General features: G+C 41.9%; 1 long non-coding RNA gene across 1 annotated transcript; it reads right to left on the bottom strand.

The window, feature by feature from the left end:
* Positions 1 to 24,807: 24,807 nt before the first annotated feature.
* On the bottom strand, positions 24,808 to 40,386 carry LOC116979389. The gene is made up of 3 exons (XR_004413702.1): positions 40,262 to 40,386; positions 26,832 to 26,837; positions 24,808 to 24,818 (listed from the first exon to the last, which is right to left on the bottom strand). It is a non-coding gene; the product is annotated as an uncharacterized LOC116979389 (long non-coding RNA).
* Positions 40,387 to 72,089: the final 31,703 nt, after the last annotated feature.

Raw genomic sequence — 72,089 nt, 5'->3', positions numbered from 1 at the left:
CATAATAAATTCACCTTTTTCAGTCTTCAAAGGTCCACTTTGGTCTTATCTAATTTTTTCCTCTTCACATACCGAAATAAACTTTTACTATCCTGCTTTATATTCTTGGCTAGCTTACCTTCGTACCTCATCTTTTCTTCCTGTATTGTCTTTTTGGTTATCTTCTGTTGTTCTTTAAACATTACCCAATTCTCTTGCTTCCTGCTCAACTTTGCTACGTTGTACTTCTTTGCTTTAAATTTTATACTGTCCCTGATGGCCCTTGTCAGCCATGGTCGTCCCTTTCTCCCCTTGGAATTTTTCTTCCTCCTAGGAATGAACTGATCCTGCATCTCTGTATTATTCCAAGAAATACCTGACATTTTGTTCCAATGTCATTCCTGCTAGTGTATCTTTCCAGTCAACTTTGGCCAGCTCCTCCCTCATGGCCCCATAGTCCCCTTTATTCACTGACACCTCCGATCTACCCTTCTCCCTCTCCAATTGTAGATTAAACCTGACCATGTTATGATCACTGCCTCCTAATGGCTCATCAACCTCGAGGTCCTTTATCAAATCCGGTTCATTACATAACACTAAATCCAGAATTGCCTTCTCCCTGGTAGGCTCCAATACAAGCTGTTCTAAGAATCCATCACAAAGGCACTCTACAAAGTCCCTTTCTTGGGTCCATTACCAACCTTATATTCCCAGTCTACCTGCATGTTGAAATCTCCCATAACAACCACAGCATTACTTTTACTACATGCCAATTTAAACTCCTGATTCAACTTGCGCCCTACGTACAGGCTACTGTTTGGGGGCCTGTAGATTAGTCCCATTAGGGTCTTTTAACCCTTACAATTCCTTAGTTCTATCCATACTGACTCCACATCTCCTGTTTCAATGTCACCCCTTGCAAGGGACTGAATTTCATTCCTTACCAACAGAGCAACCCCACCCCCTCTGCCCACCTGTCTGTCTTTGCGATAGGAGGTATACCCTTGAATATTCAGTTCCGAGCCCTGGCCCTCTTGCAGCCATGTCTCAGTAATTCACACATCATACTTGCCAGTTTCTAACTGAGCCTCAAGCTCGTCCACTTTATTACTTATAATTCGCGCTTCATATACAGCACTTTGGCCTCCGTATTCACTTTCCCCCTCGCACCGCTCGCAATTGGCCCTGACCTTACTCTGTTGTCCATTCTCGAGCTTTCCTTCCCATTAATTTGAGAATCGTTTGTAATTTTTCCTGTAATCACTTCCCCTTCAACTCCGTCTTTATACTCCCAATTTGTCTATCCCTCCCCCCCACTATTTAGTTTAAACCCACACGTGTAGCCCTAGCAAACCTGCCTGCCAGAATGTCGGTCCCCCTCCAGTTAAGGTGTAACCCGTCCCTTTTGTACAGGTCACCCCTACCCCAGAAGAGATCCCAGTGGTCTATAAATCTAAATCCTTGCTCCCTGCTCCAGTCCCTCAGCCACAGATTCAGATCCCCTATATCCCTGTTCCTGTCCTCAGTAGCACGAGGTACTGGAAGCAATCCAGAGATAACCACCCTAGAAGTCCAGCATTTCAGTCTTCTTCCCAACTCTCTGAAGACATGTTGGAGAACCTCCTTCCTCTTCTTCCCGATGTCATTTGTGCCTATGTGCACAACTACTGGCAGCTGTTCACCTTCTCTCTCTCAAGGATGTTCTGAATTTGGCTCATGACATCCTGAACCCTGGCACCAGACCATCCTTGCATCTCGTCTGCCACTACAGAATCTCCTGTCTGCTCCTCGGACAATGGAGTCACCCACCACTAGGGCTCTGCCCGACGTCGGTCTCGCCGGTCAAGTCCCATCTCTAGGATTGGAGCCACCGACGTGTCCGCCGCTCAGACTGGAAGCATCGTCACCCCGGACAGTTCCCAAGAGGGTGTACCTGTTTTCATTAGGCACAGCCACCTGGATCTTCTGCACTCCATGATTTCCACCCTTTCTCTCTGTCACACACTTTGGTTCTTCCCGTATCCTCGGCATGACAACCTCACTGTAGGTCCTGTCCAGGAAACTCTCGTTTTGCCGGATGGCCCTGAGGTCATCCAGCTGCTTCTCCAGTGTCACAATACGGGCCTTTTGGAGCTGAAGCTGGACGCATTTGCCACAGTTGTAGCAACCAGAGGATCCATCTGTGTCCCTGGGCTCCCACATTCTGCAAGCCTCACACTGTCTCATCTGCCCCGACATGTGTTCACCGCGTTCCATCCTCTCGATCTTTATGCATAACCTCCTCTCCTCAGCCTCCTTGCCGAAGACTCTCGAGCCAAAGACTCACACGTTACTCACAAGGCATTTCCCTCACAGCCGCTCTTGCTTATATTGACTGATAAATTGCCTAATTTACCAATTTACAAACCAAATTCCTCAGTTTTAAACTGTTTTCCTCCTTTGACTCACTTCCAACTCTCCTCCCACTCGGGCTAGAGCCAATCACTGCTTTTTCCTGCTTCTCTTTGCTGCTGTTTCTTCATAATCCACAGGAGTTCTGAGTTGTCTGTCTGTGCTTTTCTTCTCTTTTTAAACTTTTCCCCCCTCTGACTCACTTCTAACTCTCCTTCCACTTGGGCTAGAGCCAATCATTGCTTTTTCCTGCTTCTCTTTGCTGCTGTTTCTTCAAAATCCATGGAAGCTCTGAGTTAAGTCTGCCTGTGCTTTGCTTCTCTTTTTAAACTGTTTTCCCCCTATGACTCACTTCTAACTCTCCACCCACTTGGGCTAGAGCCAATCACTGCTTTTTCCTGCTTCTCTTTGCTGCTGTTTCTTCAAAATCCACGGGAGCTCTGAGCTCTGTCCTGCTGAGTTACTCCAGCATCTGCAGTTCCTTCTTACACATGATGTTACAAGTGTGCTGTGCCATCTCATTCTTCCATTTATTGCATTTGCTCTGGAAAATCTTAAAAAATAAATGAGAAAATGCTAATCCAACAAATGGTTAACCTAACTAATTGGTACAAAATAGTCTGGGATATTCATTTATCTAATTAATGATATGTGATTATTACATTTGCATTCTATAGCATGTTTTGAGGGATTAATAATTAATTTACCTCATTCTGACAACTATTCTTCAATTCATTTCTATCTTCATATTTTTATCTCTCTTTTCCTCCTACTTCTCTTTAAACATTTTACTTAGTTTTAAAATGACGATGAAATATTACCTTTTATATTTATGATTTACAAAGTGAATCTAATGCACTGGAACCGCAAAATGTCACGAGAAAGTTATTCAGAGGCTCAAAAAACATTCAACTCTAAATGTATTTGTAATCTCATGGAAGTAATAGCGTGAGATTTAAAAATCAAAAAATTATTATTAATGTATTCAAATATATTCATGAATTTTTGCGGTAGGCAGGCAATTCATGAATAGCACAACATTTAAAGAAGATGAATTATTTTAAGTTTATTGTAAGCTTGATTGCATTATTATATTGCTAAATTATAGCATCTCACATGAAGTATTTATCAATGCAGCTTAGTTGTTTATCTAAAAACCACAAAAATGCAAATCAGTACAAATAATGTTCACGGTAACATTTTTATATATCTTTGTAGCAACATTATTATTCTCTTTTCTACTGTTGATGGATAGATGTGTGGCTCTAAATAGGAAAGTTTAATATAAGTTCATGCTAAATTGAATTCATACTGCTTTGAATTTGACAAAATACTTGGATGAAAGATGATTTTTCTTGTTTACATCCAATTTTCACCCTATATTTTCAAAGGCAGCTAAACCAAGAATAACTTGCAAATGCCAACAACGGCACATTTTGAGAATATTTACTAACTGTCCATTTTACTGAGGAATTGCACTTTTATTTCTCACCTTGAAACCTAAGCCAAGTATCGTGGCTCAGGAATACAGACACTATCATGCACTAAACAAGTGTTTGAGAAGACATGGTCAAATTGTTAGCATTTGGAGGGTGCTGACTAATGTAAATCCTCTGTATAAATGGATTTGTAAGAATGATTAAGCCACCATAAAATAAAATGCAATAATTTGACATTAGACCTTTTATTAAATGCCTGATGAAAATTGAACATGTAAAATTCTAACATTGTTGTCTCAGGGGATGATGCATCGCTTGTTCCTGTTTTCCAGTTTCAATTTCTTCTCTACAATTGGAGGAAGCTAGTTTTGAAGGAATTATCAAGCTATTTTTTCTCTTTAGCCTTTTATCATATTTGACCTTCCTTTCCCAATTCCCCCTTTTGAAGATTTTTTTATTAGTCTTTAGACTTTAGAGATACAGCACGGAAACTGGCCCTTCGGCCCATTGAGTCCGTGCCGACCAGCGATCACACTAGCACTATCCTACACACTAGGGACACTTTACAAATGTTCTGTTTTTTACCAAAGCCAATTAATCTTCAAACCTGTACTTCCTTGAAATGTGGGAGGAAACCGGAGCACCCAGAGAAAATCCATGCTGTTACAGAGAGAACGCATAAACTCCGTACAGACAGAGCCCGTAGTCAGGATCGAACCCAGATCTGTAAGGTGGCAACTCTACCACTGCGCCACTATGCCGCCGAATTAGATTAGTTTCATAAACATCAAACATTTTACAGCATCTCAAAGGGCATTCTTAACATGCATCTCAGCATAGGAGTAATCTTTGCTGAGCTACACCATGTACAGGCCTGCATGAGACCAAGTATCAAGACCCATTGCAGCAGCTGTCTGAACTTGTTTTAAAGCAGCATGAGCATCCACTACCACATTGTGCTAAGATGATAAGATGACCTGTGCAGCAGAACTCGTCAAGATTGTTACATTGTCATATGTATCAAAAACAGAACAATAAAATTCTTAGTTGTGAGTTAATTAATTCTTCAGACAGTTATGTACTCATGAGTGAAGTAATCCTCCAGACTGCTGGGACGTGGGCCTCTGGCCAGGTAAATGTTGTGTCAGAGTCCCATTTTAAAGATGAGTAGGAAGGAACTGCAGATGCTGGTTTACAGCATGAAATAGACACAAAATGATGGAGTAACTCAACAGATCAGGCAGCATCTCTGGCGAAAAGGAACAGGCTACACTTCAGGTCAAGACCCTTCTTCAGACCGAGAGTAAAGGGGCTGTCCCACTTGGGCGATCTAATCAGCGAGTTAAAAAGAGTGTCTTCGACCTTCCAGCTCGAGGGCACTTGCCTGGAAAGCCTCGAGCTGGAACGACCCGTCCGCGTTGAAACCGCAAGCTGCATCGACCGACCGCACACACAAACACATCGCAACGGTGGGGGCCAGGGAAAGCGAAGGAGTGCTGTCTGCACGATGAAGAGGAAGGTAAATTGCTGCCACAGTAACGGAAAGTCCATTAGAGAGCGCGGAGTGGGGGAGGGGGGTGAGGGAGAGAAGGGGAGAGAGGTGGAGAGAAGGAGAGAGAAGGGGGGGGAGGAGAGAGAAGCGGTGAGAAGGGGGAGAGAATGGTCGGGAAAGGGGTGGAGAAGGGGAGAGAAGGGGAGAGATGGGGAAAGAACGGGGGGAGAAGGAGTGGTGACACTTTTAAGAAGTTTAATAAAGTTTAACGGGCATTTTACCTACCGGTAGGTCTCCCTGGGTCCTGAAAACTCCAATGAGCCAATCAAAATGCCCGGTCAGCGAAGGAGACTGCCTATGGCTGCCCCCGAGTGCCTGTAACCAAATATCGACCCCACTCCACTGCACTACGAGTTAAAAAGAGCCATGCCGACCAAATTTTACTCGCGGAAATTTTTTCAATATGCTAAAAATGTTTCGGCGACCTAGCTTAGGCCGCGAGTATTCAGAAACTTCCCTCGAGCATGAAGGAGAGTTCCAGCGACATCATAGGACCCCCTAGGACCTCGTGTCGACCATGCTGTGAGGTTGAGTCAAGGGCAAACTCTTCTAAACTTTAGGTCACCCATGTGGGACAGGCCCTTCAGGGGAGAGGGAAACTAGAGGTATGAAAATGTACAGAACATTGGAGATTATAGAGATTGTTAGTTAGTGAGCTGCCAGGATAAGGAGTGAGCAATGGTCGTAGTGAGGCTAGTTGTGGGAGAAAGGATATTGAGATACTTTGACTGACTCAGATAACACAGATCATCTCATTGAACTTCCCCTACATATATACATGGTACTTGGCTCCTTGCATTCACCTTGTTTGCTGCTTTTCACTCTCAATTTAATGCATACATGGAGGACTTCTTGGTTCTTTGAAAATGCAGGAATTCCTTCCTCCCCTTTGTCTCAGCTTCAAAGACGTCCAGTATTACATTGTAAGGGCTCGCTCTCAGTTCTCTCCTGTGATCTGAGAGCACCAAATACACAATGAATGAAGCCAACCATAGCTTTGGCCATCATGCAATTCTTCTTAAAGCCAAAACAATTTGGGTTTAATCAGCATGAGCTAACTTGAACAGGTATTGGCTACTCATGTAACTTGAGCCTCATTGTGTATCACTGTCAATAAATGTTGTGATCACCACTTAATTGTAATTGAAATCACATCAACAGGGGAGTAGCCTGAATTCTGTAGACAGCCTGAGATGAGTCAAATGTATATGGGTTAAAATGCTTTGCTTTCAAACACTTGGTTCCCACAGCTTTCCAATTTAACCCTTAAAAGGTGTTCATTTTATAATCTTGCATCTTGTCAGTTATATGGCACCTCATTATTAATGCACACATGCAATTTTGTAGTCAGTGTCCTGTTGATTTATCTTCAGTCAGGTAAGTAGCTGTATCTCAAAGCCCTGACCTCACTGTGAATAATTTGTAAGTGTCAATTGTTCTTAAGCAGTTTCCTCACACATTTTCAAAATGCTGCTTATTATACAGCAGATGGATTTCATTCAGCATCAATTCATATTGATTTTCCTGCAAGGTATTAATGTACATTGCTATTAAATATAAATATAAATAAGATGTCTAATTTACATGAATGGTCACATTCTCTCAGCCCTTGTCTATTGCAGTCATGGTGCAGTGATACTTTCTTCAGGCCCGTAAGAAGCTTTTCAAAAAGGGGGGTGGCATGACAGGATTACAAAAAATGTATTTGAAATAATGTGCATGCAGCGCACATCACAAGTGGTAAGCCCCTCGCGTCCGGGTTCCGGGGCCCGCTTAAGGGCCCTGAAAGCTCTGCGGTTTTAGATGCTCTCTGATGCATTCTGACCATTATTTTGGAGCATTTTTGCACCAAATTTATGACCAATAATTCGGAAATAATTTTGGTTGAGTCCAGAATAATGAGTGGGTGGAATGGGATGATTGGGGCCATTGTTGTATACATTTTTTTTTAAATCAATAATTGTTGTCCTTGTTTTAATAATCAAGTTGTACTGTTGTAAAATGTTATATAAAATGTTATATAGGAGCATGCAAAAACTGCAAATAAAATACTGTATGTTTTTGCAGTAAAGGAAAACTTTTTTTTTAAATGTTTTTTGTGTTGATTTGATTGCCTGTTACTGTTGGACAGTGTTAGTGTGTGCAGTGCACCTTCAATGGTCCTCCTGACCTAACAACTTCACATCAGATCAACTTCATCATGGAATAGTGATGTGAATACAACATTTAGTTCGACTTCAATTTCCATCATGAAAATTTACATTACTATGACTGCTTTCAAACTAATCTATTTTACTGTCATACTATTATAACAAATTCTAGTTCCATGATGACTCATAAACAAGATCACAAGTCACATTTTGAATTCTCAAACATAATGCGATTGTGAATAATTGCCAAGTTTCACTGAGCATTTCTGTATTTTGATGGCTGAAAATTAGTATTTTGTTGGGGAAATCGGTATTTCTCATATAAATACAATAGATCGTACTACACAGAAACTGGATTTATGAAAATCAGTATTTTGCATGCAACCTCATGTATTCTCAAATATTAGTATGGAAAATTGAAAATCAGCTACTAAATTGTGAAGCCATTTTTGAAATGTGAATGTATAATTCTTGATTTTGATTCCATAACATAAAAATATATAATAACATAACATAAATTTCACAATTCATCATATAGTTTACCAAACAATCAAACATGCTGGCATGATGCTGCAAAATCATTCAGGTGTTCCTGAAGGTATATTGCCATTTACCACTACTTCTACAAATGCAAAGGCATTCGTTGGCCTTAGCCTATAAGCTATCCCTGGTTAAAAGGATATAGCACCTCAGACCGGTTTATCCAGCATGGCAGTCCTCAGTTTGTTAATGCTGTCAAAGCATGTTTCGTTCCGCAGTACACTGATGTAGGTGGCCCTACTTCTACCTCTTCTTGCAGTGCCCCGTCTGCTCTCCTAAATTGTGACTTTATCTTTAATGGCACTCCACAGCTCGTTAACGCTGTCCAAGGCCTGTGTAATTCCGCACTGATGTTGGTAGCCCGACTTCTACCCCTTCTTGCAGTGCCCTGTTTGGGCTCCCAAAGTGTGAGGGGATTAGCAGACAGTTCAGGGTTCCTCTAACAGACTTGGACAACACTCTTGGCAGACCATCATAAATTGCCATTTAGCCATAAATCACATTTTCCAGTTCCATTTTCAGAGAATGTAATTGTGCAAACCTACTCACCACTTTGTCCAAGTCATGGGCAAAGTCATAGTGAATGTGCATTAAGGCGAGTGCAGACAGCCTGTCATTGTTCATGGATGTCCTGGTGTAGTGATGCAGGTTACGGACACTCGTGGCACGCCTGCATATATTGCCATTTAGCCATAAATCATGCTTTCCAGTTCATTTTTCCAAGAATGTAACCGCGCAAACCCAGTCACGACTTTGTGCTAATTATGGACAAAGTCATAGTGAATGTGGATTAAGGCAATTGCAGACAGCCTGTCATTGCTCATGGAAGTCCTGGTCTTTGCTTCTTTGCAGATGTGAAAACGTGTTTGTCCTCGTTGGCTGGATCAAAGTAAGATGCCGAGCGAGATCGTGCCCACTGCAAGCATGTCGCCTGAGGCGAGCATCTCTCTGCCACTCAGGCTCATGACCAAGGGTCCCGGCTACCTCCGCATTCAAATGGAGGGGGACAGGCGGGGTCGGCAATGCGCCGTGGAGAGGCTGGCTGCTGACAAGGCCAAGCACTTGAAGAGCCAGACGGCGAGGTGGTGCAAAATGGAGCCCAATGGTTTGGGCAGCTCTGCCTCCGAGGAAGGCAGTGGCAGCAGGGCCAGTAGCAGCATGAAGACTTACCTGGCCTCCTGCAGCCCCCAGCAGAGCGGACAGCTGTGGTTCCCGCCTGACATTGTGAGTCGTTCCAGTTCCAAGAGGCGGCTCAGGCCCAACTCGCTTGTCATGTACCGGCAAAAGTGCAAGTTTGTGCGGGGAGTGACAGCCACCAGCAGCGCCTGCAGTTTCAAGGGCAATGGCAGCCTGGTCCGGCGGCTGCTGCCCGGCTCTATTGGCCGGGGCGACAAGCAGCAGGGGCTGGCAACGGGAGCAGCAACTTCGGAAGGGGGAGAATTAGCAGAGGGTACAGAGGCTGCAGCACCCTAGGGTGCACAAGTAATAACACCAGCAGCACTCCAGGGTTCACAAGTAACCACACCAGCAGCACTCCAGAGACAAATAGCAGCCTTGCCAGCAACAGCCCAGGGTGCACAAGTAACCACACCAGCAGCGTCACGAGAAGCAGCAGCAGACTGCCCCAAGGAGCTGCTCAAGCGGCAGGTTGGTGAAGGCGGATTATGGCGCTCGCACTCCGACCTCAGCTGCCGCTTCTCCCGAGCCTGCTCGGGCTTGGACAGTTTCTTCGAGTACTGCGGACTCGAGCCTGAGGTGATCGAGAACCTGCCCTGGGAGTAGTTTGCCGCCGACGTCGCCTTCGAAAGCCTTTCCCTCAAGTTTCGCAGCCCGTCCCACTTGGTTGACATTTTTGGCGACAGCCTGAAAAGAGGTTGTTGCGTCGTGGTTGGGTAGTGACGCGGCCTGATGCGTGGTGACGCATGCAGTGACGCGCGGTGACTCCCTGTCAACTCTGAATTTTGGAATGTTCAAAATCCAGGGGCGACATCTGGCTGTCTCATCATGTCGTGCGCCCTGTCACACGCTGACGTATACTGTCCTGCGGGTGACGACCGGTTAGGGTTAGGGTTGGGGTTAGGGACCACAGATGGGCTGTACAATATTCTTCCTTCACTGCATGGATTTTAAACATTAAGATATTAAAATTAATACAATAAAATCAATTGTGCAAATGAAAAGCTGCCTGTCCAGTTATATTTACAGATGTATTGGTCCGCTTGCAGATCCAATCACCATCTCTAACTTTTCACAGGGATGGATTCAGTGAGTGTAGACTGAACATCCCTCTCCCCTCCACCCCCCGCTTCCTTCCTGCCACCCCAATCCTTCCTTCTCCACTCAACCCCTACCCTTCTCCTTCCCCTTCTTCCCTTCTCCCCGCTCCACTCTTCTCCCCCTTCTCCACTCCCCAGGGCTCTCACTTAACTTTTTTTCCCTGTTGCCAGGCGGGCAACATAGGCAGCTTTTTAGGTTGTCAAATGACAGCGTAAGTGGTCATTTAAGACGCTTGCATGACGCGTGCAATAATGTGCTCAGACGTAGTGCGTAGTTACCAGTCGGAATTATGCTCAATTAAGCATTCACATATTATTTCTGCTTCAAATTGTCACAAACTAGACATATTCACAAATCAAGACATGATATATACTACAATGACACAGCAAAGAATATAATACAGTATCTCAACTCTTTTTACACATTGCAATGAGTGCAATTTCTATTATTTCTTTCCACTTCCAAACAAAAATGTGGTTGGATTATTCAGCGTATGATCAACCTGTGTCAATAAATCCTGGACCATGGTAACCTATATGCTTAACCATTCACACTACAGATTGATGCAAGCATGTTTTCTGTGAAGGACCGAAAATTATCATGACATGGCCATAGTATGGATCGTTATTTCTATTGGTCACTTCTCGCTTCCCACATAATTTATCCACAACAAAATATACAGGTTGCAAGGAAATTTCTAAAGGCGTTTTATGATAATAGCTGTTAAAACTGACTATACCCATCTGACAGGTTAAACATTACACTAACTGACAAGAGATGGCTAAAGGACATCAAATGCAGCAAATGTTCTTTTGGCAATATGTTTAAAGGTGTCAAAACGGCACATTACCGGACATTCAGATTAGATGAATGTCTTGTGAACAGCAATGAAGATACCCAGTTTGTAAGCACCAGATTTTTTTTAACTTATTGATAAACGCTGTTTCCATCATTCCCACTTCAGAATTAACCTTAAAATTGCAACTGAAATATCTCCTGACCAAATTCGTGATGTATATGACCGACTGTAGAAGTAAAACCTGGATAAATCCAACGTATAGTTGTGAATGTTGCTCAATGAATAACTACAGTACTGATACTCCATATTAAGAGCATTGATTTGCCGTTAAAATTCTGTAATAATGTGTCAATGGTAGCAGTGACAATCAAACACTGCATTTTTTTTGGAACTCAACATTTATTGACATAACAAAATACACATAAAAACATAACAGAGAAAAACAAAAAAGAAAATAGCAAAATACAAATGACCTAACCTCTATTGGCATCGCAATTGTAGAGTTCAATGTTCATACCATTGGGCTATAATCTATCCAAATATGGAACATGTGGTGCTGTTCCTCCTGTTTGCATGTTGCCTCATTCTGGCAATGGAGGAGGCCCAGGACATAAAGATCAATGTGTGAATGGAAAAGGGTGGCAAAATGGTTAGCAACTGAGTGATCCAGCAGGCCTTGGCAGACCGAGCGCATTTTCAGTGAAATGGTCGTCGAGTCTATGTTTAGTCTTGCCGATGGAGGCCACATTGGGAGCACTTGAAGCAGTACATGAGGCATAGCTGGGGCCCATGCGTGTTCCTCTGGCCTCACACCCAAGCGGAATATGAGGAGCTGTCCCTCCAGTTTGTGTGTGGCTTCACTCTGGCAATGAAGGACTCCAAGGGTAGAAAGGTGAGTATGGGAATAGGAAGAGGTGTTAAAATGGTTAGCAACTGGGAGATTCAGCAGACCTTGGTGGACTGACACAGGAGTTCGGCAAAATGGCGGCCTAATAGACATCAAAAAAGTAGCTATGAAGGTTTAACATATATTGTTAGTCCCGGCCAAATTGAAGAAGCTAGGACTTTAAAATGGGGTCAAAGCTTCAGGGCTGCTGGGAGATTTGGTCAATCTGGAATTGCTCTCTGCAGAACTGGGACAAGCTGCGGAGTGGTGCCAGTGTGACTAAAGCCTAGATACAAGTTGTAAGAAAAGAATAAGAACATCTTCTGACCTTATCAATTAGGTGCAAAATTCATAGAAAGCATTGGATGGCTGCAAACCAGACATATACCTTGTAAATAATTGTAAATAATGTGGCATAGTTCTACTTTGTTGAGTGTTGATTGGATGAGGTATTGAGCCTTGTCTGGGTTTCTTGCAGATCAGGGTAAATGTTTCTAAGTTGGCTTCCTTGAGAAGTTCTGTTTGAATACAATGTATTAAGCTGTGTATTATTGGATATGGGAAATGTCTGTTATGTATGGGGATAATCGATATCTGAAAATGGATTATAAAGAGACCACCCCCATGTGGTTCGGCCCCTCGTGGTCCCGGGACCTAAAAAAGTCTGATGCCACGAGGTCCTGCGTCGATCTTCTGGGAGAGCGCTTGGGACTGCATGACCTTCTGGAGTGTCTGTTTGAACGAGGCCTGCCATGTCTTTGTTCGATTAGCATCATTCTCTAAATTTACCTTACCTGCCCTCTTTCTAGTTATACACCCAGATAAACATTTTTTGTTCCAATCCTTTGCTCCAGAGATGATGCCTGTCCTGCTGAGTTACTCCAGCATGTTGTGTCTATCTTCGATGTAAACCAACATCTGCAGTTCCTTCCTACACATTTATTGTTTATACGCTAGGTGCAGGTTTTCCCAAAATTCACTTTCTCCTTTCTTTTGAGCTCTTCATTCCTCTGCTGCTGCAACCTGATACCTTTATAGTCTTCCGGCCTGCCACTCACTTGCCCTGTAGATATGCTACTTTTTAATTCAACATTATCCTTTACCTCCTCTGTTAACCATGGATTGTACATCTTTCTCATGGAAGCCCCTCTTTCTATCGGGATAAAACACACTGATCATGATAGACCAGCTGTTTGAACATCTGTTACTGTTCGTCTACTGCTCTAACTTGCAGATGAATAGTGGCAGATGTTTAAACAGCTCTTGGCTTGTTTACCCATCTAAATTAAACAGCTCCACCCTCATACCATTTAGAATTGTCCTTGTTTAAACTGAAGACTGGTTGTGAACCTATATTGTTCATCTTCGAAATGAATTTGAATTTATTTCATATTGTGGTCACTCTCCCTTAAGAAACTTTAGCCACAAGATCCCTTGTTAATTGTTCCTCATTTCACAAAATTCTTGATTAGTACGGGTGTCAGGGGCTATAGGGAGAAGGCAGGAGAATGGGGGTAAGAAGGACAGATGGATAGATCAACCATAATTGAATCGAGGAGTAGACGTGATGGGTCGAATGGTCTAATTCTGCTCCTATAACTTATAAACTCATGAAAACCGAGCCAGTTCCCGGGAAGACTACATAGTCTACTGTTGCAAAAAGAAATCCATGACCAGTTACAGAAATTCTTTATGATACTCTTTTCAGCTTGGTTCTTCCAATCAACATTTATATTAAAATCTCACATGATAATTGCATTTCCTTCAAACATTCTCTGTAAGATTATGTGAGTTGACAAATTGGGGCTTTATAGACCTATATTTTCTTCCTCTGCTTTTCAATATTTCAGCCTAAACTGATTCCATGTCACTATCCATTGCCTTTATATCACGACTCATGACAATGCCACCCCATGTCCTTCCCCTTTCATCCTGTTATTTTGGAAAAGTGCATAACCTGGAATATTGAGTCCCCAGCCCTGGTTGTGCAGAAATCACATTTCTGTAATAGCTACTACATCATACTGATTTGCGGAAACAAAGGACTGCAGATGCTGGTTTAAACAAAGTGCTGGAGTAACTCAGAAGGTCAGGCAGGTGTTGCTTGACCTGCTAATTTACATCGCCAAATTGTGATATCATACTTGTTTATTTTTTAGATATAGTGTGGAAACTGGCCCTTTGGCCCACCAAGTTCACGCCAACCAACAATCACCCGTACTCTACTTCTATCCTACAAGCTCAGGACAATTTACAGAAGCCAATTAACTTACAAATTTGCACATCTTTGGAGTGTAGGAGGAGCATCTGAAGAACCCATGCTGTCACAAGGAGAATGTACAAACTCTGTACAGAAAGCACATGTAGTCAGGATCAAATCTGGATCTCTGGCACTGAAAGGCAGCAACTCTATTTGTCAACATTTAAAAAACACTTGGACAGGTACAAAGGTAGAAAAGGTTTAGAGGGACGTGGGACAAATGCAGACAACTAGGATTATCTTAAGTGGGGCATCTTTGTCGACATGGAGAAATTGGGCCAAAGGGCCTGTTTCATGCTGTATGACTCCATTACAGGATTAGACAGTTACTGCTGATAAACATATAAACATATGGGAGCACTATAGAGAGAGCGAGAAGCATGCAAGTGCAGAGAGAACACATCCATGTGAAAAGGAAGGCTACTCACTGCCATACTGGAATAGAGAAGAGATGTGGAGAATGTGCACTCAACTAGTCTTGTCTTGCTCAGACAGAAAGAATCACTATTGATGAGCTCAATACCAGTCAGGCCAATACATCAACAAACTTTCTCTGCATTAATTCATTCTGCACAAACAGAAAGCTGAAATAGTTTGCAACATATCTAAATGAGTTTAGACACATTTGCAATCTTTCCAAAGGAGCTTATGCCAGTTTTTATGGTTCACCCAAAGAGAGACAGCACTGTCTCTAATGAGGATCTTGAGCTGGAAAAAGAAAAGAAAACACAGGGAAGTGAAAAATCCTATGGACCCCTGATAAACAAAACCTTGCAAAGGGTTTAAATTAGAAGACTCGCAAGGAATGATCAAGAATATTAAATGAGCCATTTTGAGGAGGTGGAAGAAGAACATCATGTCTATTAAACACAAATTAGAAGGACTACACATGGCTCAAGACTTTGTGCATGTCCTTATTGAGGGATATGACAGGAGATAGGATCTATTTTCACGGGTTCACATGCTCAAGGCATGCGTAACAGAGGTTTATAATGGATTGGAAGGCACAATGGGTGAGATTGTGCCCGAATGGAAATTAGTCTCATCAGTTTCATGCTCAGTTAATCTTGGTGTATTAAGTACTTTCTGGCATCACTAGCACATTTAATGATATTAAGTAGCACACTTCATGTTTCTTTCCTTTCACTCATAATTTTGACTTTTAGGTATAACCAACCATCGCAATTAATAGTCACAATATAAACACAAATGTATCAAGGTCACTAATGAGATCAATTAAAGGGTTTCTATTTAGACACAATCTGCAAGCCTCCATTTTCAAACTTCAAGAGATTTAAAACCTCATCACTGTTTATTACAGCTCGAATTGCTACTTTATCGAAGCACTCAAATTTCTGCCTCATTAATCATCTTGCTCCTTGCAGTTGTGAGGGATTACTTGCGGAACAAGACATGAACAGCGGCAATGTGGAAAGTGTCCATGTACATACAAGTGAGTTTTATATGCTGCTGTTCTTGCCTACAATGGGAAACAGATACCCTTTCTGTGACTGTCATGCTGGGAACAAGACAATTGGAAGCATCAGAAGTGGCTCCCATTGAGAACCAAACAGGTCCAATGTTAACACTGCATTGTGTAAAATATTGCTTAATTGGCCTTTTGGAAAGTTTCTTAACGTTTTTGCAGATAATACAATTGGGCATCAGCACAGTGCAAAGCAAAAATTAATGCACCAAAAATGGGTGAAATCAAATTTCTAGGCATTAAGAAATTCATTCTAGACCAATGCATTTGAAAACTCTTGACAATTATGACATGGATAGAAATGCCTCTTGAGATAATACTCCTAGTTCATGTTCTCAACATTTCATACCACTGGAAGTTATCATCTTCTTCTTGCATATGGGGTGCACAGACTAAAGTTGTAGGACAACTTGTTCTATTTGATCTTATTTGATTGTGCACGCCAGGTTGATTGCATTCGTCGAAACAGGGTAGACCACGTGAAGGTTGCAATCTTTCACCCCGAAGTTATCATGAAGCCAAGGAAGTGCAGCTTGCTCCTTTCCCAGTCTTTATACCTTGGTTGGTAAACTATGAAAAGTGCCTAATATCTTGTCAAACGCATTTCAAATGTGGCAGGCTACATTCTTATGAACATAGATACTTTTACTGATTTAATGCTGTTTTTGCTGTATAACAGTATTCTGGTCTTACTTGATGTTTAAAAAAAATCATGAATATATTGTAAAGGTGTGTTAATTGAAAAGTTAATTGTTAGAGCAAAATAAAAGTCTTGAGAACTAGACAAATGAATTCAGGTACAAATTAGGAATTAGTTACAGGACAAAATGTAACAATGAATGACTGAGTTGGAAGTGTCAAATCAAATCAATTTTATTTATAAAGCACATTTAAAAACAACCCACATTGACCAAAGTGCTGTACAGACCAGAGCAGGTAGCTAAAATCACAAAAAGATACAGACATACACAGGAATGCACAGAGCACATAACTACAAATAATCAGCTCAAAGATACAAACAAAGATCAGCCACATCAGGGGGATTCAAACGCCAGTGAATAAAAATAAATGTTGAGCCTGGACTTAAAAAAGTCGATGAAGGGGGGCAGATCTGATAGGGAGGGGGATGTTGTTCCACAGTGTAGGGGCCTCACAGCAAAGGCACGGTCACCCCTGAGCTTAAGTTTAGATCGCGGGACAGCCAGGAGCCTCAAGTCAGCCGACCTGAAGGACCTGGAGGTAGAGTAAGGGGTAAGGAGGTCTGTGATATAGGGGAGGAGCATGCCCGTTTAGGGCTTTATAGACAAACAGAAGAATCTTAAAATTAACTGTGTGATCAATTTTCCTAATAGTCGAATTCTGCATCTTTCAATTAGTATCTGCTACCACAAGAAGTAAATTCCTACTATTTATCATGTCACTTTATAACTCAAATTATAGTTTACCTAAAAGCTTATTAAAGTTTATAATCTGATTGATATCCCCCCGATTCCATAAAAAAATTTAAATGGTTAGAGAGGATAACAATACTTAGTTTAGCATATTAGCTTACAACAACTTGAAGTCATTATTGTGCATTAGTTACAGCTGGCATTGACGAATAGCTAAGCCCAGCTCTTGAACTGCTGACTAAATCTATGTGAAAGCTAAGAACAAAGATATTTGAATTTCAAAACATTTTTGATATATTTTCTGATTAATGTTGATCTTGAGGGCTCGCATGAAAACTAGATTTTCTGAAAAGCTACCTCCTATTACTTTCTTTAATTAATCATCTTCACTAATCACCTCCAGCCTTGGCTGTTATCTCCACTCTTCCCTCTCCCATCTGACTACTCCACAAATCAACCTTCCCTTACCTGGATCCCCTGATTGTTTCAGAGCTTTTGCTCCATCATTTTCTCACACATTTTTCGACTATTTTCTTTCCCTCTGTTCTGTCAATCTGAAGAAAGGTATTGACCTTAAAAGTTGTGTTTGTCCATTCCCTCCACAGATTCTGCCTGGTCCGTTGAATTCCTCCAGCGGTTTGCTTTTTTTGGTTTCAAGCTTTCAGCGTCAGCAGTCTCTTGTCATAAAATTACTTCTGATGTTTTATTCTATGAAACTTGCAAAGTATTTATCAATAATTCTTTACGAATGATAAATGCAAATTCTAACCACATCAATACATGTTTTATTTATATTAAAAGACTATTTCTTGGAACATAATACAATACAATACAATACAATTCAATTTATTGTCATTTGGACCCCTTGAGGTCCAAACGAAATGACGTTTCTGCAGCCATACATTACAAACAAATAGACCCAAGACACAACATAATTTACATAAACATCCATCACATCGCTGTGATGGAAGGCCAAAAAAACTTATCTCTCCACTGCACTCTCCCCCCCCCGATGTCAGAGTCAAAGTCAAAGCCCCCGGCGGGCGATGGCGATTGTCCCGCGGCCATTAAAGCCACGCCGGGTGATGCAAGGTCGCACACCGGGTCTTGGTGTTAGAGCCCCCGGCGCGCGCTCGCAGAGTCCCGCGGCCATTCCAAGCCGCGCGGGGCGGTGTTGTAGGCCCCGCTCCAGGAGCTCTTCAACTCCGCAACTCGGGCGGGAGAAGTCGCCGTTGCGGGAACCCTGAAAAGCGGTCTCCCTCCAGGGACCCGCGGGCTCCCGGTGTTACCGTCCGCCAAACCCGCAGTTGCAGCCACCGAATCTCCGGGGGTCGGGTCGCAGCAGCGTCCACCACAGCTCCACCCGCTCTGGACTCGGCCAGCTCCGCGACGGTGAGGTGAGTAGTCGGCACCACAGCCCCCGGTCTTCCTGTTGGAGGCCGCTCCACGTTGCAGCCCCAACGACAACGGAGACCCGACAAAGAAAAGGTCGGGTCTCCCGTGCAGGGAGAGATTTAAAAGTTACCCCCAACCCCCCCACACCACCCCCACCCCCCCACACACATACCCCAACAAAAATAACAAAAACTACATAAAAACATAGACATAAAATAATAAAAACGCAGACGGACTGCAGAGGCCGCTGCTGACGAGAGTCGCGCCGCCCACCGGCTGATTTTAATCTAAATCTTTTTGTGGAAATAAGCTGTTTTTGATTGCATCCTGCCCAATACATCTGGCAAAATTATGGAATGATTTTGGATCATAAGGGCTGGGCCGGTGAGTATTATGCTGGACTTTTACATCCCAACCGCCCATTTTCATAATATACCACAGAATGAGAGGGCATTGCATCCTTTTGTGTTATAATGTTGTATTTGTTACTTTGTATCTATTTAATGCAGGTTGGGACATAGGATCAGATATGACATATTGAAACTTTTCTAGGGATTTACATTTCACGTTCACATACGTAAGCCCTTGTGATGTAATTAAAAACTACTGAACTCAGATCAAAACCCTGCATGGTGTTATATTTTGCTTCCCAGATCCTTCACAGTAGTCAGATTGGTTACTGATTCAATTTATTTGCAAACATCTTTAAGCTCTAAATCATTTTTAAATCAGACAAATTACAGGGCATTTTCCAAACAGACACTGAAGGCATCCTTCGGATAATTTACTTTTTCTATCACTGAAGGTTCTCCATAAACTGTTCAACTGAAATGGTCCAATAATAATTAAGGATATTCCAACAACTATTATTTAAAAATATTTTTCAGATCTGTCCTTTTATGTGAGTTCCATCATTTAAGATTATCTGTTTAACTGAGGTATTTTAAACTGTATAATTATTCTTCTGGCTGTGCTCAGATAATCCCAAATTCAAAAGGACCAAAACTGAACAAGGTAATCTAACTAGGCCATATTAACTTCATATACCCAAATACTAGGCAACATAATACATCACCTCTTTTTAATAGTAAGATTAAATGAGAACATACCAGTTTGAAGTTTGATCTTTATTTTATGATAGTAAGATTAAAGAAGACTAGAACTACCAGGTGACCTTTATAATATGAGGGTGGGAGCGGTGGGCATGCAATCGCTCATCGTAACTCCTCATAAAATAAAGATCAAACTTCAAACTGGTAAGTTCTCGTTTAATCTTACTATTTTACTTCGGAGTCACGTGAGTGATTCCGTGAAGACTTTGAAAGCTCTGTGATTTCATGCCGTGGAGAAAAAAAAAACGAGTCCACACAAGCATGACTGCATTAGATGACCACAGATAAGAGAAAACATTCATAATGCATACAGACATGACATAGACCAAAACATGCTGATGCTGATGCTGATAAATGAACAAATAATAATAATAGTAACCAATAGAAACTATAAAATAGAACCTAAAAAAAAAAAAAACTTTGGCAAATACCCCTGGTCTGGCAATGGGTTAAAAATAAAATCTTTGGAAACCCGATCGTTAGACCAACCTGCAGTCGGCAGGATGTGGTCCAGAGGACCGAACATAACCCTTGCTGCTGATGAAGTAGCAGCCCTGGTGGAGTGAGATTAGAAAATTAGTATCTACTCCTGTATAAGCCAACCCCTTGAACCACCGGGAGATGGTCTGAACTGATACCTTCTTATGAGGTTATTAGTAACTAATAAACATAGCCAGTATGAGAGCCTCTAAGGCACAAGGTGACCCAGACATAATGTTGTAAATGTGTGACCACACATAACCGAAGGTGCGTGGAGTATGGCATGAGAACTAGCTTGAGACCTGACACCCCTGGGCTTCCCTGCCTAACTAAATTGTAAACATGAAATATTATATTATTAGCAGGTATAACCATCCTGTCCAGTCCCAATTTATACAATGACTGGACCCGTTGCACTGACAACAGCACCAATGGGATGCCCTATGAGCCCCGAGCCAAAGATAGGGATATAGCTGGAGCCCCCTGGCTAAACAGTGACAACACAATGTCAATATCCCATACTCCGTGTACTTGGGTCTGGGAGAACATGTGCAAAGATATCCTTAAAAACTAGAATCAGATGGTGAGATCCGACAGAGCTGGGTCCCGCTCGCTGCAGCAAATTTGATGAGAAAGCATGTTGAGCACAGTTAATGGGATTATAACTTAATTTATTGTCAAGGGCCCATAGAAAATGAACTCTAAAACGTCAGTGTCCGTGCCGTATTATATGTAACATAGCATTTAAACAGATCGCTTCCCATCTCCTGAAGAGGAAAATGTACTGCTTTTTTGGTGCTATCCCTGCACTCAGCAGTGAGCACAAACATGGATTGGTCTGACAACCCAAGTCGCAGGAGCTGTCTTCTCAGATTCTGTAAGATTCCATTTGGAATATTTTGGAGGACCAAGAAACCAAGAACCAAGGCAATGAATTGATTAATCATACAGAGGCTGGTTCCCCGAGTCCCAGGCTGAACCAGCACGTTTTATGTTTAGAAACCTCATATGAGGTTGTACTATAATTCCCAACATTTGCGGGAAACCATGGCTACATAGGCCAGTCATACAGTAAGAAAAAACGCTAAAGCAGGATCTTGCTGAATCATTGCAAGACCCGCCTGATGAGGCAAAATGGAGCAACGGCACAAAAGAACATTCCTCCCTTGTGTAGCGAGAATGTACCTCTTGCCACTGCAATGCCACATGTCTTTACAACCTGGTGAATGTGCCTGGATGGAAACATATCGATATTTGGTGTTCCATCGAGCCATAATGTCATAAAATACTTAGCGATCCAACATCCATTCTGTGTTGTCATTGATTTACATGATGATACACCAGTGCCAAATAAAGTTGGGTAAATTATGACAGGATACTGTGACTTGATTGCACCCATGTGACCAACATAGGCCACCACCACCGTGTATCAACCTGGAATTGAGCATGCAGATCATGCATATCCACACAACAAACCTTTTAACCCATAGTAGTGTCTATAGGCAGTTGATACCAATAACTGAAGAATTGGTAATTCCTGCAAATCCCATCCCTCCATAACTAGAGATGGCATTCATAATTTCCCATCTTTGAGCACTAGCATCAGTCTGAACTACAACTGAAGATTTATTGACCAAAACTACTGGAGCAATGCTGAGTATTGTTCATCCACCATTGTGACCCTGGTGGCTTCAGTTGGAAATAGCATAGGTCTGTAACAATGACCTAACTGGCACTTGAGAGATTACTACTTTGCACTTTGTAAATTCTGATAATGCAAAGGCCCAATTGCACAGCTGAAACGCAGCTGTTATATTGCCAATTACACTTGATGTATAGAAGACTGCTTGAAAACAAGGTTGTTACAGGAATCTATTGATTCCAATCTCTTGCCCCAGAGCAGAGTCACAGATAAATAATAGTTAAAGGTACAACTGAAAACAATAGCTGCAGTTGGTATCAACTTAAATTTAACTGGATGGAATGAGGAACCTCAATCTCTCAAATGAGTTGCGGCTGAAAACAGTTGATTTTAGCAAAAACACAGCGTTTAGAATCTCATCCAGATAAGCCATAACAAGTGTTTTTGAGCTCTGAGCAGGCCCAGCACTGGTTTAGTAAATTGGTAGATGAGCTGGGAGCTGAAATTAGCCCATTTACAACACATTAACTGTTATCATGCCCCATCCAGATAAATTCCAAATGACTCCTGGGATCCCTTTGAATGGGACTTGAAATAGCATGCATGCCATAAAGATCTTAAAGAAATCAGTTTGTTAGACAGTAACGAAGTACCATATACTGAAAATCTGTTGCAAATTTGAGTTAAATCAACTATGAACCGACATCCGACATCCTTTACAATGAAACAGGCCACGCCTGCCATAATTCCGTGCCTGCGTTGAATCACAACTCTGGCCAGATTTCCGAGCCTGTCTCGAAAGGTGATCCTGACCATAATAATGAGGCTGCCTCGAAAGACAACTTTGGCCATAATACTGGGCCTGCCTTGATAGGCTACTCCGGCCATTTAGTCTGAGCCTGCCTCAAAAGACAACTCTGGCCAATTTCCGAGCTTGTTCCGTAAGGCAACCCTGACCATAACACTGAGCCTGCCTCGAAAGACAACTCTGGCCCCAAATCCAAGCCAAGCTTGGTACCCTTGTACTGTACAATAGCAACCCAATCTCATACTATCATTATCATTTGTACAAAAACAATAGTAAATGTTACCAAATTGTAAATGGTCCACTTACCCCATGTTTCGAAAGAACCAGACCCACCTACCTCCATGGTTACCGGTGGTCTATGGTAAGCCCAATGGCCCCTGATGTGGGTTCTATTCCCATCCTTGATTGGAGAGTAGGAATGGTAGTGTATGTGGATTCCATTTCCTGAGACCGGCTTGGACTTTGGCCTCTGTGCAGCTTTCAAGCTGCCACCAGCTTCAGTGAACTGCTTACTGCCGATGAGGCGTGGGGTGAGTCGTCGCCGATACAATGAAGCTTTGTTCGTTGTTGGCACCTTGATCAACCAGACAGCTTTAGCTTCCTCATCCAGGTATACCTGTTGGATAAGTCTTACCTGAAGGGAAGTATCGGCGGCTGGTTTCATTTCTTCCAATGTCACCCCTGATAGCGCTGTTCACTGCCGGCACTTGTAGCGTGAGGGGAAACTCTGACCCCTCCCGGGTTTTCTGCCCACGGCAGTAACCCTTTCATTTGCGCGTATTTCCTTAGAGCCATATGCATGTGCTCCAGTATGTTCCACGGACATACTTTGAATTTGAAGTCAGTTACATACTGACCACTCGCACTCCCCTCCTCAGAGAGGGAGACATCAAGCAGCCCTGACACAGGTGCCACTGCCTGCGGGTTCTCCATAATACCCGGGCTCAGATAGCTCCCTTTGTTTTTGGAGCATATCTCTTTGGAGCAACCTCTCCAATAGGTGCACCAGATGGGTCAGTTTTCCAAACACATGGCCCATAGAAGGAGGAGAGTCCTCCTGGCCCGACTCATCCACGTCCAGGGCCTTGACAGACTTTTTAGTGGGGTTTTTTCTCCTGCGGGGTAGTCAAGGTGCTCACTGCCGGCACCAAGTCTGTAGCCGCTGGCTCTACCGCCAGTGACTCGAAAAAGGTGAATTTTTACCGCCGCCCGCTACCCGCACTTCCGCGGCATCCGTAGCGGGTTCCCCACGGTCCGTGGCTGGGTTTCCCCGAGGTCGTGACCGGGATTCCCTGCCATCCGTGACAGGGGTTCCCCGCGGTCCTAAAGGTTTCCCCGCGGCCCGTCCGGACTTCGCCCCAAATCCAGCAGGCAAGCTCTGCAAAGAGCTTCCTGCAACACAAAACACAAACCCTAGAAATTAAGTTTTAAACTTACCTTTAGACTTAAACTTACCGCTGGCAGGAGCAGCGCGCCTGCCAGTCAGCCGTTGCGCAATGCGTCAGACGTAATGACGCGCATGCGTGGTGACGGCCTTCTTCACGGAATCACTCACGTGACTCCGAAGTAAAATGATTCTTTTACAATCATGGTTTTCAGCTTAAAGTTAATTAAGTAGAATAACACAGATCTATTCTCAACAAGTGTAGTGGCCATTTAGCTTAACCCAGCATGTTATAACTATAACCAGTTACCTTTAAATTTAATCTGTCCGTAATTATGTGGGTGGGATTTATACGTAGTCTGAGGCGTGTTTGCGGCTTGGATTCTCACGCAGATGCCCTAGTTTAGTTTGAAGAAGCATGGGGGAGAGGTCACAGCTTTCGACCATGCACGAGTTTGACTACGAGTACGATCAAAATGTACTTAAACAAGAAGAAGTTTGGATGAATATGTTACTGTTTTTACTACTACAATAAAGAAACTGTTAATTAAGAGTGTGTTTGGAAGATTTATCTTTGGATGGCATTGAATGTCTCGTGGAGAGCTCGTGAATGTGTTTTGATTATCCCCTGAACCCGTCATCAATCAGTGACTAGAGGAAAAGTTCCTTGAACGATATGAAAATCTGTCACTATAACAAGTTTTGAATCAGTAATTCCACAGGGTAAAGTAATACTGAGTTTAAATATGTACATAATCAAAAAAAACTTTAAATGATATCTTGCAAATGTAGACCTTTCTCTATCACATTCATATTTCTATGTTTTCCAAGTCTTCAAATCTATCACCTATAAATATTAAGACCGTTCCCCTCAACTGCATCTAGATTATTAATATAACTAAATTGAACCAGGTCTAACATTGATTCCTGGGCATTCCATTAATGTCTGGCCTCTCCTCCTTGAGAATCAAACCATTATTGGCTGTTTTCTAACAACTTGGATCCCAACAAGCCGACACATTTCTATTTTACATAATAATCTATTTGTGTGGGCAGATTTCAGAAAATGCAAAAGATGCATTGTATTTTCATTCAGCAATCTTATCTCACCTTTTAAAAGTGCTCCAACAAATAAAACACATTAGGTATCATAAAAGCTTTTTTAGCATTTTTCCTATATCTGCAATTGACTTAAAGCACCAAATGTTCCCTTGTGCAAATCAGGTAATTTATAAGCTTTTCACCAGTTGAAGAAAATATTCCTCAACTCCAAGTTGCTGAAAATAAAAAAAGATGGATTTTATAAGATGTCTTCAGAAATGGTACCACCAGCTGTTTGATAATTCCTTATTGGAAATCTGCATCTAATATTTGTATGTTTTTTTGTGTTAACAGCGTGCTATATTATTAATTAATGAGAATGAAGAGTAGCTTCATGTGCATAGTGTGATTTTGATCATAGATTAGAAGTCCATTGTACTCAGTCTGAGGAAAGCATTAAAACCATGTGCAGTATTAGATGTCCCTTGATCGCTGACCGGGCTAAAATAGATTTTATTATTCTACCATAGACCAGTGAAAGGTTAAACGACACACAACCTCCGAGGTAACTAAATTTAAACTATAGAATTAGTAAATATTCAGGAATAAAGATATAAAAAAATATTTGGTCAATGCAAGGATACATCACCAAACATCCATTGATGCCCAGAAAGTACAGCACTGAATGCTTGAGCAGAATGTTTTGAATACATGCACAGCGGCGCAGCAGTAGAGTTGCTCCCTTACAGCGCTTGCAGCACTGGAGACCCGGGTTTTATCCTGACTACAGGTGTTGTCTTTACGGAGTTTGTACTTTCTCCCTGTGATCGCATGGGTTTTCTCTGAGATCTTCAGTTTCCTCCCACACTCCAAAGAAATACAGTTTTGTAAGTTAATTGGCTTGGTATAAGTGTAAATTGTCCCAGTGTGTGTAGGATAGCGTTAATATGCGTGGATCGCTGGTCAGTGCGGACTTGGTGGGTCGAAGGGCCTGTTTCCGAGCTGTATCTCTAAACTATACTAAACTAAACATACTTATAAAGGATGTCAGGTGTTTAGTGGCAGCACTCTAGACTTCATGTCAGAACAGTGTAGTTTTGAAGCCCATTCAAGATTTGTGAAAAGTTAGTTAAGTCCAACAATAGGTGAATGGTGCTTTGGTGGTATTGCCGTTTTGGTTGAGTCGTTACACTGGGGCTCCATGTGGCCTCTTGAATGGTTGCAAATATTCTCATTCACTATTGAAGGACAAAAGCCTGTATTCCCCATGGGCAAAGTTTATCCCTCAACTTGCATGACTAAAATATATTAATTTGTCAATGTCACATGGGCTCCTGTGGAACCTTGATATGTTCAAATTAGTTGCTACATTTCCTCTGTATTAAAAATAACTTACTTGGCTTACTTGCACTTTGGAGCATTTCAAAATAACTTATTTGGCCATAACATGCTTTGGATCATATCTCCCTTTATATACATCCATCTCAATGCTGCACCAAGTGAATAGCATCAAACCGTCAGCCATGCACAAATTCACTGTGTTTGGCTGGCAGTAAAAAAAAAAAAATCCAGATTTTGAATATAGCATTTAATTCCCAGTATGAAGTTCTGCAGAAGAGACTGGCAGAATTTGATTGTCACAGAACTATATAGCACAGAAATAGATACTTTGGCCCAACTCATTCATGCTGACGGAATTGCTGAACTGAGCAAATCCCATTAGTCTGCAAATGGGCCATTTCTCATCAAAACACTCCTAGCTGTGCACCTGTCCGTGTCGTATAAAAGTCCTAATCATACCCATCTGTCCCACTTCCACTAACAGCTCATTCTATGTACACACAGCACTCTGTGTGATAAAGTTTACCCTCAGGTCCATTTTAAATCTTTCCCCTCAAAGTATTTCCCTTAAAATACCTTTAAATGGCATTTGAACCTCAGAATGCCATCCTGCTTTGGGGACCACAGTACTATAAACTCTATACACTCATTACTAAGATTGTAATCTTTCAATGGTTCAATAGTTCAATGGTTCTTTATTGTCAAGTATGCACAGCACAGTAAATTCTTCTGCACATCTGTAAATCCAATGTCGCCAAAATGTTTGGCACCATTCAAAAAAAGGAAAAAACACAATAGTTCAAAGTCCAGTCCACGTGTTGGAAGTCTTGGAGTGCTCCTGATCCAAGCAAGCCGCCAGTAAGCCTGACCTGACATTCCTCTCCTCTGCCGACCGCCTCTGTGTCCTGGTGGGCACCTCCTGCAGCCACCCTTGAAGACGCTGGATGCAATAGCCGGGCCCACTCCTCGTGTCTGTCGCCGACAGCGGCTCCCTCCTCCACTCTCAGTCTTCGGGGCTCCCAGCTTCTACCGCACGTGGCCATTCGTGTCTTCATTCTCGACAGTTCACAGGCCTGTCCTTGTTCCTTGTTCTCACCGGTCCTTGTCCAGCCCATCCTCATGTTTGTTTGTGGCGGCCACAGCCGGGTCCAGCATTGAACAGCTCTGCAGTGGCCACCGGCCGGCTCCGGTCTTGCATTGCTCTGTGCCGGCGGCTAGGTCCGCTTCACCACGGCTGCATAGCGCTCCCCAGGTCCACTCCAGCACGGCTCCACAGCGCTCTCCTCCACTCTATTGAAAATATATTTGGACAGGTACATGGATAGGAGATGCTTAGAGAGAAATGGACCAAATGAGGGCAGATGGGACTAGTGTAGATGGGGCTTCTTGGTTGGCATGCGCAAGTTGGGTCAAATGTTTCCATGTTGTTTGACGCTATGACTCTAGAACCTGTTCCATCCACACAAAGACCAAACCAATTTATGTTCCTTTCCACTGTGGGAACCTCTGTTTGATTTTAACAGAGTTCTGGATCTGCCAAATTAAGGGACAAATTCAACCCGGGATTAAGAACAAGAATTTAAATTGTGTTCATCGATTACTGGTACTACAGAGAGGTTAGTCACAACAGTGTCAATAAAATAACTTATTTCCTCTATTTGGAATCTATATCGTCAGCCTAAGCTTTTAAGTCTTTTTTACTCTTTTAAAACTGTAACATCTTTTGTAGTTGGTAATCGAGGGTCACAAGTGGCATGTTAAGTGTCAGCTATCTAGCTAAGTTTCTGCAGAGTGTGCTGGAACCAGACACCGTCATGGACACAAGACCTCAAAGGTTTTACTGTAATTCATTTAAAACAATGTGAATATTAGTTAGCTCACAATAATTTTAATTGTTGCAATTATCTAATTGTCCAGATAGATCCAACATCAATCAATCAATCAACCTTTATTGTCATCTTGCAAAGCAACAGTTGTACAGTGCAAAATGAGAAGACGTTGCCCAGGGAATACCGGAGCATCGCACATAAAACTTAAACATTTCACACATAATAACAGTAAAAACAATCCAGTCCCTGATGAAACAGTATAAATAATTAAAAGCCTACACTTAAATCACATCTATGTGGAAAGTAATTTGAAACAATTTCAGGCTTGTGATGTACGTTACAAATGAATATTATTCTTTCTTTTAGTTACATGGGGCACACAATATATACTTCTGAAGTCCCAAGGGTGTTGGATTATCAGAAATCCAAGTTATCTATTGATGTGGGAAAAGGTACTTTTATTAAAAAAAGAAAGTATAATAATCAATGCAGAAAACAAAATTGTACAAATATGGCATATAACACTGTACCAGCATCTAGACCCTGGAACCTGCCACAAATCTATCCCTCTTCTGGCCCCCTGGAAATCCAGGTCCAATCTCATCTACGGCCACGCCCATTGCCCACAGATTGGACCATGGCTCTAGCCACACCTCAGACCACCAGCTCTGACCACATACCCTGCCTGCACTCTGGACTCCCATTCCAAATGCTGGCCCATCAACATTCCCAAACAATCTGATGCCACATTATTGGAGTCATAGTGTAATTCACTGAACACTATATTAGATATCTGGAAATTAAGATGTCACATGTAGATTTTCCAATACTTCGTCCATTTTCCACTTCGACCATTTTCTTTTATTTTTTTCCTTTTTCTTTCCTATTTCTTCACTGTTCAAGAGGCTTTAGGATAGGCACATAGATAAACAGGAAATGGAGGGATATGGATCATGTTCAGGCAGCGGCGATTAATTTAACTTGGTATTATGTTCAGCACAGATGTTGTGGGCCAAAGGGCCTGTTCCTGTGCTGTACATATCTATGTTCTATGTTCTTTTGCTTCATCGCTGTCTGACAGCGAACTGGTAGCTCATGTTCGCGTTACTCTTGTGTACTACTGTTAATAGTCACTTATTTTTCCACTTTCCTAGGTGTTTGACCAATATATAGAATCAATGGTCCATGAGAAAACAGAGGATTTTTTGCCCACAATGCACAGAGAATAATTAAGTTCACGAAGGAACTGCAGATGCTGGAAAATCGAAGGTAGACAAAAGTGCTGGAGAAACTCAGCGGGTGCGGCAGCATCTATGGAGCGAAGGAAATAGGGAATAGAGAGTAGAGAATAATTAAGTATTGCTATAATTACAAAAACATTTCCTAGTGTTTCCTGAGGTTGCCACAGTGCATTGGATTTTTGCCTAGTAAAATAGTAAGATTAAATGAGAATTTACCAGTTTGAAGTTTGATCTTTACTTTATGAGGAATTACGATGAGGGATTACGTGAAGACCCCGTCCAGCATGCATGCGCGACATTCTTCAAAGCAGCAGTGTGAAGTCGCAAACAACAGTAGATGAAATAAACATAGTAAGATAAGAAGAACTAGGATACCAGTTGACCTTTATGATAGAGGACGGGAGCAGAGGGCACGTAATCCCTCATCGTAACTCTTCATAAAATAAAGATCAAACTTCAAACTGGTAAGTTCTCGTTTAATCTTACTATTTTACTTCGGAGTCACGTGAGTGACTACGTGAAGATTTTAAAGATCTGTGATTTCATGCCGTGGAACGAGTCCATGCTTCACTCACTGCCTTAGTTGGCCAGGGGAGGAAGTATGTTATCATATTCAGACATGAATAATGACAATAGTAACGTCCCTTACCCGGGAGGAACTATGAACAGAACTTAACATAGAGTTCGTAAATACCCCCCTCCCCATCTGGCAATGGGTTAGTACTAAATGTGTGGAAAATTGCTAGATTGACCATCCTGCAACCGCTAGGATGTGGTCCCGCTAACTTCCATAACCCTGCTGCTGAGGTTGTTACAGCCTTGGTGGAGTGATTTGAAATGTCAGTATTTACTCCTGTATAAGCCAGACCCATAACCACCTGAAGATGGTCTGAAGTGATACCTTCTTTTGAGGGTAGATGTAACTAACAATATTGCTAGTTCAGAGTCTCTAGGCTCTAGTGATCCAACATTCTGGTGTGGATGTGTGACCATACACAATCGAAGGTTCATGGGATATGTGAACATCTAGTTTGAGATCTGGTGCCCCTGGTCTATACTGCTTGACTAAGTCATAACATAAGTGTTATTTAGTCTGCAGATATAATCATCCTATCCAGTCAACGTTTATGTAATGACTAGACCCGGAGTGCTGCATGCAGGGCTATGAGCATAACCACTTATAAGTGATTTAGTCCAAGGACAGGGATGTAGCTGGAGCCCTTCAGCGAAGCGACGTAGCACAACGTTAACACTCCATATCTCTGCGTCCCTAGGCCTGGGAGTTTTTCGAGTTGCAGATTATCTTCATAATCTAGCGGTCAGAGGGTGACCCCCCAGAGTGGATTCTACTCCTGTCAGCCAGTATGATGAAGCACTTAGGTATGGTAGATGGCACTTAAGACATTTGTCAAGCCCTCATATGAGCCTGAACTACAAGACGTCAGTCATCCATGCCGAATATGTAATATAATTGTAAAACTAATACCTCCCATCTCCTTATGAGGAAATATTGATATTTTTTGGTGCTATCCCTGCATCTGCAGCGAGCACGTTCATGGTTGGTTTAACAACCCCAGATGCAGGAACTGTCTTCTCAGTCTCTGTAATACAAAGAATTGATTATATCATGCTGAGGACGGTTTCCCGCGTCACGGCTAGACCAATGCTTGTGTCTAGAATAACCATATATGGTTCTATCATTCCCCACTTCAGTGGGAACCATGGCTGACTAAGCCCGGCAGGCACTATAAAAATGCCTGAGGCGGGAACTTGCTGAATTTTGCAAACCCGTCTGTTGAGGCAGAAACGGAGGAAAACATAAAAGAACATTCCTCCTTAGTGTAGCTAGAATGTAACGAACGCTACCGATATGCCACATATTTTCCACTGGTGATTGAGCCTGGATGCAAGTTTCTTGGTCTTTAATGTTCACAATGTATTTTAATACTTTGTGATCCAACACCCATATTGTGTACCGTAATGAGTTTTGGGTAAACTATCACCGGATATTTTGACTTGTTTGCACCAATGTAAACAGACATTTGCCACCACCGAAGTGTATCAACCTGGACTAGAGCATGCAGATAGGCATATTCGCATAAACCATTAATCCCCAGAATGCACCCAGTGTCTATAGGTAGTTGACACCATGTAACTGAGGAATTGGTAACTCTACCATCCACATCTGTAACTAGATGGCATGAGCAAATTCTCATCCTGAACAATAGCATCAGTATGTAATTTAATTAAAGATTTACTGATTTAGTGGAATAGCATAGAGCTGGTAACAATGACCACATGGTACTTGAGTGCTTACTTCTTTTGCATGCTGTATAGTTCTGATTGTGCAAAGGCCTAAATAGCACAGCTGTAAGCCAATTATACTTGATGAACAGAAGGTTGCTTGATCAGTATTGTTACCGGCTTCAATTAATTCCAATCCCTTACCTCAGGGCGGAGTCCCAGATGATTAAATAGAGTTAAAGGTAATCCCAATCATCAATAAATTCAGTTGGTATCAACTTAAATTTATCTGGACAGATGAGAACCCAATTTCTCAAATGGGTTTTGTGGCTGATACAGATAACTTAGCAAAATACAATCTCATCCAGATAGTTCTTAACAATATCTTTAAACACTCTGAGCAGCCAAAGCACTCATTTTGTAAATAACCTGAGAACTGAAGTTAAGCCTATTTTGCAATGTTTTAACTGTATCATTGCCCCATCCAGTTAAATTTCAGATATTTCCGGTGCCCTGTGAATGAAGCTGACCCCATGGGAATTAATAGTCACGAAGTTCAATGTCTATACTGCACATGCGAGTTGGGCTTGTTAATAATAAACAGGCCTCATTTGTCATGATAGCGAGTCTGCCTAAAGAGGCAACTCCAGCCATATTCCTAGACTGTCTCGCTTGTACTGTGCAGTATAAACTAAACTCATCCAACCCTCTTGTAAATGGTCCACAACCCCACGTTTCGGGAAAGAACCAGACCTACCTACCATCATGGCTACCGGTGGCTTTATGGTAAGCCCAAAAGGCCCCCGATGTGGGTTCGATTTCCATCCTTGATTGGGTCGTAGGGCTGCTGGTGTATGTGGACCCATGTATTTCCAGGTGCATGGTAACTCCCAGCCGGCACCTGTTCCTCGGACATGGTTCGAATTCAGAGTCAGTTGCCAACTGACTCGTCGCACTCACCTTTGCAGAAGGGAGTTTTGTAGGCAGCCCTGAAAAAGGGTGCTGCCACGGGCTCTCGAGGAGACCTGCGCTGATATGGCCCTCCCTGGCCAATTAGGATGGGTAAAACGTCCGAGGACGAACCCATATCGGAGGGGCCCTCCTGACCTGACTTCAGTCAAGGCCTTTCAGTCTCCTGCTCTTACCCTCCTCGGGCAGCCGGAGTCTGAATTCGCCGCCGGCTACCCGCTCTTCTGCGGTCCTAGCCGTGTCTTCCACACGGTCCCCGTGGCTGATGTTTCCCCCATGCGCGGATCTACCCGCAGCTTTTGCACGGTTCCCGTAGCTGAGGTTTCCCCCCAAGCACGGTTCTGCCCGTGGTCTTCCACGGTCCCCGTAGCTGAGGTTTCCCCCCCAAGCACGGTTCTACCCGTGTTCTTCCCACGGTCCCTGTAGCTTGGTTATCCGCAGTCTTCCCACAGTCCCTGAAGCTGGGTTATCCGTGGTCTTGCCATGGCCCCCGAGGCTGGGTTATCCGATGTCTTCCCGCGGTCCCTGGAACTAGGTTATCCGCGGTTTTCCCACGGTCCACGAGGCTGGGTTATCCCCAGTCTTCCCACGGTCCTTGAAGCTGGGTTATTTGTGGACTTCCCACAGTCCCTGAAGCTGGGTTACCCGTGGTTTTCCCGTTGTCTCTGGTTGGATTATCCGTGGTTTCCCGTGGTCTCTGAAGTCGGATTATCCGTGGTTTCCCGTGGCCTCCAACGTCGGGTTCCTGCGGTTTTCCCGCGGTCTCCGAAGTCGGGTACCCGCGGACTTCCCCGCGGTTTCGGAGACCGGGTTACCCGCGGTCTTCCCCTGGTCCTGGAAGGCAGGTTACCTGCAGGCTTCTGAGTTTCCGTGGTCCCCGCAGCCAGGCTTCTTCCTGCGGTCGGCATTCCCCTCGGCCCTTGTAGTTGGGACCTAAAATGCTGGCGAAACTCAGCGGGTGCAGCAGCATCTATGGAACTTTGTAGCAGGGATCCTTGCTGTGTCGGGAGCCGGAATTTCCCCTTTGAATGCTCCCTCGGTTTGGGGCTTCCCCCGAGCCGGCGTGGCTTAGTAAACGGGTTTCCCCGCGATTCTGTAGTCGGCTTCGGATATCCCCGCGGTCCCTGGTAAAGGGCTTCCCCGCGATTCTGTGGTCGGTTTCGGATATCCCCGCGATTCGCAGCCGGGATTCCTCCTCCCCCCCCCGCCCTCGGGCGGTCCCTGTAGAAGGGAGCCGGGTGGCGCTGGGGTTCCGACCTCGGACCTCCAGCAGGAGCTCTGAACGCTTCCTGCAGTAAAAAAGAGAACTGAAAAAGTTAAAAACTTACCTTCAGGTCCGAGCTGTTGGAAGCAGCGCTCCAACAGCCTGTCGTTTGCGCAATGCGAGGACGATATGTCGCGCATGCGTGCTGGACGGGGTCTTCACATAGTCACTCACGTGACTCCGAAGTAAAATTATAGAATTGATTCCATTGAACAACTAGAGACATACAATTTTGCATGTGGACAGTTGTTTTAAAATTAAGTGTTGTTATTTTCCTTCTGGTCAACATCACTTCCACATGAGTGAAGAGTTGCGTGCCATCTAAATGACTGTGAGGTCAAATTAACAATGTTCATTTAGAAGGGAAGGCTCAGCCATTTAACTGTCAATTATCAGATTCAAGTCCTGCAAGTATGGATAATTTTTCAATCAGACAATAATTTATTTCTCCTGTGCAGGGATGGACTAAAAATAGATCACAGTTGCAGAGTTCAAGTCAAGTTAGTTTATTGTCATAAGCACCAGTACAGTGAAGTAGAGTATGATGAAAATTTCATTTGCAACAACATAGGCATGCAGATTCAGGCAGCACACATATGTGTACATTGTACATAAGGTACATACATTTTGCAAAAGTGTGATAAGACTGTGCAAAAGCAAAACCAAGGCATTAGTGCAAAACTACAATTATTGCAAAAGGTAGTCCATAGTGTTCCGTGGTAAGGTAGGATTCGGGTTTTACAGGTCGGTTCAGTAAGTTAATGATTGTATGCAAGTAACTGTTCCTGGAATTGGTGATGTGGGACTTCAAACTTCTGTTGTCCGATGACAGCACCAAGAAGACAGTGTCCTTGATGATATATACCCCTTTGTGAAAGCTGAAAAGGTTTTTAATGGTAGGGAGAGGTGTTCCTGTGATAAACTAGAATGAGTCCACCACTCCCTGCAACCTTTTGTGTTCTTGTGCATTGGAATTGCCATACCAGGCCATAATGCAACCAGTCGGGAACCAGTTTGGTTCAAATTCCAATGCTCGATTCATTGCAGACTATTATTGAAAAGGATATTTATAGATAAATGCGCTACTGGGGGTTAACTGATCACAAGCTGTGTCTCAAACTCTTTTTGTGTCAACCCATTTGGGGATTCCATACAAATTACATAGCTGATGCTGTTCACAGCAGAGAAACCCCACTCTCAGACCACAAATTCTGGTCCTCTCAGGTTTCATAGTGTATCCTAAGAGAGTATAATTTTTATTTATTTGGAACAGAAATGGGCATCTGTAATATCTGCTTGCTTTTTCTTATTACAATATCCTGCTTCAGTCATATCCTGTATCAGCAAGTATATTTTGCCAGTTCAACACACAACAGTCTTAAAGCAGCCTTTATAAGATGCTTGAGATAAACCTGTCGCTTCGCCCTGGTTTTGGATCCTCCACCACAGGCAGTGAAGCCTTCATATGCCTAAGCCAAAAATTCTACAATATTCGTGACTGACCTTCTCACCTCAAGCTTTCTGCCTCTAGTTCAAGCTTTAAAAATCAAGCTTTAGACCATTGCATTATATGTTCTCTTTGACAAACTTAATTAATTATATATAACAGTTAGGCTGATGACTTCCTCCTTCAGTATTGTGATTGGCTACGTTTCTGCACTGATTATGTTATACTGGTTACGTAATATGATATGTTTCTAATTTTATAATTATTTGTTTAAATTTTACACAAATATGAAGATCAAAATCATTTCTGTGTTGGCTAATTTGAATTGCAACTCCAAAAATTAAAATTATTTATCCAAAAATTGAATTGTTTTGCTGCTATGCCTTTTTGTGAAGAGTTAAGAATGTCCTTTAATGAAGGGCAATTCACTAAACAATACATATTGGCTTCCATTAAGGTAAAGAATATTCTCTCTGAATGTCCATAACCATTACATCAAACAAATTAGAAACATTTGACATTAAAATTTGCGTTTAAGGTCTGTGCTAAGTGAATTTTCACCTGCCCTGCAATTAAATGTCCCTGCATAGGGATATTTCAAAATATGTCAAGAAACTGAATTTTAATTTGTTAATGGATAAAACAGGATTACCTACTGGCTAGCTGTTAATAATGCATAATGTGCTCTGAACTTTGAATCTCTTTATTAAGAAGACACAGACGTCTAGGAAAAAGGCATAAGTAATGCACCACAATCCCCTGTTAAGATCCTCCTGCTCAACCTCTGGCAAGGTCTCAGATCTTCCAAAGGGCTTGTCAGCCACCTCAGAACCCACAGTATGTGAACAAAGGCAAGTCATCCACAAACCCAAACGACTTCCAAATAATATATTTTTTAGCAAATTAATGTAAAGAATTTCTATTCATACTATCAAGTATAAATATTATTTTAACTGTTAGACTACGCACTTGGAGGTGCTCTCATTCCTTTAAAAAATGACTTTGCACTTACAAGTGAATAGTCTTACAGTTAAAATAATATTTATACTTGATAGTATAAATAGAATAATAGTATAGTAATAATACAAATAGCATAATTGTCCAGACAGATGAGTAAATGGAAAATGTACCTACACAATGTTTATTTTCTAATTTGCCACTCTTTTTTTCTCTTCCCGTTCTGATCAGTGTGATTCACAACAAGGATAGTTCTATAGTATACAGTGTCCTCCATTATGAGATTTGAAGTCAATTTTTCACACATGTGCCAACACAGAAAAAAAGATAATTCATGGCATTGTTCACAGCCTCAAGAGCACATAACGTATTACAAGCTGCATAAAATATTACAAGGTAAGACAAAGCAGCAGTAAAATTGAGGACAGTGCGGTCCCACAAACGACAATACAGTAAGCAATCTAATTATCTGTTTTTGAGAAGTATAACTATTGACAGCCTTGTCGATAAATGGCAGTAGATTAGTTCAACCACAGGGCTGTCAACTCAAAAGTTAATCCCTTTTCAATCCTATGTCACTAGGTATTTGGAGACTGGAAACAATAGCTATTTTTCTCTGCTTCTCCCTCTCCAGTGTAGCATTTACAATCTATAATCTCTGCTGATTGCATTATAAAATGATGGGGCTTTCTACGTCATTTTGGGGTTTTAGCTGGATTTTAATCTTGATATAATTGTTGACAATCTGCAATAGACTGTAATGGGACTATTTGAGATGGTAAATGTTCATGCATGTCAGAAGTATGTATCCCTAAGGTGACCACTCTCTGCTAATCGCAATGAAGTGTGTTCAGCATATTTTATGCAGGAATAAAGAATCTTATGTTGATTGAAACACTTGGCTACACTTTGCACTTTAATTAACTCCCTGTCCTCCAATTCCAAAATAACATGTGCTGAAATGTAGATTAGTAAAGAGGAGAATGGCGAAAAAAACAATTCCGATTCTAAAAGTGAGCACTCATAAACATTGATGCAAAGATTTACTTTTAATTTGTGTGGTGTATAAATATGCAAATGAACAGATCAAATTTTCCTTCAAGACAAACAGATTTAAAATTATTGCATCATGAATATAGAAAAATATTTTAACTAAAACTCCAAAAGCTGGTCTTTACTTATAAATATATATTTTACCATGGTGTACACACCAGACAATTTAGATTATTGTCTAGAGCACAATGCTTATGTGGTCTGGCTTTGATGAAAGCACATTAAGTATTTATTATATTTTAATGCCATTAATTTCAGTAATTCAATTCAGTAAATTAGAAATTCAGAAATTTCTCAAGTTTTCAACATCTGCAGTTTCATGTGCCCCCGTTTACTGCTCCACTGCAAAATATCCTCAAATGATGCCTATTTTGAAGAAAACAATTCTGATGGGAACTCTATGGGACCATCTTAGGGTGGTCAAGAAGGCTTTCAGCACATTGGCCATCAGTCAGATTACACACAAAATGCTGGAGTAACTCAGCGGGTGAGGCAGCATCTCTGGAGAGAAGGAATGGGTGATGTCAGGGGAGTGGGCGGGACATAGAGAGAATACAGTCGGAGACAGTAAGATTGGTGGGAGAACAGGGAAGGGGGAGGGGATAGAAAGGGAAACCAAGGGCTATTTGAAGTTAGAGGTCAATGTTCATACCGTTGTGGTGTAAACTACCCAAGCGAAATATGAGGTGCGGATCATCTAATTTGCGCTAGGTCTCACTCTGACAATGGAGGAGGCCAAGGATAGACAGGACAAATTGGGAATGGGAGGGGGAGTTGAAGTGCTGAGCAACCGGGAGATCAGGTAAGATAAGACGGACTGAGCAGAGGTGTTCACCGAAACGATCGCCGAGCCTGTGCCTGGCCTCACTGATGTATAAATGTTCACACCTAGAACAGCGGATACAGTAGATGAGGTTGGAGGAGGTGCAAGTGAACCTCTGCTTCACCTGGAAAGACTGTTTGGATGGAGTCATGGGGGGAGGCAAAGGGACAGGTGTTGCAACTCCTGTAGTTGCAGGGGAAAGTACCTGGGGAAGGGGTGGTTTGGGTGGGAAGGGACGAGTTGACCAGGGAGTTTCACTTGCAGAAGGGTCTCGACCTGAAACGTCACCCATTCCTTCTCTCCAGAGATGCTGCCTGTTCCGCTGAGTTACTCCAGCATTTTGTGTCTACCTTCGATTTAAACCAGCATCAGCAGTTCTTTCTTACTCATCAGTCAGAATATTGAATATAGTCAATGGGAGGTCATGTTATAGTTATAAAACATTGTTGGGGCCACATTTAGAGTATTGTTTTCAGTTTTGCTCACCGTATTATAGGAAATATGTCAAGAGGGAAAGGATGCAGCATAGATTTACCACAATGTTGCCAGGACTTGAGGAGCAGAGCTACAGGGACAGGTTCAGCAGGCTTTATTCCTTGAAGCACTGGAGGATAAGGGGTGATCTTATAGATGTGTACAAAATCATGAGGGGAATAGATCGGGTAAACACACAATATCTTGCCCAGAGTATGGGAATCAAGAACCAGAGGACATAGGTTTAATGTTAATTTTTAATGGATAACTTGGGTGTATGAAACAAATTACAGAGGAGGTAGTTGAGGTAGGAACTATTGCAACGTTTAAGCAATATATACACAGGTACATGGGTAGGACAGTTTTAGAGTGAAATTGGCCAAAAGCAAGTAGGTGGTACTGGCGTTAGTTGGTGTGACAAGTTGGGTCGATGGACCTGTTTCCACACTGTATGATGCTATAACTCTCCCAATGCTACCCCTCTGTGATTTCTGCTGTTTGACCCTGTTCAGACCCAGAGTTACTACTACAGCCATTTATCTTTCCTCGGCACTTCTGCTTTCCCTATCTGACATTTTTTTGTCTCCTTTTCAACTCAAGCCTTTGCCACTTGTTCCACCCACCTGCCAATCACTCTCCCTCACCTGTCTTTACTTATCACTAGAGCCAGGATGTTTAGGCACTAAAACATTCTGAAATAGGCAGGCAAAAAGGCATAATAAAATTACAAAAAGGCACAACAAAGGCATTTATTGTTTAAAAAAAGGCATAAAAAGGCATGTATTTCCACCACCAAAATATGGTTACAAAAATTATAATATTACGGTATATTAAATTAAAGGACCAAAGTTGCCTGGTTGCATTTAATTACTAGCATTTTTTTCAAATTATCTGATGTTAAACTATGCCGTCTGTCAGACAGAATATGCTTCAGTTGTGAAAAACTTATTTCTACCTCAGCTGAGGTCACTGGTGCATACCCAAAACAAGCTATATTCATGTCAATATCTTGTGCATTACAACTACCTTTGAGAACTTTAGCTATGTTTTGTATTCCTTCAAGATCTTTGTTAGCTAAAATCACTCTCTCACATTTTCCTTGCATGCCTTTACCTACATCGGCAGGAATTTTATGAATCTCGTTAGTAACTTTGTTGAAAAACCTGCAATGTTTCGCCACATTTCTCAAGGGAATTGATAGTTTGTGGGAAGTTTGCAAAATTGGAAGCAAATTGGGACTTTTTCTGCATGATTTCACTGACGATCCTGACTGGAGCACATTCTTCTTCCAAACAGTTGACGATTTATTTTATCTTTTCAAAATTTGCAGCATAGTAGAGTACAGCAGAGAGCCATGTACCCCACCCTAATCAAAACGGGCTGGTGAGTTAGCGGAATCTCGGATGCCATTTCCTTGAACAACTGCAGTGCTTTGAGGAAGATTTTCTTCCTCAAATTGGAAACTAGGCGATCGACATTTGGAAACAAGCTACTTGGCAATTCTATGAAGTCCTTGAGCTAAGCATGTCAAATGCAACATTTTGGGGAATCAAATTTTAAGAGCACGAGCAGCTTTTTTCATGTACGGAGCTGCATCGGTAATAAACAAGAACATTCTCATGTTTTATACCCTCTTGCCAAAGTACAGCAAGTGAAGATATAAACAACTGAGCAATAGTGGAGCTGTTTGACTTCTCCAATACTTCCAATGTCAACAAATACTTCTTTGATGGTTGACCTGCCTCCAGTGTACTGATGACCACATTGGCAACATATCTCCTCACAGCATCGGTTGTCTTGTCTATTGAGATCCATATTCTGTTGCATGCAACTTCAACTCTAATTTTCTGCACAACAATGTTGAAATTGCTATCAACATAATTTTTCCGTAATGATGACTCGCTTGGTATAGGTTCCTGTGTATTTCTCTAAAAAACCTTTGAGAGATTTATTTTCCAATTTCCACAGTGTAATTCCATCATCAATGAATGCCTTGAACAGATCACTCGAAAACTCAGATTTGTGACTGGAGCCAGCAGTAAACGTAGTGAGGAGACAAGCTTGGGTATTTCGCTTGGGTAGTCTACACCCCAGTGGTATCAACATTGACCTCTCTATTTTAGATAGCCCTTGTCTTCTCCCTCCTCCCCCTCCCCCTTCCCAGCTCCCTTTCTAGTCCTACTGTAACCGCTGCTTCCTTTCTTCCCCCCCCCCCCCATCAGTCTGAAAAAGGGTCTCGACCCAAAATGTCGCTTATTCCTTCTCTGCCTGACTCACCCGCTGAGTTTCTCCAGCATTTTTTGTCTACCTTCAATTTTTCCAGCATCTGCAGTTCTTTCTTAAATAGATCTTGGAGAAAACAGACACAGCGGGCAGCGACATGAACAAATGAATGACCGACGGTGGCGCCCCTGGTTTCGCCTAGTGGTGGAAACTTTCTTGTAAGTTATACTATGTTAACACGTTAATAAAAACATTAATATTAATGTGTTAACATAGAAAACTTCATTGTAATCACGGTACAACTAGAGAAAATAGCACATCCTTTTCGCAAAACGGCAAAAAAAGGCTGATCGTGAAAAAGGCATTATCCTGGTGAAATCATCGAAAAAGGCATGAAAATGCACATGGCATTTATGGCAAAATTCTGGCTCTACTTATCACGTTTGGTTTTTCCCCCACCTCTCTTTTCCAGCTTGTTTCCCCTTTACTCCACTCAGTCTTCAGACTGAGGGACCCGACCCAAATCATCACCTGCCAATTCCCTCCACAAATACTGCCTGACACGTTGAACCGCCTACTATGCTGCCTCTTGTACTGGGATGGTTACAAAAAATGAAGGTGCCCTATTTGACTCAAGTGATAACTAAATTCAGATTATTTAACAGCAAACTGCAAATGATCAGGAACAATATTGAAGTAGTTGTGTTTCTTGCTTAAACCTGAAATGTACATGAGGCACCACGATAAAGTGAAGGTTGTAAATTCTGGCTAATCAGTTGGGTGGAGAAAAACTGAGAACAGCCTATGCCAATTAAAAACGTTGTCCCTGCTGTTGCAAATTTAGACTGGGATGATTGTACGATTGTCCTACTTGTTCCTAGATTGAGGTGAGAAAATAATTAATGAATATTTTCTTTGTTGTCCGGAAATCTCGCTGAGATTTGGAACAGTATGGGTGACGAGTAAAAACTGGACTCTGTATTTTAAAGTCTATCGGCCTGCCAATTTTAGCCATCTAACCCTGTGTGTAATTGCCACTTTGGTGGGGTGGCAAAGAGGTCCCGATCAACATCAAACCTTAACAAAAGCAGACGGTTAAAATTGAATGAAAATTCCATTGCCTTTAACATATTTTATTTTGAAGCAAAGAATCACTGACTTGCTATGAGATGTCGTTTGTGTTTCTATTAATACTTCAAAGATTAAGATATGCCATTATTATTTGACTATTTCAGGTGCAAGGAATTAATTTAATCTTGAATTTAAAGTCAAAGGAACTATTATAAAAATGTAAAACTTGTTAGTAATGCCACAGTCTTGCACTGCCTGAAATTTGAAATATAATTGGATAATATAATCTTATATGTGCCCTATATTTTATTCTCCCCATCTGATATGTATCATCCATCTTTCTGATGTTATGGAGTTTCATATTAAAACTACTTAATGTCATAATTGATAAGTTACACACAATCTGTCTTTGCTTTTGATTTTCCTCAGTTCCTGGTCAAACGTGAAAGCAAAGAACTGTATCAATGTTGGAAAATCTGCTGTAATACAAACAAGATATGTCAAGGCAGTGAACGTGGTTTAGCCATTACCTTTATGTTCGATGATAATCTAAATTGGGTGCATTTGGTATATCTTCCCTTATTAATACTTTCATATTATTTCTCATACACTAATCACATTGTCTTGTAGGTTTTAATTTAATTAGTCTCGCTTATACTTCCCTTTTAGAATATTTCCAGCCAGTGTTCTAAATTCTCCTGGATAACACCAAAGAGCCCAATCAGATCATAAGAAGTGTTTAGTCAGCTTAGAAATCTCACACAGCTGCTTTCATCAATTCAAATTTAATAGTTAGATGTGCATGGCCAATATAGTCTGACATACATTTTTCTTATTCTCAGAAGCTTCTTTTGAACTTAATGGAGATAGAAATCAACACATGGGTTCAGTGGTGTTATTACCATGCATATAAAAATACTAAAAATTGGATATGAAATTCTCAATGTCTGAAGGCAGCCATTGCTTGTTTTGTACGTATGTTCTGAAGGTTTAAAGAATCATCATCTTTGAGGCTCAAGGTGTCATATACAATATCATCGGCCTCTTACATGCCAAAGAGCTTGAAATAATTTCTCACTGTTGCAGATGGTGGAGACGAAAGTGCTTTAAGCAGCATAATCCATGAGGAGAAGGAGCAAAACTAGCTGTGAGGAAGACTGACTAAAACGAAGGGAACCTGTGTGGGTGATGAGGGGTTCCTGCAAAGATGTTCAGTTACTGAGGAAATGATCATGAAATGGAGTAGAGAGAGTTAATAGTTGTTGTCAAAACCTCAATAATGGTGGCGAGTCTCCTGACTCTCAATCTGAAGAACTATCTCGACCCGAAACGCCACATTTTCCTTCTCTCCACAGATGCTGCCTGAGCCGCTGAGTTATTCCAGCATTTTGTGTCTATCTTCACTGTAAACCAGCATCTGTAATTCCTTCCTACACATGGTGTTGGAGTGTTCACCCAGCATAAACATTTTTTACGATCTTTACGATGATCACTCAGACATCCCAATAGAAACTTTGCGGATAGCTTTCAGACCTATGGTATTTTTGAGACCTATGACTAACAAGAGACCAACCTACAAAGTCTCAGTTAAGACGTGGTTCCACATTCAACACCCAAGCCATTCACAGGACTTGCATGCGCAGTGTAATGTTAGTAACATCAGTCAAACCTCATGATACATTCCCAGTAGCTGCTGTGTGTATGTGTGTCACTCACATTCGGAAGCTGAATGAATATCTAGAAATACACTGCACTAACTATAAGGATCCCATTGCTTTGAGAGTTTGGCTCAATGTGCAATTCAAGAGAATTTCTATTTATACATTTTAGGACCTATTCCTTCACCAGCCAAATTGTAAATTTTATTTGTTTTTTTTGTAACATGTTACAGCGAATTTTAAATTCAGTAATAAAATTTATAATCTAAACTCTAAGAGGAATTAGCAATCTCAATTAAAGTCTATTGCCAAGAAATTAGCATAAATTAGGCAACACATCTGTTACATGCACTAGAAGATGGAGGTCTAAAAAAGAATTACTTGAAATTGCATTACACGCCTTGTGTACAAAATAGTGGGATTCTATAGATGCTGCTGCACAAATGTATTTGCCATACTAGTAGGAGTGCAGTGAACATTACAAGATTACTTCCAGAGATGGCAAGTTTTCAACATGAGAGAAGAATGTGGCTGATGGGGGACCAGAGGGCATGGATCAAGAAAAAGGGGTAGACCATTTAGGGCAGATATAAAATAAATTTCTCACTCAAAGCTTGGAGAACCTTTTGAATGCTCTACCACAGAGATATGTGAAGGCTCAGTTTTTGTGTTCATTCAAAATAGAGATGAACAGATTTTTGGATATTGGAGAAATCAGGGGATACTGGGTGTCCTGGAAAACAACAGTGTGATGGAAGATGAATCATGATTTTGATAAATGTTAGGCAGAGCAAGCTTGAAAGGCCAGTTACCTATTCCTGTTTTTCCCTCTCTTATGTTCTTGGATACCAACTAGCCATTTTGTTTTAGTTGAGCAATCAGAGAATAATCATAGTTTTCTCTGTTTCTGAAGAAGTATTTCTTCCACTTTAAGGTAAGGAAAATAAAAACATCAAATCAAAGATTGATGAAAATATTTAGCCTGAGTATACAGCATCTTTTGTTTTATTATATATTTCCAATGGCATATTGTTGGCATTTATGGTGAACATCACATACATTGAGCATGGTGTTTTTAGTTTGGTGTAGCATTTTAAAAAGTGCATGGTGATAACAGTAAGGCAGGAAAATAATACTTTGGAACCTAAATGAACAGGACAAGTCACTATATAAAAAGTGCCACTTACCCAATGGGTCAGGCAGTACATAGATGCTGCCTGACCGATTGAGTTACTTCAGCACTTTGTGTCTTTTTTTTTGTAAACCAGCTCCTTGTGTTTGCAGTCACTATACACTTTCAAATTTTGATCGTAAAAATCATCATATGGAAGAACACATTCCCACATGATAGTCAATTTAAACCATAAAGAGAAAGTACAAAAGAAAGAAATGACTGCTTCACATTTTATACATGTTTTACTTTTAGAATTGCCAACAATTAATACCTAAAATAATGAGGGTCCACATTTGTCATTCTTAATATTCAATGCTGGAGAGGCAACTGTCAGAACCTTTTTCCCAGGGTGGAAATGTCAAAGACTGGAAGACATTGTTTTAAGGTGAAAGTAGCAACTTTAATTTAGTTTAGTTTAGTTTAGTTTAGTTTAGTTTAGTTTAGTTTAGTTTAGTTTAGTTTAGTTTAGTTTAGTTTAGTTTAGTTTAGAGATACAGTGCGGAAACAAGCCCTTTGGCCCACCGAGTCCGCACCGACCAGCGATCCCCGCATATTAACACTCTCCTACACATTAGGGACAATTTACACTTATACCAAATATGCAAACCCAAGCCAATTAACCTACAAACCTGTACATCTTTGGAGGTACACAAAAATGCTGGTGAAACTTAGCGGATGCAGCAGCATCTATGGAGCGAAGGAAATAGGCAATGTTTCGGGTCGAATCCCTTCTTCAGACTGATGTGAGGGTGGGGGGGGGCAGGAAGAAGAAAGTAAGAGGTGGAACCAATGGGCTGAGGGAGAGCTGAGAAGGGGAGGAGAAAGTAGGGACTACCTGAAATTAGAGAAGTCAATGTTCATACAGCTGGGGTGCAAACTGCCCAAGCAAAATATGAGGTGCTGCTCCTCCAATTTACGGTGGTCCTCACTCTGGCCATGGAGGAGGCCCAGGACAGAAAGGTTGGATTTGGAATGGGAGGAGGAGTTGAAGTGCTGAGCCACCAGGGGATCAGGTTGGTTAATGCAAGGGAAGGTTCCCGGAGAAGGGGTGGTTCGGGTGGGAAGGGACAAATTGACCGGGGAGTTACGGAGGGAGCGGCCTCTGTGGAAAGCAGACAGGGAATGAGATGGGAAGATGTGGCAAGTGGTGGGATCTCGTTGGAGGTGGCGAAAATGTCAGAGGATTATTTGTTGTATGTGACGGGTGGTAGGTTGGAAGGTGAGGACAAGGGGGACTCTGTCCTTGTTACAAGTGGGGGGGATGGGAGTGAGAGCACAGTCACGGGGTATAGAAGAGACGCTGGTGAGAGCCTCATATATCGTAGAAGAGGGGAACCTTACTCTCCTTCGCCTAGCGGGCGGGTCCTTAACCCTAATAACTTTTCGTTTGACTCCTCCCATTTCCTCCAAATACAATCCCAGTTCGAGGAGTACCGTGGGTCTATCCCCGAACATCTACCTCCGCAACATCGACAACTGCATTGATGCTACCTCCCGCACACAACACACTGACTTCATAAATTTCACCACTAACTTCCATCTGGCACTCAAATACACCTGGACCATTTCCGACATTTCCCTACCATTTCTTGACCTCAAAATCTCCATCGCAGGTGATAAACTCCTGACCGACATCCACTATAAACCCACTGACTCCCATGGCTACCTGGACTACACTTCTTCCCATCCTGCTTCCTGTAAGGACTCCCAATTCCTCCGTTTACGCCGCATCTGCACCCAGGATGAGGTGTTCCACACCAGGGCATCGGAGATGTCCTCATTCTTCAGGGAACGGGGGTTCCCCTCTTCTACTATAGATGAGTCTCTCACCAGGATCTCTTCTCTACCCCGTGACTCTGCTCTCACTCCCCATCCCCCCACACTTCCATACCCCGTGACTCTGCTCTTCGTCAGCCTACTGGCTCCACCTCTTCCTTTCTTCTTACCACCACCCCCCCCCCCCCCGCACCACACCCTCACATCAGTCTGAAGAAGGGTTTCGACCCGACTATTTCCTTTGCTCCATAGATGCTGCCTCATCTACTGTTCCTACTGTACCTGCTGTTTCTGTGAACCTGCGCTGGGACGGGGATTCCCTTGCAGACGGCAGCTCCAGCTCCGTTGCTGCAGGGAGATCCTGCCCATTGGCTCTGGAGTTCTTCCCGGTGTTTCCAGGTACAGTATCTGTGCTTCCCAGTCAGGTCAGGTGTTCCCCAGCGATCGAGGGAACGCTTGCAGTTGGGGGCTCCCGCAGCAGCGGTAGATCGCGATATCGCTAGTGCCTTCAAGTGCACTAGCAGCTTGTCCAATGCGGCACCAATTTCTGCCATTTTTCTGATCCAGGTGGGTTGATTGAAGCTATAAATAATTCTCTTCTGTTGAACTGCTGGCAAAATGTTGCCACAGGCAGATGCCATCTTCGGTCTTTTGTGGGGAGGGGAGAGAGAGGGATAGGAGAAGTGGAAGCCAAATAACCGAACTGAAACTAAGCCGAAACGCCAAATAACTGAAACCATACAATGCCGAAACGCCAACTAACCGAAAGGGTGGGACACCTAAATGCAAACTAACCAAAAGGGGGGACACCTAAAAGCCAAATAACTGAAAGGCTGCATTGCCTAAAAGCAAACTGACCGAAAGGCCACTCAGCCGAAACGCCAACTAAACGAAAGGCTATGTTGCCTACAAGCCAACTAACCGAATGGCCGCTCAACCGAAAAGTCAAATAACGGACATGATGTCGCCAGGGGGGCGGGACTTGTCACCGATTGGTCCAGACCCCCGCGTCCATCACATCACTGGCTGGTGGAGACGGGAGGGTGTGGGTCATTTCCCCACACAAGCCATAGGTGACTGGGCACTCTGAACCCGCGCACCAAGTTGTAAGAGGCCGAAGGAGCACATCCCTCAGGACAGCCCCACTCTCCCACCACCACGGCCACCCCCCACCTCATCTCCTTGTGCGGCCGCACTGTGACGGGCTGTGTGTCGGCAGCGCCGAGTGGAGCAGAGGTGTGGGACAGGCTGGTCCCTCCGCCCACCCAGAGTCACTGACCGCGATGCACTGCCATTGGACCCCAACCCCAACAGCAGGGTGATTCAACCCCCCACCCCGACCCCCGGTCCCCCAGACCCCGACCCACACACAGGGTGATTTACCCCCTGACAACCACACTGGGTGATTCACCCCCAACCCGGCCGTGGGGACAGACGCCTTGGGGCATTGACAGCCATAGTAAATCGCTTTTAAAACATGGGGGTGACACAAATTCCCTGGCGGGCCGATGACAAGTGTGCATGACAACAAACAATTTTATCTCCTCCCACTGCCCCCCCCCCCCCACCCCCCCATATGACAACAAGAATCATGTTTTATTTATTACCATCTGGTTGCCTGCGTAAAGCACACAACAAGCTCCCACGCACAAAACACCAGGTAATCTGTAAACTGTTTTAACCGAAGATGGACACAAAATGCTGGATTAACTCAGCGGAACAGGCAGCATCTCTGGAGAGAAGGAATGGGTGACGTTTCTGGTCGAGACCATTCTTCAGACCTGAAGACAGAGTCTGAAGGTTCTCGACCTGAAACGCCACCCATTCATTCTCCCCAGAGCTGATGCATGTCCCACTGAGTCACTCCAGCATTTTGTGTCTATCTTTGCTGTGACAGTTGTCTCATTTCATCGGCCATGTATTGCGTGCATGGAAGACGCCTCTTGCATCTATTCATCCAAGTGCGCTCTTAATGAAATCTCACATCTTTGCGAGGGAGGGATGGAATGGATGTAATCACCGGCTAAAGCAAAGGCATAGTTAGGACAGGGAAATAATACCAACACTTAATTAACCAGATTCCCGAATGTAAGAACTATTTATACGTAACATTTTTGTTTTTAAATCAACGTAACTATTTTTTGATTTTTAATGCCAAGTTAAAATCCCATCCTGTGGGAATGGCTTGTGGCAGCTGGTTTCATAGTGCCTTCATTGTTGGTAGGTGCTGACCTTTTACATGGACTGCTTACAATTTGGTGCTTGGGTTCAGATTGCCCAGTCACCTATGGCTTGTGTGGGAAAATTCCCCCACCCTCCCATCTCCATCGGCTAGTGATGTGATGGGACACGGGGGTCTGGACCAATCGTTGACAAGTTCCGCCCCCCCCCCCCCGGCAAAGTCGTGTCCGCTATTTGACTTTTCGGCTGAGCGGCCATTCGTTTAGTTGGCTTGTAGACAACGCAGCCTTTCAGTTAGTTGGCGTTTTGGCAGTGGCCTTTCGGTGAGTTTGCTTTTAGGCGAAGCAGCCTTTCGGTTAGTTGCCTTTTAGGCGTCCCGCCCTTTCGGTTACTTTGCATTTCGGCGTCCCACCCTTTCGGTTAGTTGAGGTTTCGGCTTCGTACGCTTTCAGTTATTTGGCGTTTCGGCTTTGTTTCCGTTCGGTTATTTGGCTTCCACTTCTTTGCTTCGGCTTCTCGTCCTTCAGCGCCACGTCCGCACATGTGTAAAACTACTTCATGCCAGTCATTCTTCAATGGGATACAGATAGCAAGATGATCGTTTGTGTGCAACTCGAAAGGCAGAGTGAAGCAATTTGGATTACTACTTTTTTGCTAGTCATTTAAACATAGATCGACTCATTGCCTGAATTTGTTGTACCATTTACACAACTAGAAACTCAGAAAATGTCATTCGACTCATCATTATTTTGCATTAGAAGATGATCCAATAATTTTGCAGTGCAGCAGATGAAAGCTCAGTGGCTGGGGAATGAGAATTGTCCAGCTATCCTGACCAAGGGCAAAGTTATTCAACTGGTTAGCAGAATCTGACAGTTTTTGTTTTCCCCTTTTTTGTAGTTTGGTTTGGAATGAACAAAATTATTCTGCAGTATCTTTCAGAATTGATGCTGTGGCTAAACCTTGCATTGTTCTCATTGTGATATCAATCGAGTAATTTATGTTGGAAGGAATATTTATGACACCATTTTGTTTGTCATTGTTTCTTTTAGCTTTTTTATGCAATTATGTGATTACAGGTTATTTTTTAGATGCTTAACTAACCAGCATTTCAGATTAACAACCTGTTAATGGTATACTCTTAATATTAATAGAATCCAGCTATTAAAGTCAAAACATTTGTAATAGTGAAAGATCCATCCTTTCATTAATACTTCAGGAAAATATTAAAGAGGGAAGGATTGTTCGCATTTTTAGCCTGTAATCTTTCAGTGTAACTTGGCATAGAAACCTCAGGCTTCAATATAAAGCAAACTTCAGGTACTGAGGATGTAATGAGGCGTTAATTTGCTGGAGTGAATAAGAGTAGATTTTACAGTGGGGTTACAGCTTTGCTGATTGTGTATTGTCCTCATGCACTCATGCTATGGAGCATTATGTTCTAGCTGTGCCCTGCGTCAGCTTCTGCCCTCTGTGTTGTCCTTGATATCCTCCACACCACCATCGTTGCTTAAATGTAAGAAACAGCCAAATAGCAGGAAGCAATAATCTAGGGCACACTGCAAAGTGTAGAAGTTCAGCGAGTGTTTGTTTTCCGAAATACCCTTGGACTGACTTATGCAATCTACTGAGCTTCATAGTTTCAGTGAATGTTCCTTTACTTTTAAAGAATCTTCTATAATGTTGACATTTTAATTTTTCATGCCTTATAGAGCGGAATTGTAAATCATCTTCATATATTTCATCTACTGTTTATTTGTCTTTCAACATTGAAGTGATGTAATTAAGCAGATCCATTTTTTTTGTGAGGGCAGGAATTTCACAAGGTTTTTTTATTATGGTCTAATTAAAATTAGTAGACGTGCCATTTTGGTATCCTGCATCTCCCACATTATAATCTTCAATACCAGCAAGTTTTTCACTAACTAGCTCCTGTTTGCAAAGAAAGATATGGTTATAGTTGCAATTTTAATATTTTCTCTTCATCACCTTTACACTTGCATTTCAACTAGTTTGCAGCTTTTTTTAGATCCATTATTTTATTCTTATGAAGCCAAGTTTGGACCTATTACAGACAAGTGTGTAAATCGCCTCATACAAGAAGTTAGTATTGTGTAACATAAACCATAAAGTCACTCTGTTTTTTGGACTAGTTTAATATCTCAAGAGAATTAAAGAAGAATCTCCCATAGTTGTTTTTCCCGATTTGGCTCAAGTATATTTTTTGGTTTGCTTCTCAGGAGATTACATTGATCAATGGATACAGATTAGCTTTCTGAAATGAGAAACTGGTGGGGAGGGGTGGAAGCACACTAATGCAGCAATTGGTGCTCCCTCCGCACAGCTTCAGGGGTCGTTTCAAACGTGACCTTAGTTGCTGTGTGAAGTTTACACTCTCGCCCTCCGCGACTGCATGGATTTTCTGCAGTTGCTCAGGTTCCCCAGAACTGAAACATGCACTGGTAGGTTAATTGGCTCCAGTAAATTACCCATTTAACTAGGTTTGTCAAAATAATCAAATGGACATTGATGGACATGCATGGGTGAGATTGAGTAGTAAGAGTACAGGAAAATTAGAGAAATGGGAATGGAGCTATTATCCTGGGTGTCAGAGCTGATTAATGGCCTCTTCCTGTGTCATTGTAGATGTAACTATGTGAAATAGGCTGAGTAGGCAATCTGATAATCACTTCTCAAATAGTCATATACTACTTGATTTTGAGTCAGTAGATTTGTTTCACAAAAAAAAGTGAATCTTTCCTTAAATCCTGCATTATATGAAAACAAATAATAGACTGTAGATATCTGATTAATGCACTGTGACCTTTAATAATAATAATAATAAATTTTATTTATGGGCGCCTTTCAAGAGTCTCAAGGACACCTTACAAAAATTTAGCAGGTAGAGGAAAAACATGTAAGGGGAATGAAATAAATAGTAGAGACATGACTAGTACACAAAGTAAAGACAGAATACAATTCAAAACACAATATGAGGCAATTAATGCACAGATGAAAAGGGAGGAGGACGTGGGGCTAAGGATAGGCAGAGGTGAAGAGATGGGTCTTGAGGCGGGACTGGAAGATGGTGAGGGACACGGAATTGCGGATCAGTTGGGGGAGGGAGTTCCAGAGCCTGGGAGCTGCCCTGGAGAAGGCTCTGTCCCCAAAACTGCGGAGGTTGGACTTGTGGATGGAGAGGAGACCGGCTGATGTGGATCTGAGGGACCGTGAGGGTTGGTAGGGGGAGAGGAGGTCAGTGAGATATGGGGGGGCCAGATGGTGGAGGGCTTTGTAGGTGAGGATCAGGATTTTGTAGGTGATCCGGTGGGAGATGGGAAGCCAGTGAAGTTGTTTGAGGACTGGAGTGATGTGATGCCAGGATTTGGTGTGGGTGATGAGTCGGGCGGCTGCGTTCTGGACCAGTTGGAGTCGGTTGATGTAGGTGGAGCTGATGCCAAGGAGAAGTGAGTTGCAATAGTCCAGTCGGGAGGAGATGAAGGCATGGATGAGTCTTTCAGCAGCGCGAGGTGTGAGAGAGGGTCTGAGTTTGGCGATGTTGCGGAGATGAAAGAAGGAGGTTTTAATGACATGGCGGATGTGAGGCTCAAGGGAGAGGGTGGAATCAAAGATCACGCCAAGGTTGCGGGCCTTGGGAGATGGGGAGACAGTGGTGCCGTCGATGGTGAGAGTGGGGTTATTGATTTTGCTGAGTGTGGCTTTGGAGCCTATGAGGAGGAATTCTGTCTTATCGCTGTTGAGTTTGAGGAAGTTATGTTGCATCCAGGTTTTTATAGCTGACAAACAGGTTGATATGGGAGAGGGGGGGGGGGGGGGGGGGTTGTGGGGGGATTTGGTGCCGAGGTAGATCTGGGTGTCATCGGCGTAACAGTGGAAGTCCAGGTTGAAGTGGCGGAGTATCTGACCAAGGGGGAGGATGTAGGTGATGAAGTGGAGGGGGCCGAGTACGGAGCCTTGGGGAACGCCTTGAGTGACTGTGGCTGTAGCAGAGGTGTGGTTGTGGAGAGAGATGAAGAGGGATCTGTTGGAAAGGTAGGAACGGAGCCAGCTGAGTGCAGAGCCTTCAATGCCGAGGTCTTTGAGTCTGGTGAGCAGGATGTTGTGGTTCACTGTATCGAAGGCTGCACTCAGGTCGAGGAGGATGAGGATGTTGAGGGAACCAGTGTCAGCAGAGGTGAGGAGGTCGTTGAGGACTTTGAGGAGAGCAGTTTCTGTGCTATGGAGGGGGCGAAAGCCAGATTGGAGGGGTTCAAGTAGGTTATACGCAAGGAGGTTCATTCACGTGCAATAAAGCAGGAGTCATTCCCACAGTAGGAATACGCATGTCGTGATCCTAGGAATGTACCTGACTGCCAGCTCTGCCTCGCATTCTGCAAGTAAATCAATCCCATTGTGTCAATTAGTGGAGAGATCCATGACTTTACTGGCTGGATGTGAGAGGAAAGAAATTCCCACAGCAGCACAGTTCAAAAATGCAGTCCGGAGGAGTAATTATCAGTTGGTTCTAGTCCTTAGTTAAAGCTTGGCAGGAACATAACACAGAGATGGGTGCCAAAAGCCCAAGGTCAGCAACATGTGCAGGATTGAGTGTGAGTGATTCTGAGCTGGATCTGGAGATATTTTGGATAAACTGTTGGATTTTAGATCACACGTATTTTTGCGTGAATCAATTAAAGGGTATTCTCTCACCAGGCCAGGAACAAATCCTTTAAGATCTATCAACAATGGATTTCCCAGTTCATTTTTTTCCACCATAATATTGAGACTAATTGTAAGACATGTTTAGACATGTATTAAGTCCACAGCACTCTGGGGTAAAGATTACATAGATGGATATTGGGAAAATTAATTAGTGCATGAATTAACCCTCATGGTCCATGGAAACAAATTTATGTCAAATAAGTCCCTTTATGTTGTGCTTCACCATTTTGGAATCTGATTAAGCAGATAATGGCACAGCTTAGTTTAGTGTATAAACAGCATGGAAACAGGCCCGTCGGCCCACCAAGTCCATGTCAACCAGAGATCACCCGTTCCCACTTTCTCACTCCCTACAAATTTACAGAGGTCAATTGATCTACAAACCTACATGTCATTGGAGTGCGGGAGGAAACCGGAGCACCCCAAGGAAACAAGGTCACAAGGATGATGTGCAAATTCTGCACAGACAGCACCTGAGGATAAGATGGAACCTGGGTCTCTGGTGCTGTGAAGCAGCTATATTGCTTTCTACATTTCCAGTGACCTGAGGTGAATCCTACCCTCTAGTGCAGTCAGTGTAGAGTTTATACATTCTCCCTGTGACCACCAACAATGGGGGAAAGCCTGGTTTGCATTATGGACTGGACTGCGTCCATAACTCTTTATGATTTCTTGTAATCTGGGGCAGGGCAATTAACATATGAATCTGTGGTGCATCCAGATTAAATGTTTTCTATGTCGGTAGAAATTGATAAAGGTCATTGAGAGTTCCTCAGCCTTCAGAGGAAGTTAGTGTGCTATATGTAAGGTATAAACTCAATGGATTAAATCGTCTTCAATGTCATTAAGTAAATATTAAAAGTATTGAAGGCCACACATGAAGGTTGTACTCTTGCAAGAGTGGCCCACTAGTGGCAGAGACAGGAACGCCATAAGTGACATACAGAGCAACGAAGAAGAAATTGCATGCATGAGTATTTATATTCATAGCCAAATAACTCAAATTCGTGGTAAATGACAAAACGGCAAAAATGTTTTGAGCTTGTGAGAACGTTGAGCAGTTGAACCAAAAAGATACACTGTACTAACATATTCCATAGGAATTGACTATATTCTTGAAAGCGAAACGCCTCCTTTTAAAAACAACAGAAAAATGGCGAGAGAGAAAACGGGGAATTACTGACCATTAGCCTGACTTTGCTGGTGGGAAAGATGCTGGAGTCAATTATTAAAGAGGTAATAATGGGGCTTTTGGATAGCAATAAAAGGATTAGTCCATCAGCATGGATTTATGAAAGGAAAAACATGCTTGACTAATCTTCTGGAATTTTTTGAGGATGTGACAAGTAAAATGGATGAAGGGGATCCAGTGAATGTAGTGTATTTAGACTTTCAGAAAGCCTTTGATAAGGTCCCGCACATGAGACTGGTGACTAAAATTAGAGCACATGGTATCAGGTCAAGTCAAGTCAAGTCAAGTTTGTTCGTCACATATACATACGAGATGTGCAGTGAAATGAAAAGTGGTATTGGGGGTAGGGTGTTGACGTGGCTAGAAAATTGGTTGGCAGACAGGAAGCAAAGAGTAGGAGTGAACAGGACCTTTTCAGAATGGTAGGCAGTGGTAAGTGGAGTGCCGCAAGGCTCAGTGTTGGGGCCGCAACTGTTTACCATATATATTAATGATTTGGAAGAGGGAATTAGGAGCAACACTAGCAAGTTTGCAGATGACACAAAGCTGGGTGGCAGTGTGAACTGTGAAGAGGATGTGAGGAGGTTGCAGGGTGACCTGGACAGGTTGAGTGAGTGGGCAGATGCGTGGCAGATGCAATATAATATAGAAAAATGTGAGGTTATCCACTTTGGTGGCAAAAACAAGGGGGTAGATTATTATCTCAATGGGGTTAGGTTAGGTAAGGGGGAGGTACAGCGAGACCTGGGTGTCCTTGTACACCGGTCACTGAAAGTTGGTGTGCAGGTACAGCAGGCAGTGAAGAAAGCTAATGGAATGTAGGCCTTCATAACAAGAGGATTTCAGTATAGGAGTAGAGAGGTTCTTCTGCAGTTGTATAGGGCTCTGGTGAGACCGCATCTGGAGTATTGTGTACAGTTTTGGTCTCCTAATTTGAGGAAGGACATCCTTTTGATTGAAGCAGTGCCACATATTTTAACGAGATTGATCCCTGGGATGGCGGGACTGCCATATGAGGAAAGATTAAAAAGACTAGGCTTGTATTCACTGGAGTTTAGAAGGATGAGGAGGGATCTTATAGAAACATATAAAATTATAAAAGGACTGGACAAGCTAGATGCAGGAAAAGTGTTCCCATTGTTGGGCGAGTCCAGAATCACGGGCCACAGTCTTAGAATAAAGGGGAGGCCATTTAAGACTGAGGTGAGAAAAAACCTTTTCACCCAGAGTGTTGTGAATTTGTGGAATTCCCTGCCACAGAGGGCAGTGGAGGCCAAATCACTGGATGGATTTAAAAGAAAGTTAGATAGAGCTCTAGGGGCTAGTGGGATCAAGGGATATGGGGAGAAGGCAGGCACGGGTTATTGATTGGGGACGATCAGCCATGATCACAATGAATGGCGGTGCTGGCTCAACGGGCCAAATGGCCTCCTCCTGCACCTATTTTCTATGTTTCTGATGGAATGAATTGGATAGCACATTCAAAGAGCTGGCTGAAACACAATGGGACAAATGGGAATCCAACACACTGTTTGCTTAAAGTTGTTGATTATGAATCGTACTGAATAAACCTATTAATGATTGTGAAGTAAGTTTGTAAAGTAGCCCCATTTCTGCCACATTCAAGTATCCCAAACCAAATTTCAGCAAAACAATAAGGTTCTATGAACTTAGTATTGGAACCACTGCTGCAGCACAGGGATGCAAGTCTCGACCATGATGATATGCAGCAGACTGATAGGTCTTTTCTGACACATCAGCTGGGTATATCCGACTCTAAAATGATGGTCAAACAGATTTTCTAAAGGGAAACTATTTTCCTTTGATGAAAATGTAAACTATTTTCTAAATGACGATAGAATTCGGAAATCAGAGGTGCAAAGGGATTTGGGATTGCTGGTGCAGGATTCACAAAATGTTAATTTAGAAGTTGAATCGGTAATAAGGAAGGCAAACGTAATGCTAGCATTTATTTCAAGAGGACTAGAATACAAAAACAAGGATGTAATGCTGAGGCTCTATAAGGCACTGGTCAGGCAACATTTGGATTATTGTGAGCAATTTTGGGCACCAAATCTGAGGAAGGATGTGCTGGCTCTGGAGAGGGTCCAGAGGGGGTTTACAAGAATGATCCTAGAAATGAGTAGGTTAACATATGATGAGTGTTTGATGGCACTGGGCCTGTACTCGCTGAAGTTTAGAAGGATGTGGGGGAATCTCATTGAAACTTACCGGATAGAGTGGATGTGGAGAGGATGTTGCCACTGGTGGGAGAGTCTAGGACTAGAGGTCATAGCTCAGAATTAAAGGACGTTCCTTTAGGAAGGAGATGAACAGAAATTTCTTTAGTCAGAGGGTGGTGAATCTGTGGAATTTTTTGTCACAGAAGGCTACGGAGGCCAAGTCAATGGATATCTTTAAGGCAGTGATAGATAGATTCTTGATTAGCACGGGTGTCATGTGTTATGGGGAGAAGACAGCAGAATGGGGTTAGGAAGAAGAGATAGTTCAGTCACGATTGAATGGCAGAGCAGACTTGATGGCGGAATGGCCTAATTGTGCTCCTATCACTTATGACCTTCTGACCTTATAAAACACAGAAGAGGAATTATGCTCCAATACTTCACATAAGGCTTCTCCTGCAAAGATTTCACAGTAAAGGATTATAAAATTTTGCCATCTCAATGCCAGGTTAGTAAACATAATCGTAGGGATATTATAAAATTCCACTTTCGGTGACGTGAGATATCCTCTTAAAGATAGCGCAGTCAGGGGATATGGGGAGAAAGCAGGAACGGGGTACTGATTGGGGATGATCAGCCATGATCATATTGAATGGTGGTGCTGGCTCGAAGGGCCGAATGGCCTACTCTTGCACCTATTGTCTATTGTCTTTTGTGAGCGTGTGTCTCAAAATCCAAACATAAAACCCCAATAAAACAAAGGACAGAAATCAAAATTTAAACTATATTTATCCTATGTTCCAATGTATTTTTGGTGCTGACATATAGCAAGGAGATATCACTTTTATTTTAACTGCAATAGGATGTATCTTTAAACCGCAATGAGACACCATAACTGCAATGGATTTTATAATAAAATAAATCATGCCATGCAAATGCCATATTTTAAATATTTTCTGAAAATTGAATGACCATTGAATGACCTTTTTTATAACCATGTCATATTTCAAAATTTTAAGTGGTTTTCCAATTGGAGATTCACTCTTTTCAATAGTAGGGTGGAGATTATTCCATGCTTTAATCGTTCTTCCCTCGCAAATTAAAGCATGGAATAATCTCCACCCTACTATAGTTACTAAACCAGATGCAACTAAATTTAAAGTAGCCCTTTCTTCCCAATAACCCTTTCTGGCTTATGACCTCCCTTCACCACATACAGTTTAAATTCCATTTGGAATATTTTGGAGGACCAAGAAGCCAAGAAACCAAGAATATCATACCAATACGTTGTTGAAATCTGTTGGCCCCTGAACTGTAAGTACCTAAACTGTTGAGTTATTTTTTAATTGATAAACTCCCTGCACCCATTGTGCTGGGGAATCATTGTTCCATTATTACTATAAAAAGTGGGAGATTTTTAGCAATTTGTCAGCGATGGAAGAAATGACAGCAATCGGATTTGGAATAAGAAAACTACTAGGTCAAAGTTTGGCCAACCTGAGAAGGAAAATGTCAAGAGTCACGAGTCAAGTGCATTTTATTGTCATTTGTCCAGAAATGGAACAATGCAATAAAAAACAACAAAAAGTTCAGTATACTATTATCTACAATAATACTGCAAAGACAAAAACAAGGCCCCCAAGTCTATGTAATTTGGAGCTTAGTTAGAAGTTGTGTTGTTTAATAAGCTGATGGTTGTTGGGATGAAGCTGTTCCTAAACCTGTGCATTACAGTTTTCAGGCTCCTAGACCTTCTTCCCGATGGCAGGAATAAAATGAGAGCGTGGGCAGGGTGGCGTGGTTTCCTTGATGATGTTTTCTACCTTTTTGCGGTACTGTCTCCTATAGATCCCTTCGATGGTGGGGTGGTCCAGGGGAAGCATTAGAAGTTGCTTCATTTAACTAAACTAAGATGACTGACTAATGTGAGGAAAACTGGTGGGTTTAATTATTATGCTGTTGCAAATGAGTGAATCTAATTAAGGGCTTCGCTATTTATGTTTGCTTTCTAAGATGTTGTGCAGTTTAATGACTAGGATCAAATGTTTTCTTCATCTGCTTTGAAGTGTTGGAAGAGGTATTTGCAAAAGCATCAAATATCACTTTTAGATTATAAGGTATATTGCTCTCATACCTGTAGGTTATGCATCAAATCACATTTTTAAGCTACAGAATGCTATGCAGAAGCCGCTAACACCTGTCCACTTGCAGCAAGATCCATAACCTGTGACAATATACTGTTTATATTATGTTCAAGAAGGAGAGAGAGTGGTGAATGCATTTACAATGAAAATTCTGTAACAAATTATTTTGAATACAAAAAAGGTAGAGGTATCATGTTTCTGTTGTGTTGGGCATTGGTGAGACTACATCTAGAACACTCTGCACAGTATTGGTCTCATTGTTTAAGGAAAGATGTGAATGATTTGTAAGCATTCCCGATATGATTTAATAGATTGGTGCAATGAATTATGGGGGGAAAATTCCCATAAGCTGCTCCACATAGATATGAAAGCGCTTAGCTGAAAAATATAAGATTTTGAGGGATCTTGACAAGGTGTTTCTACTTGAGGAAGGCTCTTTATGTCGAGAGCCCCTATTTAAAGGTAAGTATTGAACCAGTTAAGGGCCTGTCCCAGTTGGCGATTTTTTAGGCAGGTCGCCGAAAAACCAGCGACAACCTACGTCAACCTGGCGACAACCTACGACAGCGCCTACATCATGAGGTCAAGCTACATGTTGAAAATTTAGCGGCGACCAGAAAGACGCTACGACGTTTTGCGCGACTGAGGAGACTACTCCCAGCGACCACCGGTGAACATGTGGCGACAAACTAGTCGCCTGTATGAATGAATGAATGAATGAATGAATACGTTTATTGGCCAAGTATTCCCATACAAGGAATGTAGTTGCCTAAAAAATCACCTAAGTGGGACAGGCCAATTAAGGTAATTCCAAGACAACACATTTCCCAGAGTTTCATGAATCACTGGAATTCTACTTCCACAGCTTTTGATTCAGATAACTTTTTCAGAGAATATTTTCAAGGCAAAAGTAGATAGATTCCTGATAAGCAAAGGGGTTAAAAGTTATTAGGAATAGGTGGGAATGTTTCACATAGATCAACCATGATTTTATTGAGCTGTGCAGCAGCTTTCAGGAACTGAGTGGCAGACTCTCCCTCTTCCTAATTCATATAATTATATGTTTAATTATAGTGATAGCTTATTGGATCACAATTTCAGTAAAATGAAACCCAAATACTTGAGGGCAAATTTAAACCATAAGCAGAAAATGTTGGAGGCACTCAGCAGGTAAGTCATAGGGCCATAAGGGCTAGGAGTAGAATTAGGCCATTTGGTCCATCGTCTACTCCGCCATTCAATCATAGCTGATCTATCTCTCCCCTGCCTTCTCCCCATAACCTCTGACACCTGTACTAATCAAGAATCTATCTATCTCTGCCTTAAAAATATCCACTGACGGCCTCCACAGCTCATTGTGGCAAAGAATTCCACAGATTCACCACTGTCTGACTAAAGAAATGTATTCTCATCTCCTTTCCAAAAGAACGTCCTTTAATTCGGAGGCTACGACCTCAAGTCATAGACTCTCCCACGAGCCTTTGTACAAGCCTTTCACTATTCGGTACATTTCAATTAAGCCCCCACATCCTTCTAAATTCCAGTTTTATGAACATGTATGATTTACTTACTTACTTACTTACTTACTTGCTTACTTGCTTACTTGCTTACTTGCTTACTTGCTTACTTGCTTACTTGCTTACTTGCTTACTTGCTTACTTACTTACTTACTTACTTACTTACTTACTTACTTACTTACTTACTTACTTACTTACTTACTTACTTACTTACTTACTTACTTACTTACTTACTTTTTACCCTTCGACCTGTCCAGCATGGGAGACCCTAACAGGAGACAAATCTCCCGCTGGCACAGCTCTGGAGGTCACTGAGACACACAAGCTCCCCGACCAAGACAAGGTTGCAATCCAATGGGGAGTATGATTAACTATGGTGCAATAATTTCCAATCTATACATGTGAATCATATCCAGGGAGCAAAAAGTTAAAATTAATAGACTTTTAACAATGAACCAGTATTGCAATACAGTATAATTGCAGAAAAAATACATTCCTGTATACACTTCCTAATACCAGCAGCTACAACACAAGCGACCTCTTCACCAAATTTCTGGATAAAATTAGAGATTTATCATGTCCAAAAGTTTTGTAGACAAGCTGGTTTATGAGCTAATGTTTTAAAGTGAAAAAATAAACCATGTGATAAGTACATTGCATTCAAATATTACAATCGGTTAAAATGTAAAGTTATTGCACTTTCTTTGTTGCTCTCTCTGAAGATGTAATTTCATTTGTTTATTCTCTTCAAGATTTTCTGCTTTTATTGAGAGTACTTTGCATAATTTAGTCCATTCTTCAATACACACTTAAGGTGAACTTGAATTGATTACCATAAACTCGGAACAGATCACTTATGTAGGGATGGAAGCACAATGTTTTCTTGTTCATACAAATATAAAGTGTGGGACGAGAATTAAAGTTATTATTTCATATTGATGGCTTTGAATATTCTAAGGCCACTGCTGTTGTTTTTCTTTTCTCACCCTTTCCTTTAGTTTAAGTATAACGTATAGATGTGGCCATTGCAAAAGACTCAATTCCATAGGATTTATGATGTTAGAACTTGTTAAAATGACAAACATTTAGTTTGTATTTAACTGTCAGATAGCAACGAGGAGTTTTATATAGATCTGTTTATTGCACCGGTGGGCAACATGGTGGCGCAGCGGTAGTGTTGCTGCCTTACAGCACTTACAGCGTCAGAGACCCGGCTTTTGATCCCGTCTACGGGTGCTGTCTGTACGAAGTTTGTATGTTCTCCCGTGTGGGTGGACTAGGTGGGCCAAAGGGACTGTTTCCGCTTTGTATCTCTAAACTTGACTGCACTAAACCAGCTCGAATGCTGATATCATATGAAGATTGCAAAAACATTTTTATTTTAAACTTCCTTTACACATTCAAATCAAGAAGTAGTTCTAATCTTTTTTAAAGCAATGGTGATATATTGGAAGTTCCTGGAAGATAGATTAAAATTTGTTTTTGTTTCTCAGCTAAACCCTCACACAATCAAATGCAATAGTCTCTTCTGAAAATGATCAAGCATGGCAGAAGACTTACTTCCAAGTGTTAGATTGCTCATCAGACAATAGTGACTCCCACACATTTATTTTAGAATTCTGGAAATAATATAGCCAGAATTTAGTTTATAGTTTTTTTTCTTACTGGGAGTTAAGTTTTGTTTTGTGAAGTGTAGTGGACAGGGAGGTCTGAAATGGCAATAAAGTAGTGCAGACAACTTGACAGCAGTGGAACAATGGTGTAACATGTTGGTAATTGAAGTGGTTGATAAACGGACAATTTAACAGCAATATTTCATGTTGGTTTCCAAAACAGATTGTGGAAAGACTGTTGCTGGGGAAATTGAAAAGAAAAATTAAAGCACACATTCTGGTAGCAACTTGGAAAGTGATAGGGGGGCAGGCTAAGTATTAATAAATTATATATGATGTATACTTTTTATATGAGATAGTCTAAGGAGACTCATATCTACTTATAAGGATTGTAAAATAAACTATCGTTAAACAGAATATAAAATAGAGGTATAAACCTCTGACAAGCTAAATTTCTAATGTAAATTTTCTGAATATTTATAAACTTTGATTTAGAAAAATATATTAATAGCACATGTAGTGAAAGCATCTGCCACACAAACAGGTGGTCACAGTTTGAATTCTGAAGCTAATTTGCACTATTATAAGATGATGGGTTCAGGGTGGAAGGGAAGCAATAGTGAAACCCTGCAATGTGTGATTATAAAATGGTAATATTGGCAATCGCCTAATACAATTTGCCTGATGGTCATTGGTTTCTGCACAAGAGAAATGAAAATAAGATTCTACGCATTATTATTCTTGGTGAAACAGTGACCAGATTCATTCCCCAATACAAGTGTGTGTTATACAGTGCATTCAGAAAGTATTCAGACCCCTTCACTTTTTCCACATTTTGTTACGTTACAGCCTTATTCTAAAATGGATTCAATACATTTTTTTGTATCATCAATCTACACACAATAGCCCATAATAAAAAAAGCGAAAACAGGTGTTTAGAACTTTTTGCAAAGTAATTTAAAAGAAAAAACTGAAATATCACATTTACACAAGTATTCAGACCCTTTACTCAGTACTTTGTTGAGGCACCTTTGGCAGCGATTACAGCCTCAAGTCTTCTTGGGTATGATGCTACAAGCTTGGCACACCTGTATTTGGGTAATTTATCCCATTCTTCTCCGCAGATCCTCTCAAGCTGTCAGGTTGGATGGGGAGCGTCAATGCACAGCTATTTTCAGGTCCCTCCAGAGATGTTCGGTCGGGTTCAAGTCCGGACTCTAGCTGGGCCACTCAAGGACATTCACAGACTTATCACGAAGCTACTCCTGTGTTGTCTTGATTGTGTGCTTAGGGTTGTTGTCCTGTTGGAAGGTGAGCCTCTGCCCCAGTCTGTCCAGAACGCTCTGGAGCAGATTTTCATCAAGGATCTCTCTGTACTTTTCTCCGCTCATGTTTCCCACAATCCTGACTAGTCTCCAAGTTCCTGCCGCAAAAAAACACCCCCACAGCATGATGCTGCCACCACCATGCTTCACTGTAGGTATGGTATTGGCCAGGTGATGAGCGGTGCCTGGTTTCCTCCAGACGTGACGCTTGGCATTCAAGCCAAAGAGTTCAATCTTGGTTTCATCAGAACAGAGAATCGTGTTTCTCATGCCTTTTGGCAAACTCCAAGCAGGCTGGCATGTGCCTTTTACAGAAGTGTGGCTTCTGTCTGGCCACTCTACCACAAAAGCTTGATTGGTGGAGTGCTGCAGATATAGTTGTCCTTCTGGAAGGTTCTCCCATCTCCACAGAGGAATTCTGGAGCTCTGTCAGAGTGACCATTAGGTTCTTGATCACTTCCCTGACCAAGGCCCTTCTCCCCCGATTGCTCAGTTTGGCCGGGCAGCCAGCTCTATGAAGAATCCTGGTAGTTCCAAAGTTCTTCCATTTAAAAATGACGGCGGCCACTGTGCTCTTCGGGATCTGCAATGCTGCAGATTTTTTTTAAACCCTTCCCCAGATCTGTGTTTCGCCACAATCCTGTCGGAGGCCTAAGGACAACTTTGCTCAATTTTGAGTGTCATAGCAAAGGGTCTGAATACTTATGTAAAATGTGATATTTCAGTTATTTATTTTTAATTACTTTGCAAAAATTTCTAAACACCTGTTTTCGCTTCTTCATTCTGGGATATTGTGTGTAGATTGATGATTAAAAAAATGAATTCAATCCATTTTAAAATAAGGCTGTAACGTAACAAAATGTGGAAAAAGTGAAGAGGTCTGAATACTTTCTGAATGCAATGTATATCGATGAATATTCTATCGAACTTCTACAAGTGTTTGTTACAGAGCACACTGACTGGATTTCATCATGGCATGATTCAGTAACTCAAATGCCCAGGAATGAAGGAGGATGCAAAGGATGGGAGACATGATCTGGTCCATCATACTGACTATCTCACCATCAAAGTGATCTACCTCAAAATGGCTGCCAATTTCATCAAAGACCCACACCACCCTGGCCACTCTCTCACCTCATTAATATCATCGGGAAGGAGGAACATGAAAAACATGACCACCAGTTTCAAGAACAATTTCTTCCCATAACCATTAGGCTCTTACACACTGCACAACATGAACCATGACCTCGGCAATTATGATCTTCTATGGATTTTGCTTTTGGTTGTGCTACACACAGTTTCACACTATTATGGTCTGGTTATCTGATATTATTAATTATTAGTTTCTTGTATTATTCACTACTGTGTATTTATTTGTGTGTTATTGCATGGTGGCCTGTTAAGCTGCAGCAAGAAAAAAATAATTGATCTATTGCCGGAACATATGACAATGAAACAGTCTTGACTTGATTTTGAAAATATAGAAATAATAAAGAGGATATATTTGGAAAAATGTAAGGAAAGTACTCTGCTTTCCTTCGAGTTACACTGCTTTGCACCTTTAAGTTTGATCTCACTCGAGACTGGATTTTGTGGGGAAATGTCATATTACTGATATCATTTCCTTGCCAACAGTCTTAGGATTTTTGTTTAACCGTGAAGTCCTGGGTTACAGACAATTGACCTGGGAACTGCTTCTGACTTTGCCTTCTCATGAGGTTCAGCTTGATGAGCACAAGTTTGCAAAACGTCTGCAGCTCTTCTGGCAAAAAATGCACTCAAATCAAATCTGTTGCTGATCAGCTTTTCCATACATTCTAGTAAAGAAGGGACTTGGAGAAATTTGAGCATATTTTAAGTTGTTGTAATTTTTATAACAACTCTCACTGTTGTAAAGCAGATGCATTATCTGATTCACTTGTCCATGATGTACATTGTGCAGAATTAACTTTGACAATATGTGGAAATATCCTATGCTGCTCAACTGAAAGATTTTACAAGACGTTGAATTTGCAATGCATAAAACTGCATTGTTACTTTTGTTTTAAAAGCAGAATTTCCTTTTCAATGCACCCGTTGGTTCACAACCCCTTGCATTTTCAAGATAGTAATTTAAATGGGAACACTGCTCACTTTGTTATTCTCCTCACGGCACTGCCTTGTGGAAAAGCCTCTGAAAATTAATAATTGAAAGAAGTCAGAAACACTACCTTGATTCCAAAGTGAGAGAAGATTTTAAGTGAATGATTATGTCCGAATTATGAATCTTACTCACAAATTGGGTGCAGTCATATGGGAAATTGTAACTACTTTACTGTTTGTGATTCCAAATGCTGCTCTCTTTTTATTACAAAAATGCTAAATTACATTCTGTTTTATGTCAACTCATTATCTCCATATGTCATTCAGCACAGATATTGGAACATACGACATAGCACAATACAGCAAGGAAAGGGCCTTTCAGCTCATGAAGCCAAATTAAACTGATCTCGTACAGGATCCATATCCATCTATTCCTTGCACTTCCATGTGTCTATCTAAAAGGCTCTTAAATGCCACTATTGTATCTGCTTCCATTCACCACCATCCCTGGCAATGTGATCCAGGCCCCCATTACTCTTGGTCTGAAAATAATTAAGAAACAAAGTACATATTCAGGATTACCATGAATCTTCTCATTTGAATGAAAGTTGCTGCTCTCTTCACTGATGAATCTGTTTTTATTGTTGTTAAATGCTTGGATAGATGTGGTGGTATTGTGGATGCTGTTGTAGGTAGTGGAACACAATCTGACATGAAGCATGCATTATGATAATTTAGGTTAGTCATGTATATCTGCTTGATGGGACCCTATGATCTATGTGTGCATTTCTAATTTTTGTGAGCAATCTGAATGAAACAATATTTTGAATCGCGAAGAGTAAAAAGAGTTATAATTTCTCATATGACTGCACCCAATTTAATTCAGACATGATCATTCACCTAAGCACATCTCTTTCTGGAATTAGACTTGGTAATGTTTCTGCCAATTGTTTCAGTTCCACTTTGTCAATGAGATTTATTTGTACTAAACTGAACCTCATTTGCAATCACCTTTTCATGACAGCTTTAGCTGGTGTGTGCCACATGGTGCGAAAATGAACAATTCTATATTTTAATAGGAAGATTGCCAAATAAAAATTCATCCTTCCAGGACTTGCTTCTTTAACCATCTTTAACTATTCTGACAGATTATTTGCCTGCTCCACTGGATGTCATTGATAGGGGGGATACCAAGATATGTTTGATACCATTTTGTTTTTCCTCAAAAAATAATTAAATTGCCACAAATGAACTTGTAATCCATTGTCAGAGATCATTTCCTCCAGTAGGCATAACAGGCAAATTATATTTTTAGTTCCTTTTAAGTATGTTCCGTGATTGCAGAAGTTCCCAAGGGTTTTACTTTCTACCACTTGGAATGACATGTACATTTTTATTAAAATATATATGCACAAATTGAATGGACTTTTTTAACCATGTTCATAGTTGTGATTATGTTTGTACAGCATAACTTTACACTGTGTGTAGCTAGTACCTTGGCCTGCCAGTTCCTCTAAATCTAAACTCCCCCTCCCATTCCCACACTGACCTTACTGTCCTGGGCTTCCCCATTGTCAGAGTGAGGCCCAGTGCAAATCGGAGGAACAACACCTCAAATTTTGCTTGGGCAGCTTACACCACAGAATTAATATTCACTTCTCTAATTTCAAGTAACCATTGCTTTCCTGCTCACTCCATCCCTCCCCTTCCCAGTCCTCCGACCAATCTTACTCTCTGACTACATTTTATTTCTATTTGTTTTATTGTTACCTTCTCCTGGATAACAATGATCTAGTCTACATTTTCATTCATCTCCATTCCCTTTGCCCTGTTTTCATACCTTCACACCTCCTTATCCATGTACCTTCCTACCCCCTGATGTCAGTCTGAAGAAGGGTCTCGACCAGAAACATCACCCATTTCTTCTCTCCAGAGATGCTGCCTGTCCCGCTGATATACCCCAGGATTTTTTGACAATCTCAATCCAAAGCTAGCCACTGTACAAACCAATGTACTTTGTTGGTAATTTGGTTGAAATTTTTGGGCCAATATCAGATAAAAAGATGAATATTTTCAATCGTCTTGCAGAGTATGTCAGCATTGGGTCCCAGGTTTACATGGGAGTGCTGGTCCCCCAATGCAATATTCCACCTTTCTACCAATTCCAATGTTGGTGGCCAGTGGGGGGGGGGGGGGGGGGGGGGGGGGGGGGGGGTAGGGGGGGGGGGTAGGGCTTTTTGGTGCGCTGGCATGGGTGTTGTGGGTCAAGTCAAGTCAAGCACAATGAGTGCAGAGCGAACAATCCATTTCAATCCATTTCAAGTCAAGTCAATCCATTCAAGTCAACTCAAGTCAATCCATTTCAAGAAGTCAATCCATTTCAAGTCACATCAAGTCAAGTCAAGTCAATCCATTTCAAGTCAAGTCAGGTCAATCCATTTCAAGCCAAGTCAATCCATTTCAAGTCACATCTATCAATTTCAAGTCAAGTCAAGTCAATCCATTTCAAGTCAAATCAAGTCAATCCATTTCAAGTCAATAGTCGATAGATGTGGCCTGCCATCCGCTCACAGGCTTGGGTCCTGGCCCCTATGCAGAACAAGGTTGCCGACCCCTGACCTAAACTATATCAATATTGCTCCTGCTCCCAGCTGACTAACAATGCCATTTACTCTTACTGTTCCATAGTAACTATCTCACACAATACCCTTATTCAATATTTGTGTCCATATTTGTGATTATGTGAGAGATACTCACAAATGAGCCAAATGCGCTGAGCTGCATGGAAACCTGTACAGTCTTTAATATACCTAAACATGCAGACCAAGGGATTTCCAAAGAAGAGGAAAACCAGCTTCATTTGCATCTAAATGACAACCTCAGTTATATATCATCTGAAGAAGGGTCTCAACATGAAACATCACCTATTGCTTTTCTCCAGGGATGCTGCCTGACCAGCTGAGTTACTCCAGTATTTTGTATCTATCTTTGGTGTAAGCCAGCATCTGCAGTTCCTTCCAATTCCTACACATATATGTGTGTGTCTGTAGGAAGGATATATATATATATATATATGTGTGTATGTATGTATGTATATAGATAGCATTTTATGAAGAATAGTAGCAATAGGGCAAGTGCTCAGTGCTGTATGAATGCATCTCCAAATATTTGATAGGCAGAATGAGGAGTTAAAGGCCAAAAAAACAATCTTAAAATAGGTTTATTTCACCACAATAACTAATACATCAACTTTGTATTTTTTAAACCTCTCCTACAATGTGAGCTATAACAACATTAAGCTCACTGCTGCATTGCACATTTTTACTTATTCCTTTGGGTTCTGCTTTAGGCTGGGAAAACACACTTTCCTCATCTTAATTCCCAGTTTGTGCTTGGGCCCAGCTGCTTGTAGCCTTGGTTTGACCTGTCTAATAAAAAATGTTTTTGTCTTGTTAGCACTGTTCTCAGAAGGATGAATCTCTCCAGACAATCAAGGTAATTGCTTCAGTTAGGTCAGCCCAATCTAGACATCTTGAATGATCGGAGGAATAGTCAAACCAACTTGCACTAAATGTGCCAGTCTTCAGCTCCCAGCTTGGATATCCCTCAATATCTCAGTGCTCTGCATTATAACAAATATTATGCAAAGGTTGTGCTCTGTACATTTTTTAGTGACAGCTGCGGCTCGCCTGCAGTGCGTCTGTTTTTTCTTTTTGTTGTTGTTTTCTTTTGTCCTGTTTTAGTTAATTTTAGATTATTAGGTTGTGTATGTGTGGGGGGGGCTGGGAGAAACATGTTTGTGGTCTCTTCCTTCGAGGGGATGCGACTTTTTCTTGCCGTATACCCCGTCTCCGTCTGCGCTGAGGCATAATGGCGGAGCTGGTGGCCTCGGGGCTGTGGCAGCGTTCCGGCAGTGGCGGCCCGACGTCGGAGCCGTGGCGGCGTTCTGGCGGCGGACCCGACTTCGGGGCTGTGGCAGCATTCTGGCAGCCCGACTTCGGAGGCTCGGCCGTGGGCCCAGTGGACGACATCGTCGGGAGCTTGCAGGTCACAGGTTGGTGACCTGTTTTTCCGGAGCTCCCGCAAAAACAGCTTTGTCCGCTGGACTGGAGGGCGGCAGCTTCAGCAGCTTCGACCACACCGGACCGCGGAGTTTGAACCAGCCCGTTCACGGAGCTCGGAAGAGACAAAGACTTTAAGACTTTTGCCTTCAATCACAGTGAGGAGGAGCCTGGTGAACTCACTGTGGTGGATGTTAAATGTGTGTTTATTGTGTTTTTTTATTATTTTTATTTTATGTATGACTGCAAGGCACGAAATTTTGTTAAGACCAAAAGGTCTGAATGACAATAAAGGATACTTTGACTTTTGTTGGCATAGTCAGAAATTCTAAACTTTTACATAGCGTCACCTGGAGATAAGTAGAATAGTGGTGAAGTTATTTAACTGACACATAAATGTATGGACTATTGATTAAAAAAACATGGCAGTGGATGAATTTCAATTCTAATAATTAATTAAATCTGGAATCTAAAATTAAAGATGCTCTCAGTAGTTGTAATGGTAACTATGAAGGTACCAGGCAGTTTAAAAAAAACATCTTTGTCATTAAAGGGAAGATGATACAAACATGGGTAGTATTGCAGATAGTCAAGATGGGTGTGAAAAATTGCAGCAGGATCTTGATCAGTTGGCCAGATGGGCTGAGGATGGGTTGATGGAATTTAATACAGAGAAATGTGAGGTTGCATTTTCGGAAGTCTAACATGGACAAGACCTACACAATGAATTGTAGAGCTCTGGGGAGCATTATAGAACAGAGGGATATAGGAGTACATGTACATAGTTCCTTGAAGTTGGAGTCACAGGTCGATAGGGTGATCAAAAAGGCTTTTGGCACATTGGCCTTCATCAGTCAGAGTATTGAGTATAGAAGTTAGGAAGTCATGTTGCAGTTATATAAGACATTGGTGAAGCTGCATTTAGAGTATGATGTTCCGTTCTGGGCACCAAGGTGTAGGAAAATAGTTGTCAACCTGGAAAGAGTACAGAGAATAGACACAAAAAGCTGGAGTAACTCAACGGGTCAGACAGCATCTCTGGAGAAAAGGAATAGGTGATGTTTTGGATCAAGACCCATCTTCAGATCAGTCTGAAGAAGGGTCTCGACCCGAGACTCCACCTATTCCTTTTCTCCAGAGATGCTGTCTGACCCGTTAAGTTACTCCAGCATTTTATGTCTATCTTCAGTTTAAACCAGCATCTGCCCTTCCTTCTTACACAAGGATCCAGAGAAGATCTACAAGGAATGTTGCCAGGACTTGAGGGTCTGAGCTATAGGGCGAGGATGAGTAGGCTGGGACTCTCAGGAAGGTCAGATGTGATCTTATAGAGGTGTATAAAATCATCAGAGGAATTTTGTCCTAATATCCTACTGCAGCTGTACAGGGCCCTCATGAGACTGCACCTGGAGTATTGTGTGCAGTTTTGGTCTCCTAATTTGACGAAGGACATTCTTGCTATTGTGGGAGTGCAGTGTAGGTTCACCAGGTTAATTCCCAAGATGGTGGGACTGACATATGATGAAAGAATGAATTGACTGAGCTTATATTCACTGGTATTTAGAGGGATGAGAGGTTTTTGCAGAAATATATAAAATTCTTTAGGGATTAGACAGGCTAGATGCAGGAAAAATGTTCCTGATGTTGGGGGAGCCCAGTACCAGGGATCCCAATTATAGAATAAGGGGTAGGCCATTTAGCACTGAGGAATTCTCTGCGACAAAAGGCAGTGGAAGCCAATTCACTGGATGTATCCAAGAGAGAGTTAGATATTGTTCTTTGGGCTAACAGAATCAATGGATATGGGGAGAAAGCAGGAGCAGGGTACTGATTCTGGATGATCAGCCATTATCATATTGAATGGCGATGCTGGCTCAAATAGCCGAATGGCCTACCTCTGCACCTATTTTCTATGTTTCTGTGTTTTTATGAATAGATCAGGTAGACGCACAGAGTATCTTGTCCAGAGTTGGGAAATCGAGGACCAGAGGACATAGGTTTAAGGTGAAAGGGTGAAAAATTAAATAGAATCTGAGGGGTGACTTTTTCAAGCAAAGGGTGGTTGATGTAAGGAACGAGCTGCCAGAAGAAGTCGTTGAGGCAGGGACTATCACAATGTCTAAGAAACAAATAGACAGGTACATGGATAGGACAGGTTTCAAGGGATATTGGCCATATGTAGGCAGGTGGGACTTGTGTAACTGGGACATGTTAGCCGGTGTGGGCAGGTTGGGCTGAAGGGCATGTTTCCACGCTATATGACTATGAAATCTACCATTCTTTCTCAGTCTAGCTGTGCATAATTCTTAACTGCCCCCACAATTCGGGTGCAATTTGGATGAACTATAAATGTCAGTTATGTCTACATCCCATAATTAATAAAATTTTAAGAAGTGGCATTATGCATTATTGCCTTGAGCTGATATAAAGTGTAACTTTGAGCATCATATAATGCATGGTCGAGAATCATGATATTACCCTTCATCCTTTATCTGTAACACATGTTCATGGTT

Source organism: Amblyraja radiata, chromosome 12, assembly GCF_010909765.2.
Source record: "Amblyraja radiata isolate CabotCenter1 chromosome 12, sAmbRad1.1.pri, whole genome shotgun sequence".
Lineage (NCBI taxonomy): Eukaryota > Metazoa > Chordata > Chondrichthyes > Rajiformes > Rajidae > Amblyraja > Amblyraja radiata.
The sequence above is the reverse complement of the archived record's forward strand: the minus strand, read 5'-3'. Positions and strand labels throughout refer to the sequence as shown.